Genomic DNA, 61,863 nt, shown 5'->3' with positions numbered 1-61,863 from the left:
AAACAGCACCACACGTGTCCTCAGGTTGTATGTGGTATTACAACTCTGCTTCATTCTCTTCAACAGAGCTGAGCTGCAGTAACACACCCAAACCAGGATGAGAGTGATGCTGTTTCTGAGAGAACTCCAATTCATAGCATAGGGGTTAACTAAAACCACCAAGGGGATCTGATTGCTGAGGGACCCCTACCAATCACTGAAAGAAGTATCTCTTACGATAAAAGGAGTGAACTGCGCATGCACAACAAGTTCTACATTCATTTCAAATGCGGAAATGTGCTGCTCCATAGATAATGACCAAAGCACTGTCCTCTCCTTTTGGAGGACGTTTTTCTTTTGTTTTGATGAACGTCAGGGGTCTTAACCATTTACCCCTCATCCAAAGGGAAAACTACTTGATAAGTAAACTGGGTAAAACTCACCTGCTCGGCCACCGAAACCAAGACAGGGGAAAACTAGTTCTAAAGAGAAGGGTGCTGGTCCCAGAGGTAGGAGTCTCATATTCTGCATATTCTACATATACCACTACTCTATGCACAGTGTGCATGATGCCTTGACAGGTGGGTCATACGGAAAAAAAAAAAAAACACAAAAGAGTTAAAAGTAGAGGGCAGGTGCAACATGTTTATGTAAGTTGCGGGATGGTGGTGATCTTATTAATCTTAAAAGGTGACCAGAGCCATAAAGCGAATAATGGTCATATGTAGCTTTTATAATAATGGAGATATGTAATGTGTGTAGATCTGGAACTTTGTGATACAATGTTACACTAAACTTGGGAAGAAAATCAGATCAAGACTGAGTCATTGGCACTGCCACCCTGGAGGATGTTCTGGGTAGCACAAGCAGGTGCAGCGCATGTCCAACTAGAGTTGAGCGAACTTTGAGCATGCTGACTTCGTCTGGCATTTAACTAGCGGTGGCTGCTGAAGTTGGATGCATCCCTGTTTTTAAGTCAGCCTCACCGCTAGTCAAAAGCTGCAAACTTTTGGAAGTTCGCTCAACTCTAGTACTAACTGACAGAAGCCCCTTTCTGCAACCTGTGGCTCTCCCACTGTTGCAAAACTACAACTCCCAGCATGCAACAGCTGTGGAGGCACGGATTGCAGACCACTGCCCTATGAATGTCAGGGCATGGTGAAAATTGTAGGACAGCCAGAGGCTGAAGATCCCTACCCTATAGCATGTATAAAGCAGCCACATACAGACTCTCTACCGGTCTATTTATTGCTTAAAACAAGAACTTTATAAAAGTTTTTATTCAATATTAAAACTTTTTAATTTAACATAGAAACAATAAAACCAAACAAACCATGGCCCACATCAATGTAACTGCGGGTGCAATTCTCATTCAGCAAATTTCCAGCACTACTTCCTACCCATAGGTGTTGTCTGGTATGGCACATTAGCCCCATACAACTGAATACTGCAATACCAGACTTTGCCTATAGACAAGAGTGGCGCTGTCATCATCCACACTGGGCAGGTGACCATGAAACGGAACCCACGGTGTGGCGTCCTCTACCCATGATACATGTGTAGAACCTTTAAAACGGACACTGGGGACTAAATACCAAGAAAGGAAAGACTCTCTTTGGTCTCTTATATTGCACTTATAATAAAATCACAGGTAAATACAAGCCCTAGAGACATCCTAGCTTCTAAAAGCCAATATGGCAGCCATGAGGGTTGGCACAGAGCTTGTCACTAGAGAGAGGTGAACTGGCTACCAACAGAATCAGAAAGACATCTCTTTGCTTTCTTGCAAAAAACAAGACCACCCTTCTCTACAGGTCATGTGTGGTATTACAGCTCAAGCCTTCAATGTAGCCAAACAGCAATACCACACACAACCTGTGGACCAGTGTGGCACTGTTTCTGGAAGAAATACAGACATGTTTTTCCAGTACTGTTCAACCTTTTTAAAGCGTCCCTCTAACTTTTGACACTGGAGAAACATGTCAAAAGTTTTGATCAGGGTCTGGGTGTTCAGACTCCCACCAAGTTGGGACAAGAGACTTTATAGATGTACAATGTAGTCCAATGGAAGGGATAGCAAACTGGGGAGTTAAGAGCTTAGCAGAGTGCGTCTCCTGGCTCTAACGAAAATTCAGACCTTAACCAATCAAAGCTTTTTCATGTTAACTTTTTTTTTTTTTCCTTTAAAGTGACAGTGCCTGTTTAAGTAAGCTTTTATGGTGGCCATATTGAAAGTCACCCAGCTTTCCTAGGTACTAAAACAGTTAAAGGGTTTATTCAGCACCACAAAAACATGGCCACTTTCTTCCAGAGACAGCACCAATCTTGTCTTCAGTTCGGGTGAGTTTATATAACTCAGTTCCATTGAAGTGAATGGCGCTTAATTGCAAACCGCACCTGAACTGGAAACAAGAGTGGTGCTGTCTCTGGAAAAAAGTGGCTATGTTCATGTAGCATTGGATAACCCCTTTAAATATAACAATGAGATAAGCAAAAGAAGGCGATGAATCAAGGGCTTGTATTCTCTGCAAATTTTGCACATTGTGGTCTCAGTATTTGACACACTTATTGCTTTTTGCCTCTACAGTGAATAAAACATGATAAAAGGTGTGTCCCATATTAATACCTTATGATAAATGGGGGTCTGTACCCCCAAACATTGTAAGAACAGGGATCCGAAGTCCCTCTAAATGAACTAAGGGGAGGTCAAGCACAGCACGAACTCAGATTCAATGCTCATGTTCTACCTCTGCCCCATTCAACCAGTTGGACTTGAAAGCCCATTCTTGCCATAACTAGGGGTCCCAGCATCAGATGCTTAGCACCTATATTGTGGACACTGATAAGTAAAATCTTTCCTGCTTGTCTCATCCACTACCACCACACACATATTCCTCAGTGGTCCAGGATATAGACACCCTCCTAATATTAAGCAGCATTAGTTAGAAAGGTCTAAACACCCCAAGGAGGTGAAGGAATAAGGAAAAAACCACAGGAGGCAGCATCCATTGTCTTCCGTCTTAGCCATTTAAGCAGCTGTCCAGATGGTCATTGATCTTGGTTTCCTGCACCTTGGCTCCACACACCGGGCAGCTCACCATCCCGACTGTGGGGTTGGACGACGGTTCCTCATCTAGAACTACGACTGGTGCTTCCCTAATGGAGCTGCCTCCCTGGAAGTTGTCTTTGGAGGTTTGTGTCTCCAGACGAGGTCTTTTTGGAGGTCGGTCTTGACTCTCGTCACGGCTTGATCCCTGTGAGGTAGATGGGGCACCCTGAGAACTGGTTGGCACTACAAAGGACAGCCTCTTCTGGGTATAGCTGTCCAGAGTGCCAACTTTTGACCCTGATAGTTTGGAAACATTCCTGTCCTTTGCAGGGAGCCTTATCGGAGAGCCATTGATATTTTTGAACACTTTGGTGTTTGCCACGGACACTTTGGGCAGGTTGGGCCTTGGGTTGATGTTTTTGTTGAGAACGGTGGACAAGGCACTGGTGGTCTGCACTGGTTTCACTGGAGGGCTTGTTATGGCTTTAGTGGAAGACGATGGCGGCGGGGGGCTACGGACCGTCACCAAGACCGACACCTGACTGGGCTGTCCCAGTCTGTAACCGGTGCCGCTGAATGGAAAAAATGAACGGATGTCAGCCTTCTCCGGTTTTCCTGCAAGAAGGGAAAGTATAACATTATGTCACATTGACTTAGTAGGTCAGGAAACTATGTGTCCCATGATGCCATGCTTCAGTAAGGTGTGGTCAAATCATGGTACAGTTGTATAGACCATTCCACATTATAAGCAGGATGCTGGAGAGACAGATGTTGGTCTAAGGCAGAGGTAGGGATCCTTGGCTCTTTAGCTGTTGCAAAACTACAATGATGGGAGTTGTAGTTTTGAAACAGCTGGAGAGACAAGGTTCCCTACCCCTGGTCTAAGGTCTAGGAGAGGCTGCGGCCTGTGAACTGTGCAGACATACTCTTATTACTCAGATAAAAAAGAGGGAAAAGCAGCAGGAGAGCGGAAGGTGATTCAGGAGGATGCCACCATGTTTGCAATACCTTTTACTTCCGGGATATTACTCGGCTGCTTGTCAGAGGCGCTATCCTTCTTCTTGTCTTTATCAGCCTTCTTCTCCGGCTCCTTCACTTTTATATATGTCCCTCCACAGGACCTCTGATGTTCGGACCACCAAGGATCGAGTTTGGATGGAGCTCGGTTCATCGAGCGCTTCACGTAACCAAAATACGGAGGTCTATTCTGACAGGGTCCATTACACTTCCACCAATGTTTTCTGTACTCCTCCACCTCATCGTGGAAGCTGTGGTAAACCTGATCACACAGAACAAGACAGAGAACATGCAGAGGAGAGTTTACAGGGGTGAATATGAGGCGGGCCCACACTAGACGGGTACGTAATGCCACCATATCGTGTACAGTACAGACAGTGCTGCCATATGGTACAACACTAGTATCACCATGCTGGGTACAGTACAGAAAGTGCTGCCAAATGGTACAACACTAGTATCACCATGCTGGGTACAGTACAGACAGTGCTGCCATATGTTACCACAATAGTATCACCATGCTGGGTACAGTACAGAAAGTGCTGCCATATGTTACCACAATAGTATCACCATGCTGGGTACAGTACAGAAAGTGCTGCCATATGGTACAACACTAGTATCACTATGCTGGGTACAGTACAGAAAGTGCTGCCAAATGGTACCACACTAGTATCACCATACTGGGTACAGTACAGAAAGTGCTGCCATATGTTACCACAATAGTATCACCATGCTGGGTACAGTACAGAAAGTGCTGCCATATGGTACCACAATAGTATTACCATGCTGGGTACAGTATAGACTGTGCTGCCATATGGTACCACACTAGTATTTCCATGCTGGGTACAGTACAGACAGTGCTGCCATATGTTACCACACTAGTATCACCATGCTGGGTATAGTACAGAGAGTGCTGCCATATGGTACAACACTAATATCACCATGCTGGGTACAGTACAGAGAGTGCTGCCATATGGTACAACACTAATATCACCATGCTGGGTACAGTACAGAGAGTGCTGCCATATGTTACCACAATAGTATTACCATACTGGGTACAGTACAGAAAGTGCTGCCATATGGTACCACACTAGTATTACCATACTGGGTACAGTACAGACAGTGCTGCCATATGGTACCACACTAATATCACCATGCTGGGTATAGTACAGAGAGTGCTGCCATATGATACTAAACAAATGATTCTGCCATATGGTACTAAACAAAACTGCCAAGCTATGCACAACTAATGTGGCCATACAGTACATATAAAGAACTCTGCCTTACCGTACAAATCAACACTGGCACATGTATAACCGCATGTACTGGGCAGCCATAGTAGCGAGTGAATGCCACCCAGATACCCAGGACCCAGTCCACTGTTCCACTCACCGATATCTTAGAACCAGTCAGACCATTGATACGGTTCATGTGTTTGTGGAACTCCGGCCCGTGACCGTCGTGGTCCTTATTGTTGTCAGTGACAAAGAGAAGGGCGTGAATCATCTCATGGAGAAGAGTCTGCAAAAGAAACCAGAAAAATCATTAAAGGGGGTCTCCACAGGACGGGTGATAAGTGTCTGATCAGTGGGGATCCGACTGCTGGGACCAGGAGAACAGGGTCCAGGGCTCCATGTTTATGTAGAGTTAAGGGGTACACCATATAAAGGTAATGGGAGAGTACAAGGTCTCCGGTCGGCCTGTAGATTGACTGGCGGCAGCAATGGCGGAGAACACAGGACCCCCTTATCCTGCGGATCTGGTGGGAATCCTCCAATGTCATAAGGCCACCTACCTCTACCAGGTCTTTCCTCGGTCTGAGCTGCAGCAGGGGTTTGCTGAGACGTATCGAGCATAGTCCTCCTCGTCCTTCATAGGAACACACCCCCGCACATCTGGGGGAGACAAGATACAGGTCACATGACTCATCATCCTTCACCGTCAGCAGCTGCTGCAAAACTAAAACTCCCAGCATGCTCTATCAGTGCTCAGCAGAACATGCAAAGGCAGAGTCCCCCAATTTGTTGTTCCCCACAACTCTCAGCATGCAGTCTGCCTTCAGTTGTCAGGGAATGCTAGAAATTAAAGTGACTGTACCAGCAGGAGCAGGCTGAAGCACTGGAGGCGGGCCGACCCCCTCCCCCCTATGATAGGGTTCCATTGATTCTAATGGAGTCACGCCATGGAGGGGCTGGGGTTTCTTCCCACTAAGGGTGAGTCGACCCGCCTCCAGTGCTTCAGCCTGGGCCTGGTGGTACAGTCACTTTAAGTTTTGCCACAGTTGGAGAACACTGAGGTTAAAGGGGTTATCTGGCGAGAATATTTTTCTTTCAAACAAACTGGTTTCAGAAAGTTATAGAGATTTGTAATTTACTTCAATTTAAAAATCTCCTCTGCTCCAGTACTTATCAGCTGCTGTATGTCCTGCAGGAAGTAGTGTATTCTCTCCAGTCTTACACAAAGCTCCCTGCTGACACCACTGTCCATGTCAGGAACTGTCAAAAGAAGGAAAATTTCTGAAACCAGAGGATTTAAAGGAAATATACTTTTGACAGATTACCCCTTTAAGTGTTATCCTAAGATGGGAAGTATTGTCTCCTTCCATCATGTGGGCGTCCAACCACTGGGACCTCCACCAATCCGCTGTCCTCATGTTTGGCCTCCGTTCTATTCAACGTCTATGGAACTTCTACACATAGCCAGGCTCTGAGCTTGGGATCTTGTGATGGCTGGGGGTCCCAGAGGATGGAGCCCTACCATCACCTATCATGCGGATGGAGCCCTACCATCACCTATCATGCGGATGGAGCCCTACCATCACCTATCATGCGGATGGAGCCCTACCATCACCTATCATGCGGATGGAGCCCTACCATCACCTATCATGCGGATGGAGCCCTACCATCACCTATCATGCGGATGGAGCCCTACCATCACCTATCATGCGGATGGAGCCCTACCATCACCTATCATGCGGATGGAGCCCTACCATCACCTATCATGCGGATGGAGCCCTACCATCACCTATCATGCGGATGGAGCCCTACCATCACCTATCATGCGGATGGAGCCCTACCATCACCTATCATGCGGATGGACCCCTACCATCACCTATCATGCGGATGGAGCCCTACCATCACCTATCATGCGGATGGAGCCCTACCATCACCTATCATGCGGATGGAGCCCTACCATCACCTATCATGCGGATGGAGCCCTACCATCACCTATCATGCGGATGGAGCCCTACCATCACCTATCATGCGGATGGACCCCTACCATCACCTATCATGCGGATGGACCCCTACCATCACCTATCATGCGGATGGACCCCTACCATCACCTATCATGCGGATGGAGCCCTACCATCACCTATCATGCGGATGGAGCCCTACCATCACCTATCATGCGGATGGACCCCTACCATCACCTATCATGCGGATGGAGCCCTACCATCACCTAGCATGAGGATGGAGCCCTACCATCACCTATCATGCGGATGGAGCCCTACCATCACCTATCATGAGGATGGAGCCCTACCATCACCTATCATGAGGATGGAGCCCTACCATCACCTATCATGCGGATGGAGCCCTACCATCACCTATCATGAGGATGGAGCCCTACCATCACCTATCATGCGGATGGAGCCCTACCATCACCTATCATGCGGATGGAGCCCTACCATCACCTATCATGCGGATGGAGCCCTACCATCACCTATCATGCGGATGGAGCCCTACCATCACCTATCATGCGGATGGAGCCCTACCATCACCTATCATGCGGATGGAGCCCTACCATCACCTATCATGCGGATGGAGCCCTACCATCACCTATCATGCGGATGGAGCCCTACCATCACCTATCATGCGGATGGAGCCCTACCATCACCTATCATGAGGATGGAGCCCTACCATCACCTATCATGAGGATGGAGCCCTACCATCACCTATCATGAGGATGGAGCCCTACCATCACCTATCATGAGGATGGAGCCCTACCATCACCTATCATGCGGATGGACCCCTACCATCACCTATCATGCGGATGGAGCCCTACCATCACCTATCATGAGGATGGAGCCCTACCATCACCTATCATGCGGATGGAGCCCTACCATCACCTATCATGAGGATGGAGCCCTACCATCACCTATCATGAGGATGGAGCCCTACCATCACCTATCATGCGGATGGAGCCCTACCATCACCTATCATGAGGATGGAGCCCTACCATCACCTATCATGCGGATGGAGCCCTACCATCACCTATCATGCGGATGGAGCCCTACCATCACCTATCATGCGGATGGAGCCCTACCATCACCTATCATGCGGATGGAGCCCTACCATCACCTATCATGCGGATGGAGCCCTACCATCACCTATCATGCGGATGGAGCCCTACCATCACCTATCATAGGGATGGAGCCCTACCATCACCTATCATGCGGATGGAGCCCTACCATCACCTATCATGCGGATGGAGCCCTACCATCACCTATCATGCGGATGGAGCCCTACCATCACCTATCATGCGGATGGAGCCCTACCATCACCTATCATGCGGATGGAGCCCTACCATCACCTATCATGCGGATGGAGCCCTACCATCACCTATCATGCGGATGGAGCCCTACCATCACCTATCATGCGGATGGAGCCCTACCATCACCTATCATGCGGATGGAGCCCTACCATCACCTATCATGTGGAACATTCCTGTGTGGGGTATATGGGGCGACACTTGGCTGCCTTGCATTCAGGGAGATGTAGCGAGTCTTACAGCGTCATCCTGTGGCTCCACTTCACCTCCACCCCGACCAGCTTCCCCCAGAAGAACATCGCATTGAACTGCAGGAAGAGCTCATGTATGTTCGGGTTGGGGTCCAGCAGCTCCCAGGACGGGTCCACTACAGCCATGAGCGGGGGGTGACCATTGGTCTTGGATCCCGGGTGCCCGGTAGCAGCGGCGGTGGCGGTCTTGGAGCCTTGCTGCCCCCGCCGGCTCTCCCCGGCCGCCTCCTCCCGGTCATACTCCTCCTGCAGCTGTATCGCCAACAGCAGATCCGCGTCCATCACTCCGCCGCCATAACGACTCTTCCAAACGGCCGGGGGGATTGATTGGCAGCACCGCTTGACCCCGCCCAGACCTGTCACATGACCCACCCAGTGGAGTTGTTGTATAACTGCCGTCCCGCTCCGATGACGTCACATGGACACGCCTCCCCGGTCGCAGTCTAGCTGACGCCACGCCTTCCTGTGTCGGGTGGTCTGGATTGGGACTGTCAGGACCCCAGCGGTGGCCGGCGGTGAGTGACGTCATGTCTTGCCTCACTCTCTGACGTCATTTTGTAATTAGCTGCCTGCCGGTGACTGTGTTTTTGTGCTGTGGGGAGGAGTAGGCGGTTCTTGTCTCATTGTAAACATGACGTCCCCGGGTATATGTGTACTGGGTGCTGTATAGTGTATATGGCGCAGGCCCAGTATACCATCAGCTCTTATAGAGGCATATGGCCTCCAGCTGGGGTGGGACTACAGCTACCATCATGCCCTGACTGTCAGGCTGGGTGTAGTAGTTCCACAATATACATTGATTAATGTGATCACCTGATCTGTGATTTCATGGACTGATTGCAGTCACCATCTGCTTTGTGGTGATCAGCTGATCCCCAACGCCATTGCAGAACTACATCTCCCATCCTGCACCGACAACCGTAAAGCAATGCTCTCCAGTGTGTTGCAAAACTCCATCCCCCGTCGTGGCCAGACAACTATAGGGTTGGGAGTTGTAGTTTTGCAACACGTTGAGGAAATCCGCTTCGGATGCCTGGTCAGTTCAGCCGAAGGCTATCAGGGCATGCTGGGAGTTGTAGTTCTGCTGCCGCTGAAGATCAACAAGTTTGGGAACGCTGCCTCGGATGCTCAGCGGGTTCAGCTGAAGGTCGGATGGGCATGCTGGGAGTTGTAGTACATCGGGATGTTTGTGACAAACATCAGGCAGCAGATCATATAGCATCTAGCATTTGTGGTGCTTAAAGTTTATTTCATGAAGCTAAAGAATTATAAAATAAAAAAATCTCTGCTGTCAGTGGATGAGCATGTTGCATGCTGGGAGTTGTAGAGACTGTGGACTCTTGGCTGAGTGCCTGGTAGATTGATGATATTGCAGTGTATGGTTATTTTTGTCAGGCTGTCATATGGGTGCGGCCATTACCCTAACCTGACCTACATTATGTGCCACGTGCAGCGCCCGTCATTGGGCCTGATAATGTCTGTGAACATCAGGAAGACGCTACTTATAGAGTTATTAGATGCCTGTGCTCCTAACTCATGTGCTTAAAGGGGTTTCCCAGGCTTGGACCTCACTATTAGATCAGGTGGGGTGCAATACATGACATCCTCAGTGATCAGATTCCAACCAGAGTGGCGCTGTTACTAATAGAAAATCTTATAAACCCCTTAAACAAACGGCCATAGGGATGAGTGGACACTTATTGGTCTTAGTGGTGACCTGCAATGTGCTATGAAGTGACTCCTCCTCCATGGGGACACAAGTTATGGCAGCTCCTTATACAAAGTGATGGAAGCCATTGAACCCACCAGTGTGATTTGGGCAGCAAGAAATTGAACGGAGAGGAAAGTTTTCGGGTTTGGATCCGTGTAACGAGAACTTGACATCATTGTTGATATTGAATAAAAGGTTTAATTTAATATAATTTTCCCTTTTCTTCCTAGGACATGGGCATGGAGTCGCCCCCGCCCACCATGATAGAGGGGCTCGGTGATGAGGTGACTGTGGTAGTGGGGATTTTTATCTTACTCCTAGCTCTAGTACTGGCATGGCTGTCCACCTATGTAGCCGAAGGCAACGACCCTCTGCTGGGCAGTCTGATACCCACCGGGCGTAGAGAACCTCTTATAGGCCTCAGTAACCCTGTGCCTCCCAGTCCAGAGCCACCACGAGCTGTGGAGCCTCAGGTAGAAAAACCAGAAGAAGGGGAGCAAGGCCAAGGAGGTGAGCAAGATACAGACACTGAAAACGCCACCCTGGATCAGATGCTGGATATCCAAGGAGTGCCTAAACGTGGTCAGCCAGCGCCCCCTGCAAGTGAAGAGGAGGAAGTGCAGGGGGCAGGAGACGCCGCAGGTCAGGAGGCTTCTCAGGGAGTAGCAAGAACTAAAGGTCCGGAGGAAGAGGAAGGTAAAGAGCAGGATTCTGGTATCCGGCGGCGGAGTATAGGCCGAGAATGGAGGAAGAAGGGCAGCGCGGTCCAGGAGCAGAACCAGACCGAAGAAGGAATGATCACAGTCAGGCTCAAGTTCCTCAACGAAACCGAAGAACTGGCTTTAGTGAGGCCAGATGACACCATTGGGACATTGAAAAGGTGAGGAGGCCTTGTCTGGTGCATTTTTCCACACATGATGTGGCCACCTTATGTCCTCTGCTGTGCTAGTGTGCATGGCTGTAGAGGACATTGCTGTGTATAGATGGATGTGCGGTGCTGTCAGGTTTCTGACCAATTCCCTTAAGAATGTTGTCAGACCAGATAGAGTAGATGGAGAGGTGTAAGCTCTGTATTGTGCAACGCTGAGATTTAGGGGATGACTCAGGTGACATCCCAGTAGCCAGGTAGCCAATGTGTCTGGCATACAGAGAGCGTACAGCGACTGTCACATAATGGGAGGAATTTGTGCTGCCCCTGCATGGGTAGGGGAGGGTCCACACCACAATATAGCCCCCTGTTGTGTATACTTTAGGTTCTGCTTGTAAAGTAAGAAGGAGGCAGGGGCTGTTGGGATCTACTGAAGAAGAGGGAGGTAGAGGCTGCTGGGATCTACTAGAGAAGTAGGAGGTAGAGGCTGCTGGGATATACTGGAGAGGTAGGGGGCATGGGATGCTGGGATCTACTGGAGATGTAGGCTGGGGCTGCTGGGATCTACTACAGAAGTAGGAGGTAGAGGCTGCTGGGATATACTGGAGAGGTAGGAGGCATGGGATGCTGTGATCTACTGGAGAAGTAAAAGAAAGGATCTGCTCAGATCCACTGAAGAAATATGAGGAAGGGGGCTGTTGGGATCAGCTGGAGGAGATAGGAGGGAGGGACTGCTGGGGTCTACTGGACAAATAGGAAGGGGTTGCTGGTATCCACTGGTGAAGTAGAGGCAGGGGATGCTGGGATCTACTGGAGAAGTAGGAAGAAGAGGCTGCTGGGATCTGGAAGATACTGTGGGAAGTGTAGAGAGAGGAACCTGCTGTTACCACTGGGAAAGTTGGGGTGAATCAGAGCCCCACATTTAATGTAAGCGAAGGCTGATCTGTTAGATGGAGACTGAGCCTATTAGACGGCTTAATGATCGTTATGCAGGGGCTGCACTGACATTGTTAGATGACCATGTTACCTTAGGGGTATATAGTAAATAAAGTATATATTTTAAAGGTACATATATTATCAGGTACATCCTCTTTAATATGACCCACAGATAGAACGGCGCCGTCTCTTTAAGTATAAGTATATATTTTACCATCCCCCACACTCTCTGGTGTCGTTCTAGCTCCTCCCCACTCACTGCAGCTGCCGCTGGCACTGCTAAAGCAGTCTCTGAAGTGACAGGTCACTCAGCCAATCACTGGCTGAGAGGGGACAGTGCTGCGACCAGTGATTGCCTGAGCGGTCTGTCACTGCACAGATGGCTTCAGGTGTGACATTGGCCACTGCGGTGAGTGGGAAGAAGCTAGGACACCGGGGAGCGTGGAGAGGTAAAGTATAAAGTTTCAGTCACAAGATACAGATGGATGGAACCAGTCAGTGAACAAGTACTCCTACCATTTACAGTCAGCTTAGCAAGATCACGGTGGGGTGAAATAAGTGTCCAATGTGAATAGCAACTATAGATTATTCCATGACGGAGGAGCAGCAGGGAGGGGGATAAACAAGGATACACAATCTACAGGTCTACCTGTCTATCTGTTGCACCTCTGTCATGGAATAAACTATGGTGGTGAATTTTTTTTTAATTGTTAAAGTATAAAGTTTATAATTTTACTTTACCTATTCCTCGTATCACTATTACACGTAGCGATGCATGGGCGGTGGACAATGATTTTTAAGCATGTTTAAAGACAACGATCAGCGGATAATTGTTTCTTCTGATGATGGTTTACTTTATTACACAGGGTGATAATCTGCGGAATCGGCAGATTATCACTCTGTGTAATAGGGCCTTAGAAAGAACAGAAGAGAGTCAAGCTTTGGTGCTAGATGGCGGCACAGCTGTTATATTACTAGACATGAGTGAACCTCAAGCACACTCGGGTTCATCCAAACGGTACACTCTGCATTTGATTACTGGTGGCTGAAGAAGTTGGATGCAGCCCTAGGCAATCCTAAAAGCCGGGATACAGCCTAAGACCAGCCACCATTAACAATCCAATGCAGAGTGCTCGGGTTCTAGAGGCAAATGCTCACTGCTCCCCCCCCCGGCTTTATAGTTGTGATAATGGATGTGACCATAGAGCACAGTGATGGTGGTTGAGCACAGTTCTGTACACGCCTCTTGGCTTTTTCCTTTCTTACTCTTCCTTCTTGTCTTTCTTGCACCAGTAAGTACTTCCCCGGTCAGGAGCCGCAGATGAAGCTCATCTTCCAGGGACAGCTCCTCCATGACTCCACCCAGACCCTGCGCTCCCTCCACATCACAGACAACTGCGTCATCCACTGCCACCGCTCTCAGGCCACCGCCTCCTCCTCCCCGGTGGGACCTGAATCAGGAGGGACTTCCCAGGAGCACGCAGGCCTCACGCCTCCCATCGGTAACCTGATGATCCCAGTCTTTGTGGTCATGTTGGCCCTGATCTGGTATTTCCGGATCAATTACCGTCAGTTTTTCACGGCTCCCGCCACCGTTTCCTTGGTGGGGGTCACCGTATTCTTCAGCTTTTTGGTCTTTGGCATGTATGGACGATAAGACACACGGGGCAGCGAGGGTACAGGAACATTGGACTAGAATTATTCTATGGGATGAACCAAGAAAGCCTCTGAGATGTATTGTGTATCAGGTCACCAGTACCTTAAATCAGACTTAATCCGGCGGTACTGAGTATGATTTTATGCGGTATAAATTAATTGTGCGGTATGAGATATGCCTATTGTCATGGTGCCCCGATCTATCCCTATAGGCCTTGTTTAACAGGTCCACATTATGCCATACAGCATCACCCCACAACCTTTAAGACGCAATGCGGGCATTGAGGTCATCACTATGCTATGGAGGAAGGATCTAGCAGGCAGTATCCTTGTGATCCCACCTCCAGACGGCTTTAGAAGTAAGGCTCCTATAAAGGTGGAATCCTGGTCACCAAGCAATATTTACACAGTCTATTACTATAGGCCACCTTAAGAATCACACTAGACCTTAACCCAAGGCCCTCACATGTGATCTTTTGTGTCTTGTATGACATTCGGATGATGCATGTTGAAGTCGAGTAAACCACAGGTTTCGGGGATTGTGTGCATGTCGTGGTGCACTGTTTTAGGACCCACGCAGGTTTTATTTTAGCAGTATCTGCACCTCATCTCATTGAGAAGACTTCTTATAAAATCTGGGAGGATATCTAATGGCTCTATACCCCCTTGATAATCCTTATCATCAGCTGACGTGTCCTTCAGGGTGGGGGGTGGTCTTGACAGCCTCTCCATCTTGGTATCACGGTGCGGAGTCCGTCTTACAATCCGCCCTTGTAATTATTTATCTGTGCTGTATTGTGGATGGAGTGAAAGCAGCGAGACCTGTACAGGATAAGAAATAAGACACGAGAGCTTTGCTGATGAGAAGGTTGCATCACCCTCCGACTCTCCAACAAAGACAATGCTACCGAGAGGCGGACGGCTCTGATGATTTTCATCCTATTTTAAATATGAATCTACAGGGTTAATATATGAATGAATAAAATAATTTTGCTTCTTCTGAACTGGATTCGGGGGGTCAGAGCCTTACTCTTTATTCACGTGTATGGGGCTGTCTCCTGTAGCTCGCTTCTATATAATTTGAGGTAGACTCATGGTCATTGGGTCTAGTAGGCATCTTGTAACAAGCATGGCTCATATGAGGCTCGATCAGCTAAGGCATGGGTCTCCAAACTGTGGCTCTACAGCTGTTGCAAAACCACAATTCCCATTATGCCCCTGCAGCTAAAGCTGTAGATTTGGGTGTCTAGGCATGATGGGAAATGTAGTATTGCAACGGCTGTAGGGCCACAGTTTGGAGACCCATGAGACATACGCTAAATATGGCCGTGTAAAGCCACTCATATTGTGGGTCCCTTACTGACAGCAATCTGTTCATTGACCTTCCGATCCCCAACCTGTGGCTCCTTGGCTGTCCTGGTATGATGGGGGTTGTAATTTTGCACACCTAGAAAAGCAGTTTGTGAAATATTGCTGTAAGGAATTCATGTGCAAAGGGCCTATCACCCGGAAATGACGTGAAAGGGCCAGGTGTACAGGTATGTCCTTGTTTCCTTAAAGTGGCACTGTTGTTTCATTTATTTTTGCAGAAATCAATAGTCCAGGCGATTTTAAGAAACTTTGTAGTTGGGTTTATTAGGCAAATATGCCATTATCTGCTAACGAAAAGCCTTTCCCCAGGTCCCCCCCCCCCCTCCCTCCTCTCTCTCATCCACTGCTCAACTTAAAACTCGACTCTTTTACATCAGCCGGGCCCTGTCTGTTCTATGGAGGGGGGGGGGGGAGATTAGTCTGCAGCAGAGAACAAAGGATTACACAGCGAGAGCTGTGTAAAAGCCGCTATTCAGAGGTCAGAGACGTCAGTGCTGACTGTCAGAGGAGATAGCCTGGTGATGTACTTGTAAATTAACTCTTTGTTGTCCTACTTTGGTGCCTCATCTCCCTCCACCCCTCCCCTCTCCATAGGAGAACCATGAAGACAGGGGGGAGAGCTTCAAACTGCTTTTTCATGATAAAAATGCATTTTTCGGTTAATAAACCCAATTACAAAGTTTCTTTAAATCGCCTGGACTATTGATATCAGCAAAAAAATAAAAATAAAATGACAGTGACACTTTAAGACCACCAAGCTAGCAGGAGCCTTATGAGTCAAGCAATGCACCATGGGAAAGAAATATGCAAAATAGCTGTCCTCAAAGATCTTTCACTATACCCAGGCAGGGAAAGATCTATCAATCAAGGCTGGTGGGGCAGATCCTTGGAACATAAAATTCTTAGGCCTGGTTCACATGCGTTCAGCTCGTAAATACCAAGAGCAAGAAGCTCAATCTCTGGCATCTAATGCCTTTAAAAATTGTGCACATTGCTGGACCTGCACAGATCAGGCATAGCTGCCTTAGAGCACGGTTTTGCCCTCTGTGCCCGTGCCCTCCCTAAGTTATTATAGGGAAGGGTATGCCCTGTAATAGATCAGGTTCAGGTCAGTGTAGAGATTTTTTTTTCCAGCTCTTCTGTCTCCTGGTCACTCAGGGGCACAGTAATAGGATACATGTCCTATATATAGTCAGCTACACTGAGGGCTATCTATAGAGAACAATCACTGACCGCTTAGCTATTAGTCTACAAATCCCGCCACATTGCATCATCTCCTGATTCCTTTAGTGGTATCAGTGCTAACAACTAGACAGGAGTCATATTATATATATATATATATATATAGATAGATAGATAGATAGATAGATATATAGAATGCATTAACTAAATTTAGTTCTGTCTAGAAAACCGCTCCGATTCGGAATGCATAACGATTTTCTGTAGGCAGAACTAATCGACTGCCGATGCTTATATTTCAGGTAAGACACGGTGAGGCATAGGGATTAGAGATAAGCGCAACTCAACATGCTCAAGTCCGATTGTTCGGCATTTGATTACCGGTGGCTGAGGTTGAATGGAGTCCAGGAATACATGGATACAACTATAGTTCAGTACAGCAGTCAGGAAAAGCTGTATACAGGTTGAGGGTTGTGGTTCTACAGCAGGGATGGGGAACCTTCATATGTCATTTTTTTCCCCCAGAAATAAATAGTAAAGACGGTTTTAAGAAACTTTGTAATAGAGTTTATTAGCCGAAAAATGCATTTTTATCTTAAAAAAAGCAGTTTGAAGCTCTCCCCCTGTCTTTATGGTTTTCTATGGAGAAGGGAGGGGTGGAGGGAGAGGAGACACCAAATCAGGACAACTAAAAGTTAATTTACAGCTACATCACTGGGCTATCTACTCTGAAGTCAGCACTGACCTCTAAATGTGGCTTTCATACAGCTCCCACTGTGTAATCCTTTGTTCTCTGCTGGTGACTAATCTCCCTCCTCCCCTCTCCATAGGTTACACAGGGCTCGACTGAGATTTCCTGATAATGAACAGTGAATAAGAGAGGGGGGGGGGGACCTGGGGAAAGGCTTTTTGAATGCAGAGAATGGCATATTTGCCTAATAAACCCAATTACAAAGTTTCCTAAAATCACCTGTACTATTGATTTCTGCAAAAAAAAAAACGACAGTGACACTTTCAGCAATCCAGCTTTTGCAAAACTACAATTCCCATCATGCCTGGGCAGCTAAAGCTTTGGCTGTCCAGGCATGATGGGAGTTGTAGTTTTGCAACAGCTGGAGTGTTGAAGGTTCCCCAGCAATGATGAGAGGCATACAAGCAGACATGTCACACTCTTTTATTACACATACAATTTACAGAGTCATATATGCAACATCCTATTCGTCAGGAGGTCCAGGATAGGTGAATGGATCCCCTTATATACAGTACATGAATTATGTCTTACAGTCCAATAACCATTTCAATGTCCAGAACCAGCTGTCAGTCCCACAGGAGAAGCAAGTGACCACTGTGTATGCCCGTATATCTGATGCCAATCGGTCATGGCATTATACGCATGGAATCCAGCCATTGGTCAAGTTCTATGTACATATAATAGTGAGAATTCTCTTGTCATTTATGCTACAAATGCTGTTGTTCTTGTTGCAGGCAGCTAAGAGGTGGAGTGCAGCTCTCATTCTCCATTAAAAAAAAAAAACAAGTAAAACATCATTGGTTGCCAGGGGTTTAAAAAAACCACACACAACACTAAGCTTTAAATACCCACAGTGATCTGGGTAGATTGGCATACGTACACTTGGCACCAGTTCTTTTTTTTTTTTTTTTTTTTTTAACAACAGCGCCACATCTGTCCACAGGTTAGTTGTGGTATCGCAACCCAGTCCCATTGACTTGAATGTATCTTATCTGCAATCCAATACACAACCTGTGACAGGTGTTGGCCTATTTTATCCTGCTTTACCCCTTTAAGGCCCATTTGCATTTATAACACATGCTATATGTAAAGTATTAAAACATCTTTACATATTAATTCATATAAAAATTTTAAATCTCCCAGATTTTCTTTTTTTTTATAGTATTCAAACAGCATGTGCTCAGGTGACATATTGTAGAAAGTGTAGCGTTCATTTCATATAGGAGAACTGGTCCCAGATGCAGTGCAGGACAGAACGTTTCACTAGAGCTGCTCAACCAAGAGGTTAGGGATGTGTCTGACAACAAGCTGACCAGCAGAATTATGAATGCAGCACTGCAGTATAATATAGGCTGTAGCTCAGGTCGTGACTCCTATGAGAGTACAGATTTGGAAACAATGATCCATCGACTTCATGATTGTTGTAGTCAAATCCCTTGGCCATCAAGTGCATGGTGCTTATTTAGGACGCAATATGGCAAATTTAGAAGAAAAAAAAAAAATCAAAATACTCCGACTGATCTCAGACTGTCACGGTGAGCACTTGGAAAGTGGAACCAATATAGCCTGGCTGAACTATTTAGATTCACCAAGCTGGCTTTAGATTTGTTTCCCCTCCAGGATAGACCATGAATATTAGATTATCAGTGTCCCAACCCTCTCGCTGGTCGACCATGGTGCTCATGCGAGTGCTGCAAACTATTTTAAGCCATTATCCAGGATTAGAAAAAACATTTCTGCCTTTTTCTAGTTGTAATACCACACCCAGTCTAAGGACAGGAGTAGAGCTGTTTTTGGAAGAAAGCAGCTTTGACATTTGCAAATCATGGACAACCCCTTTAATCTATATTAGTACATAGTTCCAATCGCCGTTCTTTTTCTAGCAGTGGTGCAAGAGAACAGGACAATGCTCAAGCACCTTATATGAGCTGCATATGCCAATATGATCAAAGAGGCTACAGCACTCACAAGTTCTATCTATCGGACTGGCCGCTCAGCTAGTCAGTGACTGGGGCAGTCCCCCACCCGTCAGTAATTAGCTGATCAGGCAGTCAGCCAGCCAGGTACATGACGTTGCAGCTGGGCCCGAGGTTACAGGACATAGGGACAGGTAAGTATTCTTTCTTTATTATGTTCCCGCACCACCTGCCTTCTTGTCAATTTTTTTTTGTTTCTTCTGACTTCTCCTTTAAAGGAGGTAGTCTAGAATTTGAGTTACAAGACCTGAGGGCAACAATTTCTACAAATGATGCCTTAAAGGGGGTATTTAGTATTAACAATAAACGCTAACTTATGGGTGCCATCTGTGTAAAATAAACTAAAGAGTACTCCCTCCAAGTATAGCAGCTGTGGTCCCAATGCCCTAGAGTCTTTACTCACCATGATAATGCAGTCTCCAGGGACAGCTCTTCATCAGGGTAAGGAGGGATGGGAGTGCAGGCACTGGCCTTGGGAGAGGGTGAGTAATATATAGTTTATCATCATATTGGCGCCAGCCTGTAGTTTGCATTTAGGGGACTGGTCATCACTTTCATGCTGCCTAAACCAGGAATCATCGGGATATTCCCCAGTAGCCTCTCCCCCTCCCCCCCAGCCCTGAACAATAGATCTGTTCTTGTATAGATATTGATTTATCAATCAAGGCTTGTGGGGAAGGGAACATTCTAATGACTTGTGCTTCAGGTAGCATGAAAGTGATGAGAGATTCCCTTTAAGATCCAGCATTTGGTACGGAGTCCCTTTACAGAAATCAAACGACTCAGCACAGAGTCACATGATCATACAGACGCCCTATTGTATCATTTACACACAGCCTGCTACCCTGCTTTGGCACATAATACACACAGACACATGAATTTAACTTGTAAAAGTGCAACAATAAAGAGACAGGTTCTCTTAAAGGGTTAATCTAGCGTGCAGTAACCTTCTACAGCAGGGGTAATAAATGTGCGGCCCTCCAGCTGTTGCAAAACTACAGTTTCCATCATGCCTGGACAGCCAAAGCTAAAGCTTTGGCTGTCCAGGCATAGTTTGCAACAGCTGGGGGGGCAAACGTTTGACACCCCTGCTGTATAATTTTTACAACGCCTGGTGAAGTCCTGGTAACGCATTACACGGACTAATCTGTCAGCATCTAACATTTCAGGAGGTTTTAGAACATGATTTTTTTTTCATGGTTACACAATTGCTCAATGTTGCATCATTGACTGTGTGGTAAATCTGAGCATCTAAGTCACTGACTAACACTGTGGGGGAGACTTACCAACACTAGTGCAAAGGAAAATTTGGAGGGGTCTCCAGTGCAACCAATCGCTGGCAGATGCTCAGGGCATTGTGACCATTACCGATCTGTATTGTTTTTTGTTTTTTAATGAGAAATGAAATTCGTTTACTAGCACACTGAGATGGGAGCTGCACTACTGAGAAGGTCTAAAGTCATGACTATCCATATTTATACATATCAAGCGGACAGATAAGAGAGCTGTCAGTCCATGCACACCCGGAACAGCTGAGAGTGCATGTGTTCTCAGTAGGGAAAGCTGCTGTCTGTTTGTTCTCTCGCCCAATGTTTGCTATCGGAAAGGAGCTATGAGGTTCTCAGATGGCCACCTGGTCCCCCACAAAAAAAAAAATCAATGGGTTTGGGCTAAACTGTATATGCAGAATAAAAGCACCACCCACATCAATATCTACATCTTGAAGCTGGCCAAGGTTTACATGAACAGAACAGAAAATGTTCCACAAAAAAACAGTCAGTAGTGCAGCCTCATCTTAGCCTAACATAAAAATACACACACTGTCACTTAAAAAAAAATTTTGCTCAGTTGGGGCCTCTGTGGCCCACAATTATTGGATACAGATACAGAGACTGTCCTTTGAGGCAAGGTGGAGGGTGAATGCTTAGCCAGCTTTTTTCCCCAGTAGGTAGAGACCTCAACCAATCAAAACTTTTTTCTTTTTTTGAAGTGACAGTGACCATGTAAAGGGCCTTTTATAAAAGTATGGTCTCTAAGCAAGCCATAAAAATGAGACAGACATTTTTCTATAAACCATCAATGTTGAGGGGTCCTCTGCTCAGAGTACTTATCTCTTAAGCCAGAGCATTACAAAGGTAACCCATTGATTTGAATGGGCACCTATGTAATTTGCCCTGTTGTGGCATTGCAGGGAAACTAAACACTTAGGGGGACATTTATGAAGAGTTACGTATGAGTACACCAGTCTTAAATAAAGCTCCGCCTCCTTTTTCCAGACGGATTTACTAAGAGGCGCACGTCTCTTAGTAAACGTGGCCGACCCTGCACCCGGCCCAGGCTCTGCGCAGCAAATCTACACATGCTGATTTACGCCTGTGACAAATCAGGAGCGGAAAGTAGGCCTCGCCTCCTCCCCATCTTGTCGCGCGCCCCCACCTATTAATAGTAAATGTCCTCCTCAGTGTTAGATTTTCCTGCAAATTACAGGGAAATACCAAATAACACATATTGTGAGCTTATTCTCAACCAATCTTTCTAAGAAATAATCCAACCAATGCCCTTTTAAAAGTTGCCTGTAGCTGTCGCGTCATGCTGAGGGTTGTAGTTTTCCCACAGTCAAGGCTTCTTAGCCGCCTGCTAGGAATGACATGATCGCTCACATATAATCGCTGGCATTACAATGGCCAGGTAGTGTGCCAAGTCTAGGGGCTTCCTGTGAACAACACTGAATACAAGTGCAATACAACCTCCTGTGTGGACACCGTCACCTGACACGCACTCCCTTCAACCAAGGAACGAAGCTGCAGCTGTCACGACGTCCCTGTGCCCTTACCAGATGCTCTAGAACCAAACACATCAATGTGACGGATGCTTCCACATTTACAATGAAGCAGAGCTGCTTGCAAGGAAATACTTAGTGTGAATTTTTAATACGTGCAAGATATCTTTCCACCCTTTATCTGCCAAAGGCAGAAACACTTAGTGCCCCCCCCCCCCCCAGGTTTGTGTAGGGGGCCCGCACCCAAACACCTAGAACACTTCTGTCTCTCAGAAGTGATGAGGTCACACGTGGTTTGTTTGTTTGTTTTTTCATATTTTTTTCTCTTTTTTTTTTTTTAAGGAAAATCTTCAAGTTTAGGGTCTCATGTTCCAGAGATGAGAGTTCTAGCATGGGCGAGCTGGAGTCCCATTGTGTTACGCAAAAGTCCAGTTATCCACGGCGAGACCCCGAGTTCTCCGTTCAACTCAGCAGCAGGGGTCTAACACTTCATGATTTTTTTTTTTGTCTTAACGTAGACCTCCCATTGGTTTTTTCCAAGTCCCGTCCCCCTCCCCTCAGACTCCTTCCATTGTAGTTCCAACATCACACATGACATCAGCGGCAGCCAGGCAGCATAGATGCAGCATACAGGATGTGGCAGCACGCAGAGACATGGCCAGAAATGGTGGGAGTGCGCTGCCTCACGTAAGGCATTACCTTTTCCTTTCATAGAGGACATGATTTGGTTTTTTTCACAGTAGAGGGTTAATCACGGGATGTGTGGTAGAGGGTGGATGAGCCTGGTAGTAACCATTTGCAGCCAGTGGGCTAAGCAGGCAGAGGTAATAGCCCATGTAGACACAGGCCCACAGCCATTGGATCCATGACACCACCACAACGTCTCTTACTCTCAGTTTAGTTCACTGTACATTCCTGGCGTTAGTGGTGCGGGGGCTTTGGGTTTCTTCTTTTTGCTGGCTCCGCCTGCACTCATGCTGATGTGACTTGGCTTTTTCTTCTTGGGTTTCCTTGTGTCGGAGTTATTTGTACCTACGTGGCAGAAAAAGGACACATCAGAATCATTATAAAGAATGACATATGTTTGGTTTTTTTTAAATCAACACCCCTCTTTTCCATAGGCCGAGTAGGTATTGCAGCTCAGTGAGCGAGTGCTGATCGTTGTTTGCTTACCGAGCCAATTACTTGTTTGACTTGTTACAGGAGGTTGGCTCTATTGTAAGCCTACGGAGCCTGTCTCCTCCTGCAACAAGTTGGATTTATCGGTGAGCTGGGGGGTGAAGCACACGCCCAAACTCTTCTCCTCGCTATATCCAGCAATTAATGGGGGTCTTATCACATGGACTTATGGTTGAACTTCTTACTGGCTTTGGAGGAGGCAGAATCAGACGGAGAGATATCCGATGATCCATCCCATGGCAATCGACTCATCAACGCCTGTCCTTCCACTACGTCAAAGCTGTCGTTGTCTGTACTGCCGTCAGGCTCTGGGAGAGAGCTGTGCAGGAAAAGATTTGTCATATGAGCAATGGTCTCTGTATACATCACAATTTGGCCATACCGTGATGCATTCTTCTATGTTAAATGTCCTGTGAGATCTATATTATAGAGCTGCAGACATGGGCAGATAAAAGACATTATACCCTTCTATGTGCAGGGTTCTAGTGTGGGCTGCAGCATCATGCAGAAGGTGGCGGCGCCATGTTGTGGCTCGGACAAGCCTCTATAACACTTGAGCTTGAAATTAAAACATGATTTTATAACTCTGAAAAGCCATCAGCTAAGAGACAGGTTACATGTGTTTTATCTCCCTATCAGCTCTCTGGCAATGAGCGTAATATACACCTGGTAGATTAAAAGGGGTTGTCCAGCGAAATTCTTTTTCTTTCAAATCAACTGGTGTCAGAAAGTTAGATATATAGATTTGTAATTTACTTCTATGAAAAAATATCTCAAGTCTTCCCATACATATCAGCTGCTGTATGTCCTGCAGGAATTGGTGTATTCTTTTCAGTTTGACACAGTGCTCTCTGCTGACATTTCTGGCCAAGACAGGAACTCTCCAGAGTAGAAGAGCTTTTCTATGAAAATCCCTATAGAAAACCTCTCTTGCTCTGAACAGTTCCTGTCTCGGCCAGAGATGTCAGCAGAGAGAACTCTGTGTCAGACTGAAAAGAAAACACCACTTCCTGCAGGACATACAGCAGCTGATAAGTATGGGAAGACTTGATATATTTTAATAGAAGTAAATTACACATTAATATAACTTTCTGACACCAGTTGATTTGAAAGAAAAAGATTTTCGCTGGACAACCCCTTTAACTTTATAAGGGGTCTGACAGCAAGATTATGGGCACAGCATAGTCTCTCCAGTGTCTTTATAATGAAGTGCTCCCTTATTACGCCTGCCCCTGATTACTGGAGGAATATATGTAAGCAAAGTGGATGCTACGCTGGGCTCGGCACTCAAAACTACAAGTCCAATGATTCCTTCTGTTCCTGTCTGATTACTGCAGAATGAATGTCACACGATCTGGTTTTGCTCACTGGAAGCCACAACCACTGGAGAAAATGTCACATGATTGAGAGTTTACAGGTGATCAGAATATGGAATGTAAATTACCTGGGGAGTGGACAGTGACAGGACAGTCATGTGACTGTAAAAGAATGTATGATGTAAAAAACCTTAAGGGTACAAACCAACTTGCGGGATCTGCAGCGAGTCCCCTCGCTGCGGATCCCGGCCCTATACTTTCAATGCCAGACAAACTCGCAGCAGGGATGTACATCCTTGCTGCGAGTTTGTCCGCAGCCCAACCTGTTAACCCCCTGCCGGCTGGACACTATACATTACCGGGTCCCCGCTCCTGCTTGCTTCGGCAGTTCCCGGCACGTCCCGCCCGGCCAATCAGTGCGCTGCCCCGCTACAGAGCACTGATTGGCCGAGCGGGATGTGCAGACACCTGAAGCCCCGAAGCAAGCAGGAGCGGGGACCCGGTAATGTATAGTGTCCAGCCAGCAGGGGGTTAACGGGACGGGCTGCGGACAAACTCGCAGCAGGGATGTACACCACACACATCACATCACACAGTTTGTCTGGCATTGAAAGTATAGGGCTGGGATCCGCACGTGGGTTTGTACCTTTATAGAGGATCCTTAGTATACTGTATGTCATCCATGCCCAATCATTAAGGATCAGTCTGGCATCTTGCACAGTGACATTCATAGAGTGCGTCAGTGCTTGGTACTGCAGCTCATCTATTTATGTGATTAAGAGCCCTATTACAGAGCAATAATCTGCCAAATCAGTCGGATTCAACAGATTGTCGCCTTGTAATAAACACAATGGGGGAGATTTATCAAACTGGTGTAAAGTGGAATTGTCTTAGTTGCCCCTAGCAACCAATCAGATTCCACCTTTCATTCCTCACAGATTCTTTAGAAAATGAAAGGTGGAATCTGATTGGTTGCTAGGGGCAACTGAGACAATTCTACTTTACACCAGTGTGATACACCCCGAATGATCTTTTGGCAGGTTTAAAAATCATCAGCGTGTAATAGCGATGCACGGCTGATGCCTGATGGCACCATAAGGAAAAAAAAGTTTAAACTTGCATTTTCAGGCTCCCCAGGTGTCCTGGTGCCTTATCCCTGCATTTCCTGCTTTCTGGCCCAGCATCTGTACTCACAGGCCGCTCAGCCAATCACTGGCCACCAGGACACAGAGGGAGCCTGGGTAAGTATAAACTTTATTATTGTCTATGTAAAAGCAAAGGCTACATGGACATTGCTAATATATATATATATATATATATATATATATATATATATATATATATATATATATAGTCCTTGCTGTGTGATAATTAAGTAGTGTATGTGCTCGGTAAGAAAGCGTCATCGTTCGCTTACTTCAGGGGTTGGACTGTGTAATACGGCTCTAAGAATGAGCTGCATTACGAGCCAACTCCACTACTCTATATAGGACACTGTGCCCAGTACTGGGGTGCAGTGATCCATTGATTCCTCACTGCTCATACACTGATGGCCTATACCAGTGGTCTCCAACCTGTGACTTTCCAATAACTCTCAGCATGCCCGGACAGTTGCAGGTAGCAGCTGGGGAATCACAGGTTAGTGACCATCAGCCCTATAACTCCTATGTGATGGTTATAAAGCCTAATGTCTATAGAGGCAACTCCAGTGTCCATCTGTGCTAAACTCCACCACCGTGCTAGGATGAATTACAATTCTAAGCATTTTATTACCCACAGAGAAGTCACTTACGCTGAGGATCCGAGGAGGTAAACCCTGACTGACCTCCGCTGGTCATCAGTGTGTTGGGGGCAGCGTAGGGACCTGGTGCACATCTTCTTGGTATGCTCTGATATTACGCCACATTGCTAGGAAGGAAAAGAACACATCTGCATTGTTAGTAGGTGACACATTTGCAGCTAAATACTGGTATTTCTTGTGTTCTTCAACAACAATAGTTGGGCATGATGGTGCTTGCAGTGCCACGCCCTGAACTATAAAAGGTGGCATCAGGTTTGCCATATGAGAGATTATGGCGCTTGTGTTACAACTGGCAGTAAAACTGAGAATGGTCTGTGAGGGGGTGCTGACACAGAGCTGCAGAACCTCATTCACTTAGCACCCTTTTGCTGGAAGTCTTCCTGTCTTATAAGGAAGAGGAACTCTCTTTACAAGTATACCGTTTTCCTAAAATCCCTGACCCCTTCTTTGTCAGGAAGCTGAAGAGAATGGGCTAAGAAAGAAATTTCATTCTGCAAGGTCAAATATGGGGAACCCGACCTGCTGCAAAACTACAATCCCATCATGCCTGGGCACCCAAATCAGCAACAGCTGGAAGCTGACCTGCTGCAAAACTACAGTGCCATCATGCCTGGGCACCCAAATCTGCAACAGCTGGAAGCCGACCTGCTGCAAAACTACAATGCCATCATGCCTGGGCACCCACATCTGCAACAGCTGGAGGGCTGAAGGTTCCCCATGCCTTTTCTGCAGAAATCACATGAGGCCCTGTATATCATGTAGCTAAAATATTGTCTCCTTTATATGGATGTGCCAGATGCCTGTTTACCGTGAGGCTATAAAAACACCAAACCGAGTGTTGGCAGCAGATGTTTAGTAACACCATTCAGTGCTGTATTGTAGTGAATGCCAGATGTTAAAGTGTATCGAAACCTTTGTACAACTTTTGACATGTCAGAAGTTGTGATCAGTGGGGATGCGGCTGCCGAGACCCCTACTGATCACTATAATAAAGAGACAGAGGCGCTACTCGCTGAACGCTTTGTCCCTTTGTTTCTCCTCAGCTTTCTGAAGAATGAACGTCATTACATTCTCTATGTATCTCTATGAGACAGTCATGGCATTTAAACAAAGGGACAAAGCACCTTCTCTTGCTTTATTTTAGTGATTGGTGGGGGGTCTCAGTAGCTGGCCCCCCACCAATCACATATTCAGACAAGGTAATACTGAATAAAAGTTTGTCTACACTTTAACAAGTGAGAGCAAAGCAGAACGGGAGATGGTAGCTGTCACGTTCAGGGCCAACATCGACTTATCAGGAAGCTGGAGACGGCGATACACTTACCGTGGTTAGAAGTGTATGTAATTCTTCTGGACCCAGATTTTCATAACTTATTCCTGAACTGCTACTGTACTGCTGTGGAGACAAGAACATATACCCCCTTCAAAGCCAGCACAACGTGGTAAGTACAGTAGGGTGAAGATTCAAAGTTTCAGAGCTCTCGGCATCATAATGAATCATGATGCTGGGAGTTCCGCATTACCGTCCGTAGCAAATGGTCCATGCATGGACCGTAATCATGGAACGTATGAATGTCCCCTATATGTCTTTCCATGCAAGTAAGCTTGAGTTGGTAGCATCCAGTCTTCCACTGACACACTCTTTTATACTGCTCGATATTACCCAAGCTCATCTGTACTCATTGTAATAGTCTTTATATGACTATTTTATTACATGTCAATCTTATTTCTAGGTTGGAGAGAAATGGAAGCTATAAACATACCTTAAATGGGTCTGTGGGTACGGAGAGGTCTCCTAAAAGAATTGGAAGACACATAAGACATATGTGTCTTTTATTACAGCTATACACACAGTGCTGTCTCTCCCCCTACTAAAAAAATGTATTCCCATCCCCATAAAGTAGATCAGTTTCCCCATCCTGTGACTCTTCAGCTATCGAAAAACTACAACTCCCATCATGCCATGGCAACCTGAGGCATGACTGGAGTTGTAGTCATGTAACAGCTGCCGAGTCGCAGATGTGGGGAACACTGACGTAGGGGATGCTTGAAAGTACAGTTTCACAGAATGAAGGGGGGGGGCAAGGTTTTTTCTTGCTCTAAACATACAACTTACCGTTCTTGTGTTTTATAGATTTAGATCTCCGTGGAGAGTTTGGATTCTGAAAGATGAATGAGATTATAGCTATGTTTATAGTGTATGAAGAGATCAACCCAAAACACCATAGATAAATTCTCAGCAGCTTAAATTGGTAGAGCGGCGCTAAGAAATTATTCACAAAATAACACACATTACAAAGTTATACAACTTTGTAATGTATGTGAATGGCCCCCTTCCCAGTGTTCCCCGCCCCCTGCCCGTGGACCCGGAAGTGTGATGCACTATACATACCTGATTCGTGTCAACCCCAGTCCGCATTTCTTCTGACAGTGATGTAATCTTCGGGAGGCTGGCCGACCTGCTCCTGCCGTCCCTCATGCTGCCCCCTCCCCCCTGCCGCGTCATAAGCTGCTCAGCCGCGATTGGCTGAGCAGCTGATGACACGGCAGGGGGGAGGGGGCAGCATGAGGGACGGCAGGAGCAGGTCGGCCGGCCTCCCGAAGATTACATCACTGTCAGAAGAAATGCGGACTGGGGTTGACACGAATCAGGTATGTATAGTGCATCACACTTCCGGGTCCATTCACATACATAACATACATTACAAAGTTGTATAACTTTGTAATGTGTGTTATTTTGTGAATAATTTCTTAGTGCTGCACTACCCCTTTAACGCCATAGGACACCTAATACACCTCGATAAGTCTGGCACATTTGTAGACCGTCGGCATGAATTAGATGGTTTTTAGTAAATCTGTCCCACTGTTTACTGTCGCTAATGCCGCCTATAATCTGCTATCTTGTAAGTCAAGAAGCAAGGAGCTATGTATATATGGCATTGGTGAAGTCTAAGGCACTCATACCCTCTTGGCTTTGCTTAGAGACTTCTGTCAATCAGACACCATTCAGATAAATGGCAGTAGGGGCCCAGATGGAGCCAATCAGGAGCTGCAGAAAACTAGAAGGGGACTAGGGGGGGGGGGCAAGTTTTTTTTCTATTTATATTTTTTTATCATGGCCCCAGTAATACATTATTTTTAATGCCAGAATACCCCTTTGAAGGAACACTCCCCCCGACCCCCAAAATCTTGAATTAGGCATAACACAGTGTGTTAGTTTCCTTTAAACTTCTGACATATCACTAGAATTTGTGATCAGTCGGGGTCCGTGGAGTGAAGGGACAGAAGTGCCTGGCTTAGCGCTTCCTCCCTTTATTTCTGCTTGAGTAGAAGAGTACAGATGCCATGACTCTAATTATCTCTATGAGATGGTCAATGAGTTTAGGGACACATTAACACATTGCTATCTTTTCTATGGAAGGTTAGATTTCTTTTTAGTTTGTCTTAATAGAAAGAAGGATGATCACTTACCTTTTCTGATTTTCTCTTTTTCGCTAGAAGAGGGAAAGATGGGCAGAGATATAAAAGAAGAAAGTGTGGATCCAGGATAAAGCAGAATAAAGGACAAAATGGCAGCACATATGGGGAAATACAGAGTTAGAATGGTTTGGCAGATGGAAGCCAGAAGGGCAGAAAAGGAAGGAAGGACAGGGAGGTGAAGCAGAGAAGAAAGTGGGGCATGGGGAAAAAATGAAAACAAAATGTTCAGTTTAAGCAAAACAAATGGGACGTGGTAATGCAGTATAGTAATAAAACACGGCATGTTAGTTACCTCCAGACTGACTAAACGCACCTTTCTTCTCTGATCCGTATGACCAGTCATTATCATTCACATCGTCGTTGTCTTCTTGGTCGCTCTCTGACTTATTCATATTGTTGCTGCTTGCAATCCTGGAAATGAGTTGCAGATATATAATGGACCTGTCATGCAGGTACAGGCAGCTGGCACTTTCATCAGCTGAAAACTTCAGAACGCCATGCTCCCCCGACACCTCCAATGTGCTGATCCGGGGTCTTTGCTAATGGGCCATGTTCGTAGCTCCAACATATGAGTCCCTTCGGTTTCTTTAGTGCTTAAACATTCTACATAGCAGGACCAGTCACATCTGACCATATACTGGCCATGCCACAATCACTGCTGGGCAAATGTAGCATTACATGCCAACTAACCCACAAAAATAGCCCAAAACGCTTTTAGCGGCAGCTTTGTCCTGTCACCAAGAGAATGTAATACAATCCCTTTAAAGGAGTTATCCCAAGATTACAAGGTATCACCTATCCACATAATGAATTAGAGAGGGGTCCAAATGTCCAAAATCTGATCGGTGGGAGTCCAAATGAAAGGATCCTGAGTGTCCTTTTGTGAATGAACCAGCAGTCAGCCATGCAAGCTGCCACTCCATTCATTCTATGTGGGACTGACAGAAAGCCAAGCTACAGTGGCGTAGCCACCAGGGTCGCAGCGGTCGCCGCTGCGACCCGGCCCGCTACGAGGGGGGGGCCCGCGAGGGCCCCCCCTTGCCAATGCACTGCTCACCCCTAAATTACTCTTGTGACCGCAAGCATTGATTTGCTTGCGGTCACAAGAGCGGGCTCGTCAGGGCTCCCGGCTGATGCGCGGCTGCCGGGGGTGTCCCGTCCTATCCCCGGCAGCGCGGCGCATCAGTGAGCTGCCTGGGGCCCTGACTTCCGGCACAGGAAGCGCACGTCAGAGACGCTTCCTGTGTCAGAAGTCACAGCCCGGCGTACAGGGAGCTCACTGATGCGCCGCGCTGCCGGGGATAGGACGGGACACCCCCGGCAGCCGCGCATCAGCCGGGGACAGCACCTGAAGAAGAAGAGGAGGATCTCCGGGGGAGCGGGTTGTCAGGTGAGTTTGTGTGTTTGTTTGTTTTTTTAAATACTGCTTAGCATAGAGGAGAGGGGGGGGGGCATTTATAATGGGGGGGAAGAGAAGGGGGGCATCTATAATGGGGGAGAGGGGGAGCATCTATAATGGGGGAAGAGAACAGAGGGGCATCTATAATGGGGGGAGAGGGGGGGCATCTATAATGGGGGGAGAGGGGGGCATCTATAAGGGGGGGAGAAGAGGGGCCATCTATAAGGGGGGGAGAAGAGGGGCCATCTTCAAGGGGGGGGGAGAGGGGGCCATCTATAATGGGGGGAGAGGGGGGCATCTATAATGGGGGAAAGAGAACAGGGGGGCATCTATAATGGGGGAAAGAACAGGGGGCATCTATAATGGGGGAAAGAACAGGGGGGCATCTATAATGGGGGAGAGGAGGGCATCTATAAGGGGGCAAGAGAAGAGGGGACATCTATAATGGGGGGAGAGGGGGGCATCTATAAGGGGGGGAGAAGAGGGGCCATCTTCAAGGGGGGGAGAGGGGGCATCTATAATGGGGGGAGAGGGGGGCATCTATAAGGGGGGGAGAAGAGGGGCCATCTTCAAGAGGGGGACAGGGGGCCATCTATAAGGGGAGGGGGTATCTATAAGGGGGGGAGAAGAGGGGGCCATCTTCAAGGGGGGGGGGAGTGGGGGCCATCTATAAGGGCAGGGGGGCATCCATAATGGGGGTAGAGGGGGTCATCTATAAGGGGAGGGGGGCATCTATAATGGGAGGGGGGGCATCTATGATGGGGGTAGAGGGGGTCTTCTATAAGGGGAGGGGGTCATCTATAAGGGGAGGGGGAGAGGGGGCCATCTATAAGGGAAGGGGGGTGCAACATGCAGTGGGGGCCATCTATATATACTATACCTACTAAATGAGGGTGTAAAGGGGACAGTACAGATGTGCAGTGTGTATAGAGATGAGGATGGTGTCAGTGTGAGGAAACTAATATGTCTGTCTGGCAGATTCTGTGGATTCGTGGCTCGGAGAAATTCTCATAACGGCACAGGGCAGATGGAGAAGAAGATGAAAAGGAAAGAACTCCGATCAGAGAAGACGTCCCCTGTGAGTCACCTGATATAACTGCACTGTAATGTATTTGGTGTATACAACCTGTGTGGAGCTGCTTCCACCTCTATACGACTGTATGAGGTGATAGTGATCTGTGTACAGTGGATCTTATTCAGTAGCAGCAGTGGTGTTAGTCAGTATGTGGTGGTAATATTTGTTACTTGTTATCTGGTTCTGTGTTTTATTGGTCTCAGTATACTGGTTTTGGTCAGTAACAATGTGGTGGTGATGGTAGTGGTTGTGGTGTGGCGTTAATATTTGCCCCTTGTATACTTGTATTATTGGCAATATTGGTCTCAGTATACAGTAAAAGTATGGCGGTAATATATATGGTGATAATATTTTCACTTCCTATATGCTGGTGTTATTGGTAATATCTGTCTTGGAGTGTGTGTGTAATATATATATATATATTTACATACACACACATACACCTACCAGTAGCATCACTTGCTCGTGAAAGGGGGGGGGGGGCCCAAGTTGACCTCTCGCACCAGGGCCCAGGAGACATTAGCTACGCCCCTGCCAAGCTACCTTTAGTAGTTCAATAGTGAGTGAGTGAGTGAAGTGGCATGCTTGACCTCCGCTTCCTTCACACAGGAACACACTGGTGGGGGTCTCAGGGCCCTATTAGACATAGTGATAATCGGCTGAATTGGCCTGATTCGGGGGATTATCGTTCTGTGAAATAGACACAACGATCAGCCGATGAAACGTTTCATTAGGCCCAGACTTAAAATCATCGGCTGTCGACCGCACATCACTCTGTGTAATATGATTGATGATGATTGAACAGTTAATACTTTACCTGTCCATGCTCCCAGTCTTCTCCTATGCTCTGTATTTGTCCTGGCACAGCTCGCTCTGAGATCAGATCTGAGCTGACTGGCCACTCTGAAGCCACATCGTGTGGTGCCGGGACGCATAAAGAGCGCAGGAGAAGACCGGGAGCGTGGACAGGTAAAGTATTTACTATTTATGCAAGGGCTGCACGGACATCGCTAACGATGAATGTGCAGTCCTTTCTAAATGATTATCGGGCCGCGTAACAGGCCTGGTCAACGAGTGCTGATCTAGCAGATCGGCGCTCAATTACAGTATTGATCGTGCCTTCATCATCCCATGTAATAGGACCATTAGTCTGACATCCACAACCTTCACTGTTCCCCGAAAATGAAAGGGTTGCAGTATCGGTAGATTAGGCTCATTAATGGTTTCTTCCTGCACAGCAGAGCCCTTCAGGCAGTCCTATGCAAGTGGTAAAGCGCACAGTCAAATTTACATACAGCGCTTCTCCTAGCTCAATGTAGTGATCGCTGAGAGTCTCAGCACAAAGACGCCAATCAATCATAACGTTTGACATGTTTACAGTTTAAGATTTCGCAGGCACATTCCCATTATAGCGCACAGCACAAACCTCCATTGCTTCACTCACCTTCGATTAGCAATGCGGCTGCTATTCCGGCCCATGCCTAAACATTTCTCAAGGTGGGGGGCGAAGCGGGAGGCTGCTATACTGCGATTACAATTGGGACATACACATTCTTTGCTTTTCCACTGATTATAGACCTGACCAAAGATGTCCACACCCGGCTGGTCAATGATTTCTGGAGGAAAGAAACAGATGAAATCGAGACAATGAAGACAGAGCCCAGTCTGCGCCTAGTATAGGAAAGATGAATGGATGAGCAAATAATACACATCTATGCAGCTGGAGCTGTTCTGCACATTGGATCACTGCTCTGGCTAATAATCATAGTGGGCACAGACCTAGAGGAGTACAACTGGCACACAGGGCACCAACCAGTATCCTAATTATGATAATAAGAAAACTTAGTGGTCATAGGTTCTCCCTCAGGACTGTGTCCCTTCCCCCACTATAAAGAAAGAATAATTATGCTCTCCGGCCCCGGGTCCTAATCTAAAAATAGCTGACGTGCTGACAGGTTCCCTTTAATGTAAATCCTTCTTCCTGTTTATGATCGTGCAGACAAGACATATATACCACAGAGAGTAAATAGGTACATACCAAAATCCTTCATACTTTCAGGGTCAGTCTCATCCAGTAAGAAGTATCCACACTTAACAGCCCTGTGGACCTCAAAACTCAGCCCCAGACACGTGTCCTCCACCAGATCTGTGTATATGTCATGAGCAAGAGCCTGAGAAAAAGAGGAGACCATGTTAGTTGGAGCACCTATGCCCGGCACCCAGCAGACGCAATAGTAATAGATAGAGATGAGCAACTTTACAGTAATACAGAAGTGAAGCGCTTCATTATCTCTGCAATCCGCTCATCAGTCTGCTGCCTTTTAACTCAGTGCCGCTCCTCCCCGGGTGCTGGAAAGCCGGGAGACGTTTCTCAGTACTGGATCCAGCTTTTGATGACAGCTGAACTTCACTCAACACTACTAGACAGCTTTCACAAAGGCTTATATCCCCTACCGGTATGAGGTATATAGGGCTCTCCCAAGCAACCACTGACAGCCACAGCCTAAACCTCCCTTCCCATAAAGAAGGCAGGAATGCTTGGCTATAATGAATATTGCTGTGTGTGGGGAGGATGGGGGCCATCATTTATTGAAGGTGTGAGGCCACCTTAAAGGGCCTTTTACACAGGCCGATTATCGCCCAGGAGTGATGCTAGAAATGCTCCTTTAGAGTGCGTTCACACGTACAAGATCCACAAAAGATCTGCAGCAAATTTGATGGCGCAGATTTGACGCAGTGTTCAGTTATTCAGTTATGTTGATATCAGTTCTGCTGCGGATCTGCACCATCAAATCTGCTGCGGACCCTAAGTAAAAGTGACAGCGATCAGCAGAGGAGCTGGAAAACACCTGATCCTCGGCTGTTCGCACCTTTAAGACTGCAACAAAATTTATCGCTATTGGCCGCACATCTTTCTGTGTAAATAAAGGATGTGCGGCCAAAAGAGAAGGAAAACTGACAGCACAGATATGTATGTATTGGTGCTGTCAGTTTCCAGATCACACACGTAGTGCATACTTACCTTCTGCACTGCTGTGTGATCCAGGATCACACAGATCTTACTGATTGGTGCACATTTGTGTCCTTGCACGGGCCTCTAACCTTTCTCAAACCAGGTAGCATCTGTTGTGTGACAGTTGGTATGCCTTCTAATACCATAGAGTTGTCTGGTTCAGGAGACTTACTACTGTATATGGGGCCTCTATCCCACACATAGTTTATCTGTAGGTCAGTGATTGTTACAGATGTAAAATTAAAATGGTATTCCAGATTGCCCCCCCCCCATTTAAATGGTGCTCAAGACACAGTTAAAGCTGACCTGTAAGCAGGAAGACAGGGTAGTAGATGGCACATGGCTAGACAAACTGTTGCCTTTTTCCCCACCTTATCAATCATGTATCTATGTAATCCAAAATGATGTGCCTTTGCTTCTGCTACTCTGAATGTAACAATGTTACTTGTATCTTATACAGCAGAGGGGGCAAGGTTTGTATACAGGATCAGATCTGGATCATTTTCTGTGAAACTGAGACCCATAGAGCATAATGACTGCAAGAAAACTTCTTTATTACGTGTGGCCACTAATCTCAGCTTTCATCTAACTAGAAGGCTAAGCTTGCCACCCTTCTCATCTGGCTAAGTCTAGGATTACAATTTATTAGAGATGAGTGCAACTCAACCCTGCTGGACTCCAATCGTTCGGCATTTGATTACAGATGGCTGAAGAGGTTGGATGCAGACCTAGGGAGTCTAGGAAAACATGAACAGAGCCGATGGCCTATTACTGTATCCATGTTTTCCATGCAGCCTTAGGGCTGCATCTAACTTCTTCAGCCAGCGGTATTTCAAATGGGGGACGATCGGAGCATGCTTGAGTTGCGCTCATCTCTAATGCTGACATATACAAGCCTGATGGAGCCTATGGCTACATCGATGTATATGCCAAACCTAAGCCAAGTTACATGGGGTGATTACTGGCTGAACAGGTCAGTATCACCCTGTGTAATAGAATTCTTGATCAGAAGAATCTGCAAGTCACATTTATAGGACACACATCTACCTGAGTAATACGGAATGAGTGTCCGATGAATGATGGGGAGGATCTAGCAACTGTTCATGTGATCATTTCCATGCGGTGATCGAGCATTGTAATAAATCGGCAATCATTTACTGAAATAGTCCGCCCTATGCTCAGGCTCACTACTAAACAACCAATATGGCCTCTTCAACTGCTCCCATAGTGGTTGTCACACTTATTTGTGAAATGCAACTGTTGCAAAAGGTGTCACCATGTATATAATACATACAACAAGTGCCATTCAGAAGTCTCTGGATCAGGGGCATAGCTAGGATTCATGGGGCCCCATAGCAAAAAAAACTCTACGCCCCTCCCCTACTCACAACACAAAGTACTGCGCATATATATATATGCTCAATGATGCGTCCGAAAAATAAAATCTCTTGTGGCCTGCTGGAGCTCCAGAGAACAGAGGTCAGGGGTTATCAGAGCAGTCAAGCAGAGATCTCCTTGTCTTGTGCTTTTTAACCCTTTTTTGTGTTGCAGCATGTAAGTGAACTTTGGGTCACTTACACACTGCAGTAGAAAAGGGGCTCTTATCATTCCTGTACCTCCCCGGGCCCCGCTCATGCATGGGCCCCATAGCAGCTGCCTATCCTGCCTCTATGCCACTGCTCTGGATGTTATAGCGTCACGTGTCCCCCGGGTTAGGGCCCCTCCTCACCTCCAGTTTACTGTTATCCAGGCCAGAAAGAGACATGTCTTCCATTCTCATTTGCGTCCAGTCCTCGGGGGATGATGATGCCTGGCCAGGCAGAACACGGGCAGCCACTGCCCCCTATCTGTAAAAGAAACCGGAAGCTCACCGATCAGCCATCAACGGACAAGACACAAAGACAGACGGACGGGTATAAACGGTGGTAGACAAAGTGATGCAAGGACGTGCGCCAATCGTGGAAACTTAGACGCCATCGCCAAAACATTCTATGGGGGGGGGGGGGGGACAATGCCATGTGACTGGGGGCATCAGGTGACTTAGATGGCCATGTGTGAACAGAAAGCAAGAACACAGGACCTATGTAGAACTACAAATCTCAGCAGGCAGCTAACATGACATGCTGGGCTCTGTGATCCTCTAGGTAACACAGGGTAATGGCTGCTGGATACATCTTATGGCCGGCTATGCACTGTACCCCTGTACTGCCAGGCTATAGAGCAGCAGCTACATACCAGGGCATTGCACAATACACACTGCACTCAGTCCCCACATATACAGCAGCCCACAGCCAGCCTGTACACAGAGGAGGGCGGTCCAGCCGCACAGGACGTGTCGCTGACAGAGATTTTATTCTTCATACCCAGCATTACCCCCGTCTGCCTCTTCTGTCCGGTCTCCTCAGCACCTAATAGCACCATCCGCCATTTTACCATGCCAGGCGGACTCAATCGCCGGCTGAGAACATCGAGCGAGAAGCCACGCCCCCCTGGGCGTGCCCGTAAACAGCAGCAGCAACAATCTATGTTCGGCGATCCATTCACTGCGGGAGGAAACTGCAGCATTGGGGAGAAAGTGAGCCAGCCAATCAGGAGGCGGGGAAGGTTGAGCGGCTGCCAGTAATAGGCGGAGGGCGGGGCGGGGATGGCGTGTTGTCATGGGAACAGGGCAGTGTGACTTATTACGGTGCAGGCTCTTGTGAGAGCAGCGTGTGAATGGGTGCTACCTCCCTCTATAGCTACATGGCTATACTATATAGGGGGCTACCTCCCTCTATAGCTACATAGCTATACTATATAGGGGGCTCCCTCCCTCTATAGCCACATAGCTATACTATATAGGGGGCTCCCTCCCTCTATAGCCACATAGCTATACTATATAGGGGGCTCCCTCCCTCTATAGCTACATGGCTATACTATATAGGGGGCTACCTCCTTCTATAGCTACATTGCTATACTATATAGGGGGCTACCTCCTTCTATAGCTACATGGCTATACTATATAAGGGGCTACCTCCCTCTATAGCTACATGGCTATACTATATAGGGGGCTACCTCCCTCTATTGCTACATGGCTATACTATATAGGGGGCTACCTCCCTCTATAGCTACATAGCTATACTATATAGGGGGCTACCTCCCTCTATAGCTACATAGTTATACTATATAGGGGGCTCCCTCCTATACCTACATAGCTATACTATATAGGGTGCTACCTCCTTCTATAGCTACATAGCTATACTATATAGTGGGCTCCCTCCTTCTATAGCTACATTGCTATACTATATAGGGGGCTACCTCCTATACCTACATAGCTATACTATATAGGGGGCTACCTCCCTCTATAGCTACATAGCTATACTATATAGGGGGCTCCCTCCCTCTATAGCTACATAGCTATACTATATAGGGGGCTCCCTCCCTCTATAGCTACATAGCTATATTATATTGGGGGGTACCTCCTTCTATAGCTACATAGCTATACTATATAGGGGGCTACCTCCCTCTATAGCCACATAGCTATACTATATAGGGGGCTACCTCCTTCTATAGCTACATAGCTATACTATATAGGGGGCTCCTTCCTTCTATAGCTACATAGCTATACTATATAGGGGGCTACCTCCTTCTATAGCTACATAGCTATACTATATAGGGGGCTCCTTCCTTCTATAGCTACATAGCTATACTTTATAGGGGGCTACCTCCTTCTATAGCTACATTACACTATATAGAGGGCAACCTCCTTCTATAACTACATGACACTATATAGGGGGCTACCTCCTTCTATAGCTAACATTACACTATATAGGGGGCTACCTCCTTCTATAACTACATGACACTATATAGGGGGCTACCTCCTTCTATAACTACATGACACTATATAGGGGGCTACCTCCTTCTATAGCTAACATTACACTATATAGGGGGCTACCTCCTATAGCTAACATTACACTATATAGGGGGCTACCTCCTTCTATAGCTAACATTACACTATATAGGGGGCTACCTCCTTCTATAGCTAACATTACACTATATAGGGGGCTACCTCCTTCTATAGCTACATTATACTATATAGGGGGCTACCTCCTTCTATAGCTACATTATACTATATAGGGGGCTACCTCCTTCTATAGCTACATTATACTATATAGGGGGCTACCTCCTTCTATAGCTACATTATACTATATAGGTGGCTCCCTCTTTAGCTAACATAACACTATAGGCAGTAGTGGATTATAATAGGGGCGGTCCGGGCGGTAGCCTGGGGCCCTGAACTCCTGGGGGCCCATGACCACCCAAAAAGACTTATACTTTCAGTGGTGTACTGTCTCCTGGCTACACTTCCGCCATGATTTGCAAAAAAATCAGTTTTTTTATGGCAATTTTGCACAAATCAGGACATCATGACATTATCTGTCCTGTACTATGAACGCCAGGCTAGTGCTGCCATAGTTACAGTGGGGTGGGGGGGGCCCAGGCTTGGTGAACAGCCTGGGGCCTATGGTAAAGTTAATCCGCCCCTGACTATAGGGGCTACCTCCTTCTATAGCTACATGACAGTGTATAGGCCACTCCCTTCTTCTATCGCTACATTACACTATATAGGGGGCTACCTCCTTCTATAGCTATATTACACTATATAGGCGGCTCCTCTTTCTTTAACTAAGATAACACTATATAGGGGGCTACCTCCTTCTATAGCTAACATTACACTATATAGGCCACTCCCTTCTTCTATTGCTACATTATACTATATAGGGGGCTACCTCCTTCTATAGATAACATTACACTATATAGGGGGCTACCTCCTTCTATAGCTACATTACACTATATAGGCCACTCCCTTCTTCTATCGCTACATTACACTATATAGGCGGCTCCTCTTTCTTTAGCTAACATTACACTATATAGGGGGGCTACCTCCAACATTACACTATATAGGGGGGCTACCTCCAACATTACACTATATAGGCCACTCCCTTCTTCTATCGCTACATTACACTATATAGGCGGCATCCTCTTTCTTTAGCTAACATTACAAAACATAGTCCTGAAGTTGTTCCTGTTCAGCCTTGTCTGTGGTTGATCTGTTTCTGGGAAAGTTGGGTGACTACTAGAGATGAGCAAACCCAGAGCGTGCAGCATTCGATTACCGGTGGCTGGAGAAGTTGGATGCAGCCCTAAGACTGCCTGGAAAACATGGATACAGGCCATAGGCTGCATTCATGTTTTCCAGGACTCCCTATGGCTGCATCCATCTTCTTCAGCAACTGGTATTTAAATGCCGCACGCTCTGGGTTTGCTCATCTCTAGTCACTACAAGTATAGTTGGTGTCATAGCCTTCCTGGAGGTTGTCACCCATAAAGATGAGTGCAACTTGAGCATGCTCGAGTCTGATCAAGTTGGACACAGACTAAAGGCCCTATTCCACGGAACGATTATCGTTCGTATTCGGCCGATATCGGCCGCTACGGACAATAATCGTCCGGTGGAATAGAGTGCAATGATCAGCCGACATCGTTCATGTCGGCTGATCGTTGCAGTCGCTTGTTTTTCAACATGTTGAAAAAAAAGCGACTGATATAGCAGCGATCTGCTGCCGTCGCTCCGTTGAATAGGAGCATCGGCAGCAGACGCTGCTATATCCTATGGGCTGCCCGGACGATCAGCGATCCCCCGGGCAGCCCCCCCGCCGCCCCCTCCCGCACTCACCCGCTCACTGCAGCCGCGTTGAATAGCGCCTCTAAACGACCTGTGGAATAGGGGCACAAGGGCCCTATTCCACCGGACGATTATCGTTCAGATTATCGTTAAATCGTTCGAATCTAAACGATAATTGTTCGGTTGAAATGCAGTTAACGATTAACGACCGAATGAGAAATCGTTGATCGCTTTATAAGACCTGGACCTATTTTAATCGTTGCTCGTTCGCAAAACGTTCGCATTGAATAAGACATCGTTCGGTCGTTCGCAATAGATACGAACGCAATAGCGAATAAATAGCGAAGAAAAAGGATCGCAATTACGATCATAAGTAACGATTATCATTCCATAGAAATGAGTGAAAGTTTTCAGGTCTTTCGCAATAGCGGTCGTTTGAGATCGTTAATCATTAACGATTATGCAGACGATAATCGTCCAGTGGAATAGGGCCCCTAAGGAGTCCAGGAAAATATGGGCTGCAGCCATGTTTTCCAGGCAGCTTTTAGGCCAAGTTCATACAATGTATTTTTTAATCACAGCGGCCGATTGCATTAACCCCCATGGAACCATGGCCGTAGTGTATACACACTGTATACATTACAGCTGGGATTCCATGCGGCGGCACAGAAAACTGACATGTCTATTTTGTGCAGCCACTATTCATTGAACAGTGGCCACACAACATAGACTGTGCACACAGCTCCTCTTTCCTTTCAGCACTGCCTAAAGCTGAGCTGTAATTGGCTGCTGTGGGTAGTTTGCACCAGTTTAAACCTTTCATAAATCTCCCCCATAGTGTAAAGTGCGGCTCCTGGACGTACTTTACATTGTGTGCTATGGATAATTGGAGTTTGGGCACACCCAAATGTGCATTTAAATTAAGTTGAAGTGATGTTCACCCGGCCGATACTGCAGTATCAGCTGGGTTGAACATCTCAGACAGCGGCCATTCTGTGACACGTCCGCGTCGCAGAACGGCCGCTAATTAGCAATGTGGGAACATGGCCCAAGGGTGCATCCAAATTCTTCAGTTACCGACAATCAAATGCCGCACACTCTGGGTTCGGACAACCCCGAGCATGCTCGAGTAGTCACATAACTTTAGTCACCCAGCTAGTTAGTAGCAGTTTTTACCATTTTCCACAACTTCAGTATTGATGACATAGACCTTATTCACACGCTCCCTAAATATGTCTGGAATTGCGGATCCGCAATTCCGTATTCAATTTCAATTGGGCTATTCACACCATCAGTAGATTTATGAGTACGCAATCTGATCCACAAAAACAGGACATGTCCTGGCGCGGACCTGTATTTTTATTTTTACGTTTTCACCAATAAAAGTCAATGGGATCCACTGTTTTTTTTACGGATTGTAACCTATTGGCATCCATATTGTCCTCAAAAAGATGGCGATCTGCAATAGGCAAACTGGTTACATCTTTTTTAAATCTGATCAACTTTATTAAACCAGCACAGTACAGATTTAACAAATCCGCAAAAAGGTACGGATTGCCGATGCACAATCTCTATTTTATAGCGGACTGCGACCATTGATAGCAGAAAGAAGATATGGGCCAGAAAAACACACTAAACATGTGCATAAGGCCTTAGTCTGGTGTTCCCCAACCCGTACCATTGGTATTATACATTGGTATACCGCATACTGGGAGTTGTAATTTTGCAACAGCTGGAGAGGCACTGGTTAGGGAACAATTGCCTAGAACAGGGGTATGACATTCTATGACAAGCTATGACATAATTAACCCCCAAACCCATATAATAGCCCCCCCACACACACACACATATTAGCCAGCTCTTCCAATAGTGCCCAAATAGTAGCCAGCCCCCCAAGTTTCCCATATAGTAGCCAGCCCTCCCCAAGCCTCATATAGTAGCAAAACCTCCCCAATAGTCTTATATAGTAGCCAGCCCTCCCCCATAGTCTCATATAGTAGCCAGCACTCCCCCAATAGTCTCATATAGTAGCCAGCCCTCCCCAATAGTCTTATATAGTAGCCAGCCCTCCCCCATAGTCTGATATAGTAGCCAGCCCTCCCCCATAGTCTGATATAGTAGCCAGCCCTCCCCAATAGTCTGATATAGTAGCCAGCCCTCCCCATAGTCTCATATAGTAGCCAGCCCTCCCCCATAGTCTCATATAGTAGCCAGCACTCCCCCAATAGTCTCATATAGTAGCCAGCCCTCCCCAATAGTCTTATATAGTAGCCAGCCCTCCCCCATAGTCTCATATAGTAGCCAGCACTCCCCCAATAGTCTGATATAGTAGCCAGCTCTCCCCAATACTCTCTTTTATAGTAGCCAGTCCTCCCCCATAGTCTCATAAAGTAGCCAGCCTTCCCCAGTCTCTTATACAGTAGCCAGTCCTCCCCCATAGTCTCTTATATAGTAAACAGCCCTCCCCATAGTCTCCTATATAGTAGCCAGAACTCCCCAATAGTCTCATAAAGTAGCCAGCCCTCTCCATAGTCTCCTATATAGTAGCCAGAATTCCCCAGTAGTCTCATGTAGTAGCCAGCCCTCCCCATAGTCTCTTATATAGTAGCCAGCCCTCCCCAATAATCTCATATAGTAGCCAGCCCTCCCCATAGTCTCTAATATAGTAGCCAGCCCTCCCCAATAATCTCATATAGTAGCCAGCCCTCCCCATAGTCTCTTATATAGTAGCCAGCCCTCCCCCATAGTCTCATATAGTAGCCAGCCCTCCCCGTAGTCTCTTATATAGTAGCCAGCCCTCCCCGTAGTCTCTTATATAGTAGCCAGCCTTCCCCAGTGGTCTCATATAGTAACCAGCCTTTTCAGATAGTCTCATATAGTAGTCAGCCCTCCCCCATAGTCTCTTATATAGTAGCCAGCCCTCCCTAATAGTCTCTTATATTGTAGCCATGGCGGGCCAGATTGATTAAAACTCTGAATTGCCTGGCGGGCAAAAAATAATGGCACCACGGGCCACAGTTTGACATGACTGGCCTAGAACTACATTAAGCTGCAATACCAGGCCACTACAGTAAGTATGAGGCTGTGTATGATGAACAATGAAGAAGCTGAATTGTGGGGGTGCAGGTCAGATCTATGAAGTTTAGTCCCATTCATATGCATGGCACTGTGCCTGGTAGGAGATGTTGTGCTCAGATGAGTACTGGCTTCACGTATGAGCCGTAGGAGGTTTTGGAAGTCATAACCCCACTGATTTAATATCAATGACCTGTCCTAAGGATTGTCCTAGAAAAAAAACATTAAACGAGTGTCTGCTATATACAGTATAACTTTTTCATGTACCCTGTTAAGTATCACTGTTCTTCAAACTGTCCTGATGCTACAAAACTACAACTACCATCATGCTGTGATGTCACATGTTCTCATGACATCACTCCAGACATCCCTGCATTCTGCCAACTGCGTGATTCACAATGACACATTTGAGAAGGAAGGAAAGGGATCCCAGGAGAGGGGCAGAGCACTGCTGTACAGGAAATGTGTGTGTAATGTGGAACAGCTGGGACCAGCCATTAGCTGTGCTGGGGGACTTATATAATGGTGACGGGAAGAGAGCAGCGCGTGGGCGACACAAAACTGCCACATAGTACGGTTCATCCTGCACATTAGAAAAAAATGACTGGTCTAATGAATAATGTGTATATCTCATGCTATTATATATATATATTATTATTTTTTTATTTTTTTTTTATTGTTATTTATGACTGTGAATAAACTTGTGGTGTAGAGTGCCCTCTTGTGGGACAGTTTGGTGCATTCATATTTTACTTCATTACAGCATAAGACCAAAGCCAGAATCTAACAGGCAAGCCAATGGCAGAGATGTCTGGTGGTAACAGCCATGATACAGGAATATTCACACCCAGCATTATTACATCACCAGTTACTGCAGCCGCAGCATCTGACATTATAAGGAAAAAATAGAGACAAAATTATTATCCATTCTAGACAACCTATCCAAAAACTCAGGATGTGAAAAAAGGTAAAGGGGTTATCCAGCATTTAGGAAGTTTTGATTTATTGCTGCACTCTTGGCAAACATAATAAACATATTGTATTATGCTTACCTATCTACGCTCCTCCCCTGACTGCAGCTCTGCTACTTTCAAGATGAACTTGTCTTGAGAGTGACATACCACTCCAGCTAATCACTGGCTGCAGCACTGTCCCGTCTCAGCCAGTGATTGGCTGAGTGGGCTATCACTCTCAAGACAAGTTCATTTAGGAAGTAGGGAACCTGATTTAAGAGATTTAAGCATAACGGGGGGATTTATCAAACATGGTGTAAAGTGAAAATGGCTCAGTTGCCCCTAGCAACCAATCAGATTCCCCTTTTTCAGAGTCTGTGAGGAATAAGAGGTGGAATCTGATTGGTTGTTAGGGGCAACTGAGCCAGTTTTACTTTACACCATGTTTGATAAATCTCCCCCATAGTGTATATGTGGTGTCCCACTAGGGGTGTTACTGTTGTTTACACCCTTCGCAAAAGTCTGTACTTTTTGTGGTCTTATTGCACCCAAAGAAGTATAAAGAGATGACAACTAGATGTCACTATACAGCTGAAGTGTCTCAAAGGGTTATTGTGTTTGTGTGTACCAGAATCTGTGGACCAGTAGGATATTCACTTTCTTCTGTCCTATCACCTCTTCTCTCTGTTCTTCTGTTGCACTCTTTTCACCCAACCACAGTGCGCCTTACATGCTGGATAGGAAGTTAGTCCCTTGGGTGAAGGAGGAGTCTTAGTCGGGATTCTGTGGAGGAAGGGCACAGACCAGATTGCTCTCCACAGTGGTCCTACCTGGGCCCTGGCCCTCTGCCAGGTCCTCCCACAAGAAAGAGGAGTAGTCTTAGTCAGTGCCCCGCATGGGTAGAACGCAGGACAGTGCTCTGTTACAAACTTCTCTCTCAGTGCCTATACCCTGTAGGATGCAGTGTTAAACCTTTAAGGAGAGGACTAGGAGAAACAACAGTGCAGGACAGTATCCACTAAAGAGCTAGGAACTGATCCGGGTGAAGCAAAGTTACTGTAAAAGTCTATGAACTCCATCTCGCAGCGCGAGTGTCAGCCAGGGGACGCTCAGCACTCTGCTCATCCCAGGTAACAAGGTCTGGGCCCTGTGTCACCCATTAGTACGGTTCAGACAACACTAGTGAAGACTCTAGAAAGGTCAATACACAGGCACAGGTTTTCTCATTCTTCTTCTAAAAGTATTCTTCTTTATACTCCAACATCCCAGCAGAGCACATTGCTACTTGGGTTGAGACTCTCACGGCACCCTCCTCTCTACTACGCTACCTCAGTACAACTCTACCAACACCACTACCTCCTACTCAGCACTTATCACACAGATCTGGTGGTTCTATGTTCAAGTATTTATTGGAATTTTATCAAGTGTATATCTGAGCTCATCTGTATTACCTGTTGCACATTTGCCAATAGTAAATCAAGTAAACGTTATCCACGGAGTCTGTGATTATTCACTACCACCTACACAGCATATATACCGCAACCTTGGGACATCTCCCCTTTCTGTGGGTGGCGGGTCCTACTATTCGGGAGGGTTATAACACCACTCTGGCCATCTGTGACTACACTATCCCAAGGCACCATGCAGCAACCCGACAGGACACCGACCACAGGGGAAAACCGGCCTAACACCTCAAAAGCAGGTGTGCGGCAGTGCCCTCCTGGCACTGGCGTCACGTGACAAAATCTTAAGGTCCGGCTGTATCTCGGCCACCCACCACAAGAGTGGCGTCACACTTCCAACTAGAAAGTAACACCATCCGGGGGCTCAATACATATAATACATAGACAGCCTAATCAGCCAATCACTGGCCCTAAAATAAGCACACACCTTAGGGTGCCTTTACACAGAGAGATTTATCTGACAGATTTTTAAAGACAAAGCCTGGAACAGACTATAAACAGGGAACAGATCTTAAAGTAAAGAGTTAGATTTCTCCTTTTCTCAAATCCATTCATGTCTTTGGCTTCAAAAATCTGTCAGATAAATCTCTCTGTGTAAAGGCACCCTTAGGATGAAGTAATAACCAGGGTCTGCAGGCCTAGGTTCCAAAGTGGGACCCTCCTTTCAAGGGCAACCACCCCACCTAGGCTTAGGGAATTAGCCCATGGTATACTGGTAATAGTCATAGGCATCTGTGTACACCCGCCATAAATAGGTAAAGGCGTATTGCAATATTATATTGCAATTTCTATTACTATGTTATGTTTTAACTTGTCTTTTTTCACATTCTGACATTATAGTGAAGGGGCTTTGAGGACCAAGTTTTCTGAGGCGTATCTAGCTCTGAACCCCACAGTCAACCTGACTTGTGCTGTGTCCACATTGATGTCAATTATGAAAACCATAAACGTAGAATGTAGCCACATCCTGCACTCCCGTGTGCTTCTCCGGCTCCTGGGTCACGGTCGTCCCGCCGCACTGATAAGCTGGGCCTGGCAGATGGTAGGATGTGGCTACATTCTTGCAGTAAATTAAAACTCTGCTGCAAGAATGCATAGCCATAGGGCATAACTGTACCACATGTGTACCGTATTTGAAATCCAAAAATCTGCTGTGAATGTGGTACGTGTGAATGCAGTGTCCCAGAACAGAGTATTTATTTGTCACTTTGTCTCTGCACCTTTATTGTGGCCAGTTCTGTTCTGTAAAGCTATGGGCCACTGCAAACTGTGTGTATTGTGTCACCCCTCTCAGTGTTCAGGTCTGCTATTTCATTCATTTCTTGTATGCATATTTAGTTATCAGTGCCTAAGGGTATTACGTCGCCCAGGGGCGGATTAACTTTCCCATAGGCCCCGGGCTGTTCACCAAGCCTTGGCCCCCCCACCCCACTGTAACTATGGCAGCACTAGCCTAGCGTTCATAGTACAGGACAGATAATGTCATGATGTCCTGATTTGTGCAAAATTGCCTTAAAAAACAGTGATATTTTGCAAATCATGGCGGAAGTGTAGCCAGGAGACCGTACACCACTGAAAGTATAAGTCTTTTTGGATGGTCATGGGCCCCCGCGGAGCTCAGGGCCCCGGGCTGCCGCCCGGAACGCCCCTATTATGATCCGCTACTGATGTCGCCCCCCAGTGTTCAAGTATGGTACTTCTCATGTATATTTAGTCCTATATGCCTAATGGTGTGATGATGCAATGGCTGGATGTCACGTGACTCCAATGGCCATCGAGCTTTGGCTGGGGAATACCATGGGACTTCCTCTCTGCCTCGGCTCTTGTCTCCCACCTTCAGGGGGATAGGTTGTGTGTTGCTGCTGCTTCTGTGTCACAAAGCCGCAGCCCTGCGGTATCTGCTGCAGCATTACCAGAAGTGTGCCTTGCTGTGCTCTATTCCCAAGTCCTCAAGATTCTCATCCTAACCACAAGATCTGGGTCCTGTCTTCAGTCATTCCTCTCATCATCTTCTCTAATCATCAACAGCAAGTATTCATCTCAGTTCCATTCCGCCCAGCATCTTATCCTCAGTATCACTACTACTCCCATCATTCAGTACGCTATCATCACAGCTTATTGCAGCATCACCCATTACTCTGCCTTGTCCAAGTCTGCCTTATACCCGGTTGCATCCGGAGAGACTGTTGCTACTAGTTACCACCGTTACAATAAATATACAACTGCCGTTGTTTCTGAACCTTGGCATTGGTGTAGTTATTGGTGCCCTGACTAAAGACAACGAAGAATCGCATGCCTAGTCTCCGCTCGGTCAGGAGCCCAGTTTCCAGCTGTGACCCCTCGTGCCTAAACCGTGACAACCATCTAGCTAGCAGCTTCCCCGGTTCCTGCCCGCAACAACACCTCTCAGCGGAGTGGCCCCTAGGGGCCCGGGCATCGCATTTGGCGTCATGAACAGGATTGGAGCTGCCCTGTGCCGACTGTCAGTATTCTCAAGGCACACTACCACCCCCAGAGAGACTTTGCATTCGCTGCGCTGCAGCTCAGGAACGGGTTAAGGCCGCACTTTCACAACTCCCGTGCACGCGCCGCTCAAGCTCCGCCCCCGGCCATTCAGTCATCGTCAACGTTGCAGGGGAAGGAAGATAGCTGTTACACCAACCAGAAGTTACTGGGCCCAGCTTCCGCCCGCTCCCCCGCTACCGCAGCTCTTCACCACTAACTTGTGCCGGCCTGCAGCTCCTGCCTCCATTATCCCAGCGACACCGGTCCACACTGCACGGCTTGTCCCGAAGACTCCACCCGCTGCTCTGGAATAGCGAGATAAGTGGAGGTCTCTCATCATGTCCAGCCCCGATAATGTTGCCGCCGGCGGGCCAAATAGTCCACCATCCTCATCTGCTAGTGCTGCCGGAGTGCCGTTTTTCATTGGGCCCAATAACCTGCCCAGCTATAAAGGGGAACCCCACACCTTGACTGATTTTAGGGAGAAAATTTCTCGTACTCTTGACCTGGTTTCTCTCTCCTCTACTCAGCAGGTACAACTACTGCTCGGACAATTGGAAGGCCCTGCTGCTGAGGAGGTCCGGTCAAATGTGATGTGCAGCAAATCCTCGACCGCCTGAAAAGAGAGTTTGAGGTACAGTCCCCCACTGAGGTCCGCCTCAAGTTCTATGACCGGCGCCAGCAACCAGGTTAGACCTTGAGAGACTATGCTCTTGCCCTCCAATCCGCCTACCGGGCCTAACAACAGGTGGATGTCATTGACCCCTCTGCAGCGGAAGGCACAATTACTGACCGGTTCAAAGAGGGGATAGACTCCAGACTCATTCAAAGCCAGTTGCGCATGTTGGCTGCTCAGAACCCGAGTATGGCCTTCCTGGACTTCAAGACTTTGGCCCTGAGAGTAATTGGAACTGACTTCCCCTGCCATAGATGTCCCTCGACCTCAGGTCAGCCAGAACTGACAGGTGTGCTCCCTGGTCCCGTCGCCACTGCTCCTACTCTCTCCGTCCAAGCTGTCCAGGCGGTACAAACTACTCTGACTAGTGCCTCGGCTACTCCTGACCTCCTCACCCAAGTAGTCAACTCCCTTTGCCAAGCCATCAAAGAACTAAAAGGGGATTCATCCCCCTCCTCTAGTCACCCTACCTTCAGCCAGGCCCTGTCTCTAGAGTCACCTCCTGGGCGCCCACGTTCTGACCGATCCATACCCCAAAGGTCCACACCCCGCGAGCGGCCCTACTGTGACTATTGTCTGCGGCATGGACACTACCAATCCCAGTGCTTTCAGTTAAACGGGCTACCCCTGGGCCCGCAGGAGTCACAATGGCTCTCAAAATTCTTATTGCAGTGCCCGCATGTGACTTTATGGAGAGACGGTGTGCCCCTCGAGGCCTTGGTGGACACGGGTTCCCAAGTTACTACCATCCCCAAGCATGTTTTTGGAGAACATTGGGACCGCAGGGTGTTGTGTCCAGTGGAGAAGGCCAGACTAAAACTGATTGCTAGCAATGGTCAACCTATCTCACAACTAGGTTATTGGGAACCCACCATATGCATTGGTAACCGTAGATTGACTCGGCAGGGTGTCATAGTCACTGAGGTTCAAGGGGATAGTGGTATCACAGTATTGGGCATGAACGTTATTCGCCATGTATTCTCAGAACTAGTAGCTGCCTTGCATGATTCTCTGTCTCAAGCTTCTTCCCCCTACAGGCAAGCCAATCAGAAGACTATCAAAGCGCTCACCGCTCAGCAGAGGTTTGTCAACCATCGAGGGGAGATTTGTCGTGTCCGGACCAGAGATGCCCGCCCAATCACTATCCCAGCCAACAGTGAGACCCTTATCTGGTGCAGAGCTCGCCCAGGCCTGGACAACGCCGACTATGAGGCTTTACTGGATTCTATCGAAATTGAGGGTCAACCCCTTGTCCTTGCTGCCAGAAGCCTAGTGACCGTCTCTAATGGTCAGGTTCCAGTACGGCTGATCAACCTCAGTGCCTCCCCAGCCGACCTACCTAAGTTCACCACGGTTGCTATGCTTCACCAACTCGACCCCGAGGACCTTATATGTGAAGAGACTATCGCCCACCAGAGGTCTATTAGGGCGTCATCAGGAGAGTCCAACCAGCCCCGCACTCCCTGGTGGAATGCACTCAATATCGGAGATGCCAACACACCCATAGAACATATTCAGGGGGTACTCAAAGTTGCCAAGCGCCATCACGAGGCCTTCAGCAAGCATTCACTTGACTTTGGTAAAACTGGTCTGGTTCAGCATCAAATTAATACCAAAGATCACCCTCCTATCAAGGAGAAACACCGGCCTATCCCGCCAGCCAGCTATCAGCAGGTGAAGAAATTGCTCCAGGAAATGAAGGACACCAACGTCATCCAAGAGAGCCAAAGTCCATGGGCTGCCCCTATCGTCCTCGTCAAAAAGAAGGACGGCAACATCAGATTCTGTGTTGACTACCGGAAGTTGAACACCATTACTCACAAGGATGCCTATCCTCTGCCTCGCATAGAAGAATCTATTGCCGCTCTGGGTTCAGCCGCCTACTTCTCAACGTTGGACCTCACCAATGGGTATTGGCAGGTGCCCGTGGCCCCGGAAGATTGAGAGAAGACAGCGTTTACTACCCCCATGGGACTCTATGAGTTCACAAGTATGCCGTTTGGGCTCTGCAATGCCCCCGCCACATTTCAACGGTTAATGGAGAGGTGTCTCGGTCACGTCAACTTCCAAAGTGTACTGCTCTACCTGGATGACGTTATCGTCTATTCCCGCACTTACGAGGACCATCTTCATCATTTAGCCGAAGTGTTCCAAGTCCTCATTGACCACGGCCTCAAGATCAAGCCGTCAAAGTGCCACCTCCTCAAACCGCAGGTGAACTATCTGGGGCATGTCGTGAGTGGCGAGGGGATACAACCTGACCCCGAGAAGATCTCGGCCGTGGAGAGTTGGGACGTTCCCAAGACGGTGAAAGAGGTGAGAAGCTTTCTTGGATTCGCAGGCTATTATTGCCGCTTCATACCCTACTTCGCCCAGGTGACTGAACCACTCAATGAGCTACTCCGTGGATGCCCCCGAGAGAACTACGGCCGACGGCTATCCATAGAGTGGTCTGAACGTCAAGAGACAGCGTTTCAAACCCTGAAGGCCCTGTTGACCTCGCCTCCCATCCTGGCCTACCCTGACTATAGTCAGCCTTTTCATCTCTACACCGACGCCAGCTTCAAAGGCCTAGGGGCTGTCCTTTCTCAAGTCCAGGGTAATCAAGAGAGGGTTATTGCCTATGCCAGCCGAAGTTTAAGAGGCGCCGAAAAGAACGATAGTAACTACAGCTTGTTCAAATTGGAGTTGCTAGCTCTTGTGTGGGCCATTATCGAAAAATTCAAAGATTACCTCGCGGCTACACCGTTCACTGTCTCTACGGATAACAACCCGCTAGCGCACCTCAATACCGCACGACTGGACGCTCTGGAACAGCGTTGGGCCTCTAGGTTGGCCAACTTCAACTTCGAAATCAAGTATCGAAGCGGCAAGGCCAATGTGAACGCCGACCTGCTGTCTTGACTGCCTAGAGGTAAGGAAGCCCCAGAGGACGACGACTGGGAAGATGTAGAAATGCCCCTTTCTATCAGAGGATTGCTACCCAGAATACTACCACGGTGATTAAAGAGAGTGAGACGTTCCCTGACTCGGGCCCCTATCAAGATTTGTCCAGATTGCAGACCATCCAGAATGAATCCAGAGTCTTGGGAGAGATCTATGACTACTTGTCCACCGGGAGAGTCCCCATGAGAATCAAGAGGCCTTATCCAGACATTGAACTGAGACGTCTCTGGAGGCAGCGGAATCGGCTCTTCCTTCATAAGGGCCTACTTCTAAGAAACTCGTTGGACCCCGTCTCTGGGGAACAATGCCATCAAATCTTGATTCCCGGCGAGACGCCAAACTGTTGTTAGATGCCTACCATGACCGTTCTGGCCATTTCGGGGTCCATAAGACTGAGGCGACCATCCGCCAATGCTTCTATTGGATCGGAATGAGGGCTGACATCGAGAACTGGTGTGCTGAATGCCCTGCCTGCAACATCTCCAAGGGGGGAGGAAGAGAGGCCAGAGCTCCCTTGCATTCCATTGTGTCCCACCAGCCAAATCAGCTTGTTTCCTTGGACCATGTGAAGTTGGCCCTGAGGATACACATATGCCCTGACCATGGTCGATCACTACTCCAAGTGGGTAGTCGTGGTACCTGTCCGAGACTTGACTGCTAGGACCACAGCCATCACTTTCTACAAAGAATATGTGAAACACTACAGCTGTCCCGAGTCCCTGCTCACGGACCGAGGCCCGGCTTTGGAATCTCAACTCTTCCATGAGCTATGCACTTACCACGAGTGCAAGAAGCTTCGTACCACGGCCTATCACCCCCAAGGGAATGGCCTCTGTGAGAAGATCAACCAGGTCTTCATCAACATGCTAAGAACAGCTTCGGTGGCAAAGCGGGTTATATGGCCTCACCTGTTGGATGAGCTGGTGGAAATCTATAACAACACCACCCATTGCTCTACTGGCTACTCTCCCTTCTATCTGATGTTTGGGCGCCAAAGTCAGCTTCCTCAAGACCGCACACTTGAAGTTCAAGTGACTGACACTCTCAACCCTCTGCCTCATACTGACTGGGTCCGAGAGCATCAAAAGAGGATTCAAGACGCCCGAGAGATTGTCGATCAGAAGATGGGAGAGGCCCACCAGCGCCAGGAAGATGCTTACAATCAGGAAGCGCATGCCACACCACTAAAAGTGGGGGATAACGATCCTATGTGCTGCCTCATAGATCCCAATGCTGCCCGATACTGGGAAATCCTGACTTCCCTTCCAGCCTAGGGGATCCGGTTTTCCGTTCTTGGATTAAAGCGGACAAGTTCCGAGTTGAGACGTTCCGCTCTGGCACGGACTGGCTCTCCCGGTCAGCATTGGACAGCATGGTGGAACCCACCCCCTCAGGCCGCTGGCGTGTCGCACAAGTGCGCCACTTCCTCCGCTCACTGCCTTCTCCTACCGCATACAGCGAATCTAGGTCCTGCTTTGAAGCATTATGCTTAGAGCCCGGTAGATTGAGACACTCCCTCTCTCTCACGTACGCTGCCCTGATGTCACCCCCTGATCAGCCTACCCCGGATTACATGCTTAGGTGGGAAACAGACCTGAATCTTACTTTGTCTTCACGCCAAAGGGAGAAAGTGTTCTCCCTCGCTCACAAGTCGTCCATTTGCTCTGGCGTCCAGGAAACTGGATACAAGATTCTGACCCGGTGGTACAGGGTTCCTACAAAACTGCACGCGATATGGCCCGAGGTGGACCCGTTGTGCTGGCGATGTGGTGTTGAAGAGGGGACACACCTACATATTTTCTGGTCCTGTCCACTCCTGACTCCCTTTTGGGATGCGGCGAAGAGGACCATTCTGCAAGTCACTAATACCTCGGTAACTCTCTCTCCTGCCCTGTTTCTTCTTCAGCACTGTTCACTCTCGACAGCAGTATACAAGAAGTCCCTACTTCGGTTTCTGGTGATGGCTGCTAGAGCCTGCATTCCTCTATATTGGAAAAAAACGACGCATCCTCCTCTGTCCCTCTGGGTTGCTAAGGTTAATGACCTGCAGCGCATGGAGGACTTGACCTCCTCCATACACAACACAGGAGCCAAGTACACAAAAACTTGGTACGCTTGGCTAGCTTTCAAGGACACGCCTGAATACGCCTCTCTGTTAAATGTGATGCCGTAGGGTCGAGGACCCCGGCCTGGGCCTTATCCGATGGGTGTATCGAACCTCTCAACCTGAGGACTTGTGACGCCATCGTGCTCTGGATACCTCTCCCCCTCCTCCCCACCAACCTTACGTTGTACCTGCCCTCCCTCTTCTTCCTTACCTCTAACCCCCCCCCCCCCTTTTTTTTTTTTTTCTTTCCTCTCTTTTGCTGTTTTGTTTTGTTTCGTTCTCCCTCTCTCCCCTCTTCCCCCCTTACTTCTCCCCATGTTCATCCTGCCCATTTTGCTCATTCTACCTATCCCTCTACCTCTCTCTTATTTCTCTCGGCCCCCTGGGGCCACCTGGCCTTACTTTATTTTGTTTTCTATGTCGGTTACACCCTTTACGGGTGCTGTTTTATGTTATGTTAAAAATGTTACTGTGCGGTGGGAGAGGGCGCGGCATGGCCCCTGCCTGGCCGGCCGGCTATGGGTTCCTTGGTCTCTCACTTTTAGGTCTGTGTTCATTGTACTACCTTATGATCTGTATATTATGACCACTCTGTTTTATATCGGGAGGAATGACGGGCGTGTTGCCGCGTCACCTCTGGCTGCCCACAAAAATAAAGAATTAAAAAAAAAAAAAAAGTGGGGGATAAAGTCTGGCTCAAAAAGTATCACCGCAACCACAAGTTGGAAAGCCTATGGGAGCCTGAGCCTTATATCATTTCCTCTATTCCCTATCCGGAGACTGACGTGTATGAGGTCAAAAAGCCAGGTCTGGCCCCTCAAACTGTACACCGGAATAGGATAAAGCACTGTGTGAAGGAGGATCTGCAAGGCCTCACAGCACCCTGTCCAGTACCTGTTCAGGCGCCTCTGCCTGTCCCAGAGGCTCCATCTAAACTGCCCTCTCTTGAGGATATGTTCCGAACTGAGCCATTCCTCATACCCATTGGCTATCAGGGGATTCCCATGAGCATCCCGGTCATCTCTCATCCTAGAGTTCCACATCCAGCAACTCCACGGCCTGCAACTCCTCCCCTTCAACCAGCTACCGTGGCTGACCACCAACCTGCACCAGAGCAAGCTACTGATGAAAGTGTCCTTACGCTGAGACGGTCTGAGCGCTCAACTCGAGGAACACCACCAGTTCGCTACAGAGACCAAAGTTCTTGACTGTTCTTCTTTTGTTTGCTGTTATGTTCCAAGTTTGAAAAGTTCCTCTGCAACGTTTAAGGTTCCCACCTGGTCCTCCTGACCAAGCCTCATTGTTTCATCTCCCAGCTATGTGCTGAAAAGACACTCAGTTGTTCGAAGTTCTTCAGTGCCTGTCCCAAAGACTTTTACATGGACGATGGTCTAATTGCCTAAAAGAGACTCTACCATAACAGAGACACTTACTCAGTTCTTCCTAAAGCACCTTCGTGATTATGTGATTGTCAGAAATTTATTTTTGCACTCCAGTAGTCAAAGGTTATTTTCATAACAGAGTCATATATATATTTTCTTCCTCTGAGTAAGCAGGAAAGTCATTTAGATAGTCTCAGAGTAAAGTGTTTTTGAAAAAGTCTATCTTCCCATAGAGTGTGTTTTCGTGCCAAAGTCAGATATTTTTCTCCTCCTCTGAGTAAGAAGCCAGTATATATATCTATAGCCTCAGAGAAAGTCTATTTTCTAAAGAGTGTATTTCCAAAAGGGTATTCTATTTTTCTCATATATTGTATTATTGTGTTATCCACTGGGAAGATTCCTTTGAGCCAGTGTTCTTCAGGACCTCGCAGTGTTTGTCTTCCATGTTTCCCTTCCTTGTGTTTCCATTGTTTGTTTATCCCTGTTTTGTCCCAACACACAGTAGTCGTTACACAGTCACACTCAACATTCACATTTGTTCATACATATTGCACCTTGGATACCTTTTCGTGAGTTTGGCCTATTGAGTAATTGCGTTGTATGATTGACTGGTATGAAAGGGAGCTCCCCATGTATTTTTGCTTTTGTTATTTTCTTCTTTCTCTTCCAGGGGTCCAAGTCACTTCACACAGACGCCCAAGGCAGTACACAGGTCTTCACGTTCTTTCCAGTAGGGTAACGTATTTCATTAAAAACCTACTGTCCAAACTGTCTGGAATATTGAGGGTCACCCGCTAGCAGTTAAGTAGTCCTGGCTCACATGTCAGATGGTCCACGCGCTAACTACCTGTAACCAGAGTACGTTAGGCACCCCTAGGTGAAGTCCTGCCACTAGGGTTTTTCTTTCTCTTCATAGTTTCTCTTGTCACCTGTACCTTGAGCGTGGGAAACACACACCTACACTTTCACTCACACTCACATTCTTTCCTCTTGTCTTGTTGTCCTGATCCTTTATGATCCTTCAGCCACATCTACCTCAATATGTGGTTCGCCGAGGTCGGCTCATTATTAGTGGTGAGGTATGCAGTGTCCCAGAACAGAGTATTTATTTGTCACTTTGTCTCTGCACCTTTATTGTGGCCAGTTCTGTTCTGGAAAGCTTTGGGCCACTGCAAACTGTGTATTGTGTCACCCCTCTCAGTGTTCAGGTCTGCTATTCCATTCATTTCTTGTATGCATATTCAGTTATCAGTGCCTAAGGGTATTATGTCGCCCCCCCCAGTGAAAAGTATGGTACTTCTCATGTATATTTAGTCCTATATGCCTAATGGTGTGAAGATGCAATGGCTGGATGTCACGTGACTGTCCCTGCTTCCATGCTAACTCCAACGGCCATCGAGCTTTGGCTGGGGAATACCATGGGACTTCCTCTCTGCCTCGGCTCGTCTCCCACCTTCAGGGGGATAGGTTGTGTGTTGCTGCTGCTCCTGTGTCACAAGGCCGCAGCCCTGCGGTATCTGCTGCAGCATTACCAGAAGTGTGCCTGGCTGTACTCTATTCCCAAGTTCTCAAGATTCTCATCCTAACCACAAGATCTGGGTCCTGTCTACAGTCATTCCTCTCATCATCTTCTCTAATCATCAACAGCAAGTATTCAACTCAGTTCCATTCCGCCCAGCATCTTATCCTCAGTATCACTACTACTCCCATCATTCAGTACGCTATCATCACAGCTTATTGCAGCATCACCCATTACTCTGCCTTGTCCAAGTCTGCCTTATACCCGGTTGCATCCGGGGAGACTGTTGCTACTAGTTACCACCGTTACAATAAATATACAACTACCGTTGTTTCTGAACCTTGGCATTGGTGTAATTATTGGTGCCCTCACTAAGGACAACGAGGAATCGCATGCCTAGTCTCCGCTCGGAAAGGAGCCCGGTTTCCAGCTGTGACCCCTCGTGCCTAAACCATGACAACCATCTAGCTAGCAGATGCCCAGTTCCTGCCCGCAACAACACCTCTCAGCGGAGTGGCCCCTAGGGGCCCGGGCATCGCATAAACACCGCCTAAAGCTTCCAGTATTCTCAGCATTAATGAAGTGAAACTGTATATTATTAAGCTGAAGTACCACAAAAACACATAAGCTGTGAAACATGGCCATTTCTTGTAGGGGAAGGGGCTGAATCTTTAATAGGGTGAGATTAGCATCTTGCCTCAGGCTGCAAATTGCAAGGTCCCAAGGGGTTGGTACCAGAGCCAATGATGTTGCTGCTTTACCGCTAATCTTCACTGCCTGCATCTACACGGAGTGCTGCCCCTCCACCCCCTGTGCGAGTGGGGACCCCTATGATCTTGAGAATGGAGAATCCAGTTTCCTTTTAGAATGGATCATGTGTCCTGCACTTTTATTCATTCTCAAAGGGAGCTGCTAGAAACAACCAATCACTGGACCTAGCTGTTACCCCAAGCCCCGATAGAGAAGGAATGAAGCTGCAGCTCCATGCTAAGGGTGCGTGCACACTACGGAATTGCCACGTATAACCCGCGGCGTATTCCGTCGCTCGTCTCCGCACGCGGCGGCGCGCATTTCCGCCGGTGCCATAGACACTATTCTATGCACGGGCGGATTACGCGTTCCGTCGAAAGAATTGACATGTCAATTCTTTCGACGGAACGCGTCATCCGCCCGTGCATAGAATAGTGTCTATGGCACCGGCGGAAATGCGCGCCGCCGCGTGCGGAGACGAGCGACGGAATACGCCGCGGGTTATACATGGCAATTCCGTAGTGTGCACGCACCCTGACAGGAGAATGACATCCCCTTTCTTGAAACTGGTCAGACCCCCAGCAATCAGCTAAGGGTACAGCACAGTACAGAGCCAGCTTATTATTATTAGGGGTATGGCACAGTGTATAACCCAGATATAGAAGTACAGCACAGTGCATACCCAGTACATAGCTAGGATATAGAGGTACAGCACAGTACATAGCTAGGATATAGAGGTACAGCACAGTACATATCCAGGATATAGGAGTATAGCACTGTGCATAACCCGAATAAGAGAAGGTACAGCATAGTGCATACCCAGGATATAGGGGTACAACATAGTGCATTACAGCACAATGCATACCAAGGATATAGAGGTACAGCACAGTGCATACCCAGGATATAGAGGTACAGCACAGAGTATAGAAGGTACAGCATAGCGCATACCCAGGATATAGGGGTACAGCACAGTGCATACCCAGGATATAGGGGTACAGCACAGTACATACCCAGGATATAGAAGTCAAGCAAAGCACAGTACTTACCCAGAAAACGGAAATTACTTACGGTAATGATGTTTCCCGGAGTACATGACAGCACCAACCAGAGAGAGGGACCCCGCCTCCCCAGGGACAGGAACCTGAAGAGATAAAAGAGCAGGCCCTTCTCTTCCTCCTCAGTGAATTTCCGAGACCAAAGAGAGCCTGAATTATTAGTTACAACAAACACTTATAACCGTACCCCTATCACCAATTCCGACATTAACACCCTGTGAACACCCTAGTGCCAACAGAAGCTGAACAGAAAAGAAAAGAAAAGAGAAGAAAAGGGTGGGTTATACCATGGTGCTGTCATGTACTCCGGGAAACATCATTACCGTAAGTAATTTCCGTTTTCCCCCTCGACATGACAGCACCAACCAGAGAGAATACCAGAGATGGAATTTAGGGAGGGACCACCGCTTGTAACACCTTTCTCCCAAAAGCAAGCTCTGAGGCAGAAGAAAGATCTAACCGATAGTGACGAAAAAAAGTGTGCGGTGACGACCATACTGCCGCCTTGCAAATTTGATCCAGCGAGGCGTCTCCCCTTTCGGCCCAGGAGGTGGCCACTGCCCGAGTAGAGTGGGCCTTTACAGAGAGAGGAGGAGACAGACCAGAAGACGAGTAACACATACATACAGCCTGCCTAATCCACCTAGCTAGGGTCCCCCTAGACACCCTATCACCTCTATTAGGACCCGCAAACTGTATAAACAGGGAATTTGTCTTTCTAAACTGTTTTGTTATTTCTAAGTACTTAATCACTGTCCTCCTTACATCCAGCAAGTGAAATTCTTTTTCCCTATCATTCCTGGGATTATCACAGAAGGATGGGAGGATTATTTCTTGCGTTTGGTGGAAATTAGAGACTACCTTTGGTAAGAAAGAGGGGTCTGGTTTAAAAATAATTCTATCTGAAAGTATTCTTGTGTAAGGTTCTGAACTAGACAAGTGGACTATCTCACAAACCCTTCTGGCTGAAGTAACTGCCACAAGCAAGGCTGTTTTCCACGTTAAAATCTTAAGGGAAGCTTCCGACAATGGCTCAAAGGGCCCTTTAATTAAAGCATTTAGGACCACATTTAGGTCCCATGGAGGAGTTCTATTCACTACCCTGGGACATATTTTTACTAAAGCTCTAAAAAAACGCAAAATCCAAGGATGTCTGGCTAGCTGTTGATCATACAATGCCCCTAGCGCAGACACCTGCACTTTCAGGGTTGCTGGTTTTAACCCTTTCTCCAACCCTTTCTGCAAGAAATCAAGAATCTTCGCTATATTTGGACTACTAAAATCTAACTGTCTTGTTCCCACAAAATTAAAGAAAGTTTTCCAGATTCTAAAATAAATTTTGCAGGTAATCGGCTTTTTGCTCAGCTGCAAGGTAGAAATTACGGAATCTGATAACCCCTTGCTCTTAAGAATCATCCTCTCAAGAGCCATGCCGTCAAGTGTAGATGTTGTGCTTGTGGATGCAGAACCGGGCCCTGAGATAGTAGGTCTGGTAGTTCTGGTAGCACCCACGGATCCGCAATTGACAAATCTCTGAGGGCTGAGAACCAGGCCCTGCGAGGCCAAAACGGGGCGATCAGAATGACTCTCGCCTGATCTTGTCTGATTTTTCTTAACACCCTTGGGAGAATGGCTATTGGCGGGAAGGCATACGCTAGATCCCACCCCCATGTCTGTGACAGGGCGTCCACCGCCATCGGCTTGTCCATGGGGGACAGTGAGTAGAACCGATCTATCTGTCGATTCTCCCTGGTTGCAAATAAATCCACCTCCGGACTTCCCCACAGACGTACAATCTTTTGGAAGATTTCTCGGCTCAACTTCCATTCTCCCTGTTTTAATCGATTTCTGCTTAAGTAGTCCGCCCTTATGTTTTGCGATCCCTTTAGATGGACAGCCGAGAGGCTTAGGAGATTTATTTCTGCAAAGGCAAAAATTTCATAAGACAGATTCAATAAACTCTTACTTCTTGTGGTACCCTGCCTGTTTATTATGGCAACCGCTGTGGAGTTGTCTGTAAGCACATTAATATTTGAGTTCTTAATATATCCCTCTGACATCTTAAGAGCCTCACTAATTGCTGCCAACTCTCTAAAATTAGATGATCTTTCCTCAAAGGAACTATCCCATGAACCCTGAAAATCCAAACTACCTAAGTGGGCTCCCCAACCTGAGGGGCTGGCATCTGTAGTGATGACTAAAGGACATTTCCTGACCCAGGATAACCCCACCGAAAGATGCTCTGTCTTCAACCACCAGGATAAACTTTTCACAACCTCCTTTGTCAACACTATGGATCTGTCTAGCCCTCCCGGGGATCCGACCCAAAGATCTAAGAGATATGTCTGAAGGGGCCTGGAGTGTGTCTGCGCCCATGGGACTGCTGGAATAGCTGCCGTAAATAACCCCAGCAAGGACATACCCCTTCTGATTGTG

The 61,863-nt window shown here is 47.3% G+C and overlaps 3 protein-coding genes across 7 annotated transcripts; 1 reads left to right on the top strand and 2 right to left on the bottom strand.

Annotated features, from left to right (window-relative positions):
- Positions 1–1,241: 1,241 nt before the first annotated feature.
- On the bottom strand, positions 1,242–9,207 carry SPRTN (SprT-like N-terminal domain). The gene is made up of 5 exons (XM_069951738.1): positions 8,831–9,207; positions 5,838–5,937; positions 5,435–5,563; positions 4,037–4,307; positions 1,242–3,643 (listed from the first exon to the last, which is right to left on the bottom strand). Exons 1-5 carry the CDS (start codon positions 9,121–9,123, stop codon positions 3,000–3,002), a joined length of 1,437 nt encoding a protein of 478 aa, XP_069807839.1. The 5' UTR covers positions 9,124–9,207; the 3' UTR covers positions 1,242–2,999.
- A 40-nt stretch (positions 9,208–9,247) lies between these two features.
- TMUB2 (transmembrane and ubiquitin like domain containing 2) lies at positions 9,248–15,021 on the top strand. Its single transcript, XM_069951739.1, has 3 exons — positions 9,248–9,356; positions 10,783–11,432; positions 13,650–15,021. Exons 2-3 carry the CDS (start codon positions 10,786–10,788, stop codon positions 14,011–14,013), a joined length of 1,011 nt encoding a protein of 336 aa, XP_069807840.1. The 5' UTR covers positions 9,248–9,356; positions 10,783–10,785; the 3' UTR covers positions 14,014–15,021.
- A 2,687-nt stretch (positions 15,022–17,708) lies between these two features.
- Positions 17,709–37,804, bottom strand: ATXN7L3 (ataxin 7 like 3). Of its 5 annotated transcripts, none has more exons than XM_069951974.1 (12): positions 37,695–37,804; positions 37,061–37,178; positions 34,357–34,489; positions 33,763–33,934; positions 30,137–30,255; positions 29,836–29,858; positions 28,481–28,526; positions 28,128–28,159; positions 27,689–27,757; positions 26,356–26,471; positions 23,433–23,566; positions 17,709–23,100 (listed from the first exon to the last, which is right to left on the bottom strand). In XM_069951974.1, the coding sequence occupies exons 2-12, from the start codon at positions 37,109–37,111 to the stop codon at positions 22,961–22,963; spliced, it is 1,035 nt and encodes a 344-aa protein (XP_069808075.1). In that variant the 5' UTR covers positions 37,112–37,178; positions 37,695–37,804; the 3' UTR covers positions 17,709–22,960. The 5 variants fall into 5 exon arrangements, with proteins under 5 accessions (XP_069808075.1, XP_069808078.1, XP_069808073.1 ...); XM_069951977.1 differs by having other exon boundaries at positions 30,158–30,255; XM_069951972.1 differs by having other exon boundaries at positions 27,689–27,760; positions 37,695–37,803.
- Between the last annotated feature and the right edge of the window lie 24,059 nt (positions 37,805–61,863).

Source organism: Dendropsophus ebraccatus, chromosome 14, assembly GCF_027789765.1.
Source record: "Dendropsophus ebraccatus isolate aDenEbr1 chromosome 14, aDenEbr1.pat, whole genome shotgun sequence".
Taxonomy (NCBI): domain Eukaryota; kingdom Metazoa; phylum Chordata; class Amphibia; order Anura; family Hylidae; genus Dendropsophus; species Dendropsophus ebraccatus.
Note: the sequence above shows the minus strand (reverse complement) of the source record. Positions and strands in the feature narration are given on the sequence as shown.

Bases quoted from the DNA above. Each gene is read 5' to 3' on its own strand.
- SPRTN (XM_069951738.1), bottom strand. From the start codon at position 9,123: ATGGACGCGGATCTGCTGTTGGCGATACAGCTGCAGGAGGAGTATGAC. The intron at 5,938-8,830 runs GTAAGACTCGCT...TGTCTCCCCCAG, and splicing joins TGGAGCCACAGGATGACGCT to ATGTGCGGGGGTGTGTTCCT. The intron at 4,308-5,434 runs GTGAGTGGAACA...CTGTGTGATCAG, and splicing joins TGACTGGTTCTAAGATATCG to GTTTACCACAGCTTCCACGA.
- TMUB2 (XM_069951739.1), top strand. From the start codon at position 10,786: ATGGGCATGGAGTCGCCCCCGCCCACCATGATAGAGGGGCTCGGTGAT. The intron at 11,433-13,649 runs GTGAGGAGGCCT...TTCTTGCACCAG, and splicing joins ACCATTGGGACATTGAAAAG to TAAGTACTTCCCCGGTCAGG.
- ATXN7L3 (XM_069951972.1), bottom strand. From the start codon at position 37,111: ATGAGAATGGAAGACATGTCTCTTTCTGGCCTGGATAACAGTAAACTG. The intron at 30,256-33,762 runs GTGAGTGAAGCA...ACTCATTTCCAG, and splicing joins AGCCGCATTGCTAATCGAAG to GATTGCAAGCAGCAACAATA. The intron at 23,567-26,355 runs GTAAGTGACTTC...TTTCCTGCACAG, and splicing joins TACCTCCTCGGATCCTCAGC to CTCTCTCCCAGAGCCTGACG.